The sequence below is a fragment of the Phyllostomus hastatus genome, unplaced genomic scaffold (genome assembly GCF_019186645.2).
Source record: "Phyllostomus hastatus isolate PE091 unplaced genomic scaffold, TTU_PhHast_1.1 phas_scaffold_317, whole genome shotgun sequence".
Taxonomy (NCBI): domain Eukaryota; kingdom Metazoa; phylum Chordata; class Mammalia; order Chiroptera; family Phyllostomidae; genus Phyllostomus; species Phyllostomus hastatus.
The window spans coordinates 20,495,944-20,568,032 of NW_025334023.1; the positions used below are offsets into that span (position 1 = coordinate 20,495,944).

The 72,089-nt window shown below is 38.7% G+C and overlaps 1 protein-coding gene across 1 annotated transcript; it reads left to right on the forward strand.

Moving 5' to 3' along the window:
* The first annotated feature begins 13,766 nt into the window (after positions 1 to 13,766).
* Positions 13,767 to 50,875, forward strand: MMP20 (matrix metallopeptidase 20). Its single transcript, XM_045818218.1, has 10 exons — positions 13,767 to 13,892; positions 19,979 to 20,226; positions 23,952 to 24,100; positions 25,909 to 26,034; positions 26,840 to 27,001; positions 28,730 to 28,871; positions 35,198 to 35,334; positions 36,031 to 36,187; positions 49,615 to 49,718; positions 50,775 to 50,875. The coding sequence occupies exons 1-10, from the start codon at positions 13,767 to 13,769 to the stop codon at positions 50,873 to 50,875; spliced, it is 1,452 nt and encodes a 483-aa protein (XP_045674174.1).
* Positions 50,876 to 72,089: the final 21,214 nt, after the last annotated feature.

Here is a 72,089-nt window from a genome sequence, read left to right on the forward strand (position 1 = left end):
TATAAAAAGGGAAAGTTAAAGTTGAAAGTGCAGGCAGCACTCAACTCTCGATTCCACAAGACAAAGCCCAGGCACTTCATGGGCTGCAGAAGACTCACCTGCCTTCTTCTGCCTCACGTCTTGCCACTCTGCTTGCCATTTAGGCTTTGGGAACACTGGGTTGTCATGTTGTTGCACAAACCAGGCCATCTTGAATGTATTGTCCCACTTCCTACAGCACTACCATTCTTTCCTTGCCCGCTTCACTGCTGCCTGTTCCATCAGGCTCAGGAAGCCACCCCTGACCTCTTCAACAACCCTGTAACAATGACATGCTGTACCTGCCCTTGACCCCTGTGTATAATTGTTCTTTTGTATGATTGCCTTACAGGACAGAGCTGAGTCATGTTTACTACGATATCACTGGTGCCAGGCATGTGGCCATTTGTTAAGTGAATGAGTAACTAGGATATTTGTAAACTTTAATCAGCTATTCTTTCAACTTTTACTGGAAAAACTTCCCAAGTAATGTTTAGAGACTGTGGGGTTAACCAAGGGGAGAAAAAAAAAACAAAACGGAAATCCACAGTGAGCCCTATGTTCTCAAAGAGAATGCTTTTTAATTGTGGAGTGGTTGTGTGGGGGCAGGGGAGATAAATTTAGGATATGTTTAAAAGATTGAGAAGGAGAAAACTATGAAAGAAGAAAAACAGAGTACTCTTATAACCACTCATTAAGCTGTACACGTTTACTTAGTAGTTCTAAGCATGTTTGAAGGGATTCGAGTCAAAAGAGGGTGATGTTGAGACACTTTGCAGATGAATTGTAGCTTATGATTATAAAATTACTATGTATGACATTAAATTATAGGTCCATGTTATATACATGCACGTAACATATAATGCTATGTAATAAATATAATATATAATTCTATATGATAATAATAAACATTATCCAGCAATATCTCCCTTCCAGGAAGATGGGCCTAGAAGTTTCACTCAAAGTACACATTTGGAAGGATATATTCCCAGGGGACCAGTATGGCTTTTCTAAGCACACAGTTCATTAGATGCCCACTACATAGAGCCTACGGGGACAGAGTCAGGTAAAGGTTCCAGGAGACCATTGGATATATCTTAAAAAAAAATCTTGGTTAAAAATAAAAATTTAGGTTTCATCAGCATATATGTGGATCTTGAGCAACAGTAACTGATGATGTTACCCAAAGAGAATATATAGAAGATGATAATACATAGAGGAGAACACTCAAATAGGATGATTAAAGGTGGACCCTGAAGAGAATCAACACTTAAAGGCCTGGATAAGATGAAAGAAGAAGGAGACTAAGGAGCTCAGGCACATGGGTAACGTAGTGTGATATGGCTAACATGCTAGGGTGAGGCTGAGCATGATAATGGAATATCTCTGTATAAAATGTAGTCATACTTTTCTTGTTTTTATTATCTAACTTAATACAATTTTTGAGATACTTTTAAACTCAGAGAACAAATAAATTCACTATTTAAATTCACCAATTTGAGAAGACTTATGGTCAAGCTGGTAGCGAGGGCAGATGTGGCTTACCTCTTCAGAGGCCATTGTCCTTATTCTGAACCCTCTCCCCACACAGCCACAAAGCTGGCAAGCTGGTGCCATATCTGAGATTCCATCTCCTGGCTAAAGCTGTTTGCCCTGCCTTGGAGATTCATGGAGACTCTGCCCCACCCAAGCTGCTTTTCTACATGGATCACTGGTCTTGGCTCATGCTTCACAGCTTCCTAAATCCTATCAAACAAGCAACAGCTGACATCAGTGAGCCCCAGGCCCAGCACTAGCAGCAGCCAGCCTAGACTCACAGCTTGGCTATACCTGGGAATCTCTAAGCCCAGCACAAGTAGCAGACATCTCAGATTGCTTTATACCCAAAGGCAGAATGGCCTCAGGCAAAACACAGGTAGGGGCTGACCTTGCCCTGCACCACCTGGGAAACCCCAAGGCCAGCACACCAAGTGGACAACTACAGATCATATTGGAGCACCACCACCCTGCCCCTGGACAGCTGATCCTCCACAGAGGTCAGAGGTTGGTGGTCAACCTCTGTAGCTGACTGGCCTGGGTAAATCCCTCCCATTGATCTGCCAACAGCAACAAAGGCTCAACTACAAAAGGAAGGAGCACTTAGCTCACATGAAGGGTGTACCTCAGGTACCCAGCTTGGGTGATAGGGGAGGCTGTGCCACTGGATCCTACAGGACACCTGCTACATTAGGCCACACTACCAAGACACAGGTCAAAGAAGCTCTACAAAATACATAGAAACAAACACAGGGCAGCTAACAAAACAAGGAGACAAAGAAACATGGCCCAAATGAAAAAATAGTTCAAAACTCCCAAAAAGGAGCTAAACAAAATGAAGATATGCAATCTATCAGATGCAGAGTTCAAAATACTGGTTATAAGAATACCCAAGGAACTTAGTGAAGACCACAACAGCATAAAAAATTCAGTCAGAAATGAAGGATACACTCACTGAAATAAAGAACAATTTATATGGAAACAACAGTAGAATGGATGAAGCCAAGAATCAAATCAATGATTTAGAACATAAGCAAAAAACAACCAAACAAAAAGAAAAAGAATTTTAAGAAATGAAGATAGTATAAGCAGGCTTTGGGACAACTATAAGCATTCCAACATTCACACCACAGGAGTGCCAAAAGGAGAAAAGAAGAACAAGAAATTGGAAATCTATTTGAAAAAATAATGAAAGAAAATTTCCCTAATTTGGTGAAGGAAATAGACATACAAGTCCAGCAAGCACAGAGAATTACAGACGAGATGGATGCAAAGAGACCCACTCTAAGATACATCATAATTAAAATGACAAAGGTTAAAAATAAAGAGAATTTTTAAAGCAGCAAGAGAAAAGCAGTTAGTTACCTAACCTGTTACCTTATGGGAACTACAGAGGAGTTCTCATAAGACTGTCTGCTGATTTCTCAAAAGAAATTTTGCAAGCTAGAAGGTATTGGCTAGAAATACAGGGTCCAGTAGAAGTAATGCCTGCCTGAGTGTGGTTGGTAAGGTCATAATATGGGTGTAATAATTTATAGTTTTAATTTGAACATTTCCCCTAAAATGTCATATGGTGTGCTTGAGTATGATATTGTTATATTACAGAATTGCATGCTTATGATTTTGTAATAAAATATTTTGTAATAAAAAGGGGGCATTATTTGTGCTGGACCCAGTATTCAAAGTCATGAAATACAGGGACCTACAGTCAAGATCGCTGTACCCAGCAAAGCTATCATTTAGAATCAAAGGGCAGACGAAGAGCTTCTCAGACAAGAAAAAACTAAAGGAGTTTATCATAACCTAACCATCATATTATGAAAGTTTAAAGGGACCTATTTAAGAAAGATGGTCAAAACTATGAACAATAAAATGGCAATAAACACATCTATCAACAGCTGAATCTAAAAAACAAACTAAGCAAACAAGAAGAACAGAGACAGAATCATGGATACGGAGAACATTTTGATGGTTGCCAGATAGGAGAGGGATGTGGGGGAAATGGGTGAAGAGGTGAGAGGGTTAAGAAGTACAAATAGGTAGCTACAGAATAGCCATGGGGTGAAGTACAGTGGGAAATGGAGTAGCCAAAGAACATATACGTACGATCCAGGGACGTGAACAATGGTGGGGGGAACTGACAGAAAGAGTGGGGGTGCTGGGTGGAGGGGGGCAAAGGGGGAAATATCAGGACATCTATAATAGCATAATCAATAAAAGGTAACTAAAAACCAAAACTTTGCCAATTTAAAATTACTTCTTCCAGTTTCATTTAAAATTAGATCACAGTTCTGACCACTGTCATTTTTATTGGGAATTTTAGAGGTTGTACATATAACTCTCCTTTCCCAATCCAAGCTAGACTAAGGCTAAACTAACATTTAGCCTGAAAATTTGGCACCCTTTTAAATCTATAATCTTCAGATAGTCCTTCAATACTCATTTAAAGGAGACCCCCCAAAAAATGTTTTCTATGAATAAAGATCGTATATTTTATGTGTAAAAGATGCATCATAGCACTTAATGAATCACAAAGTTTTAACTTATTTGGAACTCATCTTTTATTTCAGTTCTTTTCCTACATAAATGAAGCAAAGCTCAAGTTAATTTCCATGGATATGGTTTTACAGATTGTTTATTATATTTTTAAAATTTTTTTCTGGCTTCAGTGTTGTCAAAATAGTTCCTATTTTTCTACACTGTTTATTCTTGTCCTTAGTTGATATAACAATTTAATTTACAACCAACTTTCACGTTCTTTCACTAGCTCCTCAGAGCAACAACGAGAAGTAGGTCCTATTGTGTGAGTCTGAGTCCTATTTTCCAGCATAGTAAAGGGATCCTGGATTATTTAGGTGATCATTTTTAAATGCTTCTTTTTTAAAATATTTAATTTTGAAGCAGTTTTAAACTTATACAGAAGTTGTAAGAATACTAAAAAGAACTCTCACCCAGAGACCTCATTACATTTTTCCAACTGTGCCAGTAGGGTCCTTCAAGGACCCTGTGTGGCACTTGCTTGTCACATCCCTCTAGTTTCCTTCTACCTGGAACAGCTCCTCAGTCTTTGCTTTGGTTTCCTGACCTTAACATTTTTTTTCAGTTATGGGTGGTTATTTTATAGAATGTCTCTCAACTTGGGTTTGTGATGTTGTCCTGTAAATAGATTCAAGTTATGAATTTGGGGGTCAGAATATTACAGAAACTTTGTTCTTTTCTTTACAACCTCTTTGGGTGGCACATGATGCTTATTTATTCCATTATTTGTGGTGGTAACTTTTTTCCTTTGTAATAATAGGTATTTTGTGGGACAATACTTTGTAACTATGTAGAAATCCCTTTCTTCACCTCATTTTCACCCAGCAGACTTAGCACCCATTGTTGTTTCTTACCTGGATCAATTACCACAAAAATTGTTTCCAAATGGTTAGTTTCCAAAGCCATCATTCTTTTGGCACTTATTTATTAGCCGACTTTCTACTAGAAGGAAGAGCTTTCTCTTCTCTCTATTGTTTGTTTATTTGTTTGTTTATATCAGTATAGACTTGTGGGTCCCTGCTTTATTCAGTGGACTACAACCCAGTACTATCAGGATGTATTTTGAAGCTCAGAGTGTCCCAAATTAAGCCCAAGGAGGCTCCAACAGTGGGCTGTGTCCTTTGACATGCCTCTATCATTATTTGAGCAATTCTGTACTACTTGGCACCACAAGATATTCCAGGTATATCTTTTCATTTCAACTCCTCCAGCTCTACAAACTGCCATTTCCAAGGAGCCTGGTTCCTTTCAGTTGTGGGGGTCCTGGAAACCAAAATCAGGTGTAAGGTGAGCGTACCAGGTCCCTGTGGGCAGGCCCTTCCCCCATTTCAGCAGACTGGTAGGAAATATATACGTATACAAATACACACACATGCACTTTTGGCTCCATATTTATACTATTTCTGTGTGTATGGGATTATACCAGTATCCTCGTTCCTATTCTCTCAAGTTTCATTGCAGCTTTAGTCCTGTCCAAATCAGGACCTCTCCTCTCCAATGGTGAGAAACCTGGCTCCCATAAACTTGATCCTCCCTGTGGAGCCCATCTCTTGCTCCTGCCACGCTGCTGCCTCTCACCACCCCTCATACCTGTGAGCTGACCCCTGTTGGGGCTGCCTACCCCAAGTTACCATCCTCATTTGGCCCTTCTCAATGCCTTTTTGAGAAGAAAGAAAGGAGGGGAGGGAGAAAGAGAGGAGGGAGGAAAGAAAAAACTCTACAGGAGAAAATGGAGAATCAAAAGAAACTTCTGGGCAAACTATCAACTTCCAGAAATTGCTGATTCATACACTGAAATAAGTCTGTAATTTAGTGAATTGACTCACCAAGCCGATTAGGCAAGTGGAATGTGATCTAATGAGACTTTTGACATCCCACCCTTACACGGGCAGCTGTAAACACATTTACTGTCCAACCTCAAAAGCTCACATTGGTGATCATTGCATTACAGGCCTGAGATTTTACAAGAATAAACAAAATGCTAACTCTGTCAGCATTGTGCTTGTCTTTCACAGTTCGTCATCTAAGATAAACATAGCTGTTAGCCCTCTGGCCAGCACCTCCTACACCCCACCCCTACACCCCACCACCCCACCCCTCAGTGACCCTCTGGCCTCCATCCTCACTCTCCTCCAATGTATGCAGCACACCCCTTTTAGGCAGTCTTTGCATAAATGCAAACCCCATCATGTCGTTCCTGGGGAAGAAACCTTGCAGTGGTTTCCCATCTCAAACCGTTAATGTCTAGATGCCTTAGCCTGACACACAAGGCTCCCATGACGTTGCCTAGTCCACTCCTCTCTGGGCCCTTTAAATAAACCCAGCAAGCCCTCAATAGCCCTTCCTGCATCTGTGGCTGCTCCAGACTCGTCCCGTGCCATTCTGCTCACCTTCTATTCTGCCTTCTTTGTTTTGCCAAACGTATTCCAGCTCTGTACCCCAGAACCTCATTTCAGTCCTGCCCCTTGGATCTGCAACTTGGGTTAGAACTTTCTTGTCTCCTGACTTTCACCGTTGGCCATGGCTCACGCAGCGATGACTCCTGGCCTCTGCCTTCCTGTTCCAGTCATCAGAACTGTGGGTGAGCAGTGCCCTCCAACAGACAAGTCTATGTCCACCTTTTCTGTCCCATCTCCTAGAGCTGCCCCCAAGTCACCTAGTACCTAAAAATACTTTCAATTTCCTAGTATTAGATACTCTTTGACATTTTCCCACCCCATAATCTGCTCATCTTGGAATTCCTCCCTCCCCATTTCCTTTCACCATGCCCCCTTCTTGCCTCCCACATCTTGCTGGTGAACTTGAACTCTCCTTTAGCAACCAACACTCTGCTAAAGCCCCGCCCTCTGGAAAGCCCACCCTTCTTCTCACTGTCATTCTCAGCAGCCCAGGCAGAAACAGGCTCTCCCTCTTCTGCCCTCATTGGGACCTTTAAATACCTTTATTATCCACTCATTACACTGTAAGATATTTTTAGTTAATATTCAAGTGTCTCATTGGAGTCTCTAAGACCCTAGGAGGCAGAAACAGGTTTTTATTTACCTATCATCCTTAGAACATTAAGCCCAGGAGCAGCATGTAGAGTAAATGTAAATGATTTAGACTGAGTAAACAAGATGAAACAGGGGCCAGCAAATGAATTAGTAACATAGGCTGCTGAGTCCATCATGAAGATCTTCTGTTTTCTCAAACACAAGCTAAACCGAAAGGACACATTGATACAGTCTTTCAAAATTTCACTTACTGTTTTTAAAAATGTCTGTTAGCATTAAAGAAAAATTTACAAGAAGTTTAGGTATAACATCTTACCACCTTAACACTACTGTTTTCAGTTCTCTAAGTCTCCTTCCAAATTTTTTGCCTGTATGTACATACTTTACTTTTGCAGACATAAAACCTAATTTGTCTAATTTTATATTTTGATTTTTTATTAAAACTGTTCTCTTAATGTTTGATGCATTGCTATTTCATTTCTCATGACTAAATTATGTAACATGGAGTTGTCATAACTTATATAACCACTTCCTGATTTTTAGACAGTTAGGTTGTTTCCAAGTTTTTTGCTGTTTCAACTAAGCATAAAATAAACATTTTTGCTTTTATTCTTTTAAGTGATTTTTTAAATCATTCTTTAAAAAAATTTAGGAAGTGACTGTGGCTCAAAAAGTAAGAACCCTTTTATGTTTCTTGGGGTGTATTGCTTTTTAGAATGTTTCTACCAATTTGCAATGTAGAGGCACATTTTTTTGTCACAAAGAGTCAGTCCATTTTTATCAAAGATCTTACTCCAAGTTCTCAGTCTTATTTCAGTAGTAAGTTTTGAGCTCCTAGAGTATAAAAACAGTGTCTCATATCTTTGTATTTCCAGTGTCTTAAAAATAATTGATGCTCAATAGATATTTATTGAATGCATGAATGTTTATGAGTATATTCATACAGAAAGATATGCTATATAGAGATAGAGATAGACATGGATAAATTTGAGAGAATCATCTAATCTAACTTCTCCACACACACCCTGACCCCAGGCAGAAGGCAGAGCACCGCATAACTCAATCCCTTCTAAATGCATGGTTCTTTGTCCTATGACCGATTGATCAATCGGAGGCTTTCAGAGGCAGATTTACAAACTTTCTTTAGTAGTTCATTTTAATGCTAACAGTTGCTAAATCAAATACTTAGTTGTTTTCTTCTCTCTAACAAAATTCATCCAAGATACAGGGTAAGTCTGTACTCCTCTCCTCCCCTCTCTCCACCCTTCTCCTCTACTCTCCTCTTTTTCTTGCGCTTGGTGAAGATAACAGGGAAGTCAGCTTCTGAATAAGAGCTTGCCAGGCCCTCCCTGAGCTTCTGATTCTTGTTTTCTGCATGAGATTCTGAGGGTAGTCTTTGCATTCAAATATAGTATTTCTTTCTTCCATTTTTATCCCATCGGATTCTAGCATATGTTTACCTAGAAATTCAGAATATCAGTTACTGCTATTCTCTAATCTTAATAAAAATGTTTAAACTTTCAAAAATAATATCGTTACAGAATAGAGTATGGTATGATTTACAAGCTACATAAATGAACATTTTCTAAAGGTTGGGAATTCAAAGTGGGGTACATGTCCCAGAGGAGTGTGAAAGAGAGACTGCTGTGGGCCAGAAGGTCAGCTGCTGGCTGACTGCTAGCAGCCTGCCTCACTGGGAGGCATTCTTGCAGACTGTGAGTAAACTCCTTGTAAATCCAGAAATGTAATCATTTATGAAAGCTAAATTCACTGTAGATCGAAATATAGAAAGCAAAATAACAACTGGATCATCAGCGATAAGAAACGTCATCACCAGTCAGGGAGCTTGGGCAGCCTGGTTGGCTCCCCTTCACTGAAGACAAGACTCACAGGACTGCCTGAGAGCTGCTTGGCAGCTGAAGTCAGCTAAGTGGCCCGTCTGCCTGCCAGCCAACTAGAGCTCAGTGTCCCCGAGGACACTGCTTGGCATAGGCACCAATGTGTGTATGTTTCCTGTGACTGTCATATGTCAAGAACATAGACTTTAAACTCTAACAGATCTGTGCTAAAATCTTGGAGCAACCACTTAATATCTATGTGTATATCAACATGACTTTACCTCCCTAAGCCTAAGTTTCTTCACTTGAAAAATGAGATGTTTTAAAGTTGTGTGAAAAATGTACATGAGGTGCTTGGCTGAATGGCTGATATATAATAAGGGTGTAATAAAAGTTTGACACCTAAGCATAATGCTATACACCTTTGAATCATTTTATGAGTTGATTTAACACTTATCCCTCTCAGGACAATCTTGTGTCCCTTATTCCTAGGTTTAATCACTCACTCATTTATGCATTTACATAGTCAACAACACTTTATTGAATCCTTATTTTGTGCCAGACACTGTCCTATGTGCTAAGGATACTGCTGTGAAAACAGAATAGAGTCTTTATCCTTATGGAACTTAGTGGTAAAAGACAAACAACTAACACATAAATAATATATAGTATGTCAATGTGTACATTTAATGATGTAATGCTTTATTTTTCTCCATAACTATTATTTTAATTAATGGTCAATTAATAAGCAATGATACCTTAGAAGAAAATGCCATATATTCATTTTCATTATTCCATCACAATATTTCTGGGAATAAATCATGAAAAACAATTATGAAACCTCTTTCATTTGTTAACTGAACTGAGAATTAAGCAACCATTAGCCATTTTAATCCTCTCTATAGCCTTCTGAGATAGACTATCTCTTAAGATATCATGAGATCATACCCCTTGTTACAAAGCGGAAAATGGCTGAGGAGGTTTCACAGATTGTGGTGGATGTTTTCTGGGTTTGGTTTTAATTTGTTCACTGACTACCCTGCAGCCAACTGTCTCCCAGAGAGGAAACTGGGGGTCTCTATGGAATGTATCCTGCCTCCTAGAATGGAGGCCAGGTTTGGAGGCCCTTCTGCATTTTGCCTCTGGACATCCAGTGAGGGCACCTGACACAGACCCAACCAATAGACTTTTCCATTGAAGTCTGTGAAAGCTGAGGGAATGAAACAAAGGCAATTAGAAACAACAGCCTAGTCGCAATGGCCTGGACTGTCCAGCCGCAATACCACCCAGTGGTAATGTAACTGTGGGGAATTGTAGCCCACCCCGCCATTCTTTTGACTTTGTTTCTGTAAATCCTCATAGTCATTGACTTGCTTTGATATGATTTTTTTAGGTTGGAATGATTTGGATTTCAATTTCATACAAGAATAATAGAAAGAAAGCAGACTTAGCTCCCCTGTGAAGAGAAAAGTATTAGGAAAAGGAAACACTTAGTGAGAAATTACCAGCTTGAGTTAGTCATTGTTTTTGGAAAAGTTCCAGATATTGGCTAGCACTGACCTTGAGCTAAAATTTATTCATACTAATTTTTAAGTGATTTATGAACACAAATCACTATTACTCTTCAGTTTTTGCATTTCACCATTGCAGTGGCATACTTGGGAGTATGGAGGTTGATTATATAAATGCATTAGAAGAGCAGATACTGGAACCTGGTAGGAATCTCTATATCACACATTGTAGGCAGTTATTTACCTCAATCTGCTTCTAAAAGTGGGATTCAGCATACTCTTTAGAGTTCCAGAGGTGAGGGTATCTTCTCTCTATTGGTCCCAGTGTTTCTTACTGTCATTCCTTTCATTCAAACGCTGCTTTCCCTGTCTGCTTTGCACTGTGGTTATTACCATGAGTTGGAACAGTGGTTTGGGGAGAAAACAAAGGAACAAGTTGACCAAGTAGAGGAAAGTTTCAAGGATTCAGTCCTTCTTCAATTTTGGCAGCTGCTATAAAGGTATATTTAGCACTGCAGAGGACAGGAAGGCATATAAATGCAAACTTTGAAAGATCATTGTAACTTTCTTTCCTTACAACAAAAAGTGACCATGAGGATGTGTTTGTACATTTATTCAGTCACTTATAAAACAAACTTGATTGTGACTTTCCTATCAGCTTTCAAAGGAGCTTACAATTTAGTGAATAGAATGAGTCTACTAGATCCGTATTTTTCTTTCTTTATTTCTCCTGAGAATCATGTGTTGTGTGTCTCAGAGTACGTGACAGAGATGCTGTTCACATGTGCAACAAACTCTTGTTGAGTAACTGGGGTTATTCACTAGACCCTATACATCAGCTGTAACTCCACCATTTTCCCTTTCACATGGGAAAATATATCAGAATGCAACAATGAGAGCAAGAGAAAGAGACAGAGAGAATCACTATGGGAATAACCTTGAATTTAATCTAAATGTGAAGGTCATTCACATACTTTTGTTAGCAGCGAGAAACAGCAACAGGTATTGACCTTAGTTCAGCAACCTCAGTTCTTCAGTTCTGGCTAAGAAAGGGTTCAGAGACAAGACTCAAACTATAAGAGAAAGTTTATTTAGAAAGTCAGTGAGATAGAAGAAGTGAGTCATAGAAGAAATGGGCTAAGGAAACAAGTTACAGCAAAAGAAGGGCCCTGGAACTTAGGTGGGCAAGAGAGAGAGACTGACACACTGTAAGAGATGAAAGAGGGAAAAGAGGTTCAAGCCTGTTCCAGAGTAAGCCCTGGGTAAAGCAGGGGTTGGGGAAAGACACAGTTGTGCTCCATGGAGAGAGCTGCCCTGAGTCTTTCATTCTGAGGGCTTTTATCTGAAGCCTTCGGGGGGAATCCTCATAGAACATTCATAAGATTTCCAGGTATACCCCATCATGGTCTCCAATGATTGGTAGGAGCCAGGTCATTAGTCAATGCAGCTGATCCTGATGTCAGCCATGGCGTCATTCTGTCTGATTTTGCTTCTTCTCTGAGCCTAGACCTGAAACACAGCAGAAGCCTAGATGTCATCTTTCAGGGATTCATGCTGAAGGGAGTGGTCAAGCAAGGGCTTATCATTTTGCCCATTGCTAGTCACCTGGGGCTCTCAACCCTGTTAACCTTCTACACCTGGCCCACCATTCCTGCTCTGCTCATGCCTGTCTTACTGCCTACTATGCTTGCATGGCTTAACAAGTATTAGTAATAAATTATTTGCAACAGACTTCACAAATGACTTTTAAATACCAGGTATGTCATCACTAAAAAAAAAAATACTGCTCTGTATGGTAAGGGCATCTGTGACTGGAATGTTCTTGGCACTTTGAATATAATTTTTCATTTCATCCCAGACCTCACGATCTTACTTGGGCAACTAATCCAGTGGTTTTCCAACTTTAGCATGCACCAGAATTGCCTGCAGGGCTTGTTAACACATAGACTGCTGGGCCCGATTCCCAGAGTTTCTGATTCATTAAGTCTTCATGGGGACTGAGAATTTGCTTTTCCAACGAGTTCCCAGGAAACAGTGATGCTGCTGGACCAGGAGCCACACTCTAAGAACCATTGATGGAGTCATCCATTCATCTACTCGAAAAATATTTATTAAAAGCCTACCAGATGTCTGGCACCAAAGTAAAAAAATAAATTGAATATTATTTTACCAGAGCTAATGTCTAATGAGCACTCTGCTAAGGGCCTTCCTATGACCTGATTTACTACTTTATGACAATTCTACAAAGTAGGCATTTTTCCTCTTTTTTACAGAAGACAATACCACATCTGTAAGAGAATAAGTAACCAGTTCAAAGCCATCTGAACAGGGTTCCGAACTAGGATTTGAACACATGCCTATTCAATGCCAAGTCCTGCCGACTGACACCATGCTATACCTATGCTGCCCCTGTAACACTAAGAAGCTTTCACACAGTATGATCATCAGTGTTTTGCAGATTAAAACCAAAACAAAAAACAAAACAAAACAAAAAACTGATGTTCAGAGAGGTTTAATTACTTGCCGAAAGTTACACAGCCCAGAAGTATCTTAAACAAAATATACCATCAGTTTGTCTGATGCCAAAGTGCTTTCCCCACCATAACACTCCAGATCACGGTCAGTCTTAATCATAGCCAGGAAAAAGAACATGATCCCCAGTTAACCAGAGTGAGCAGAAAATGAGTAGTTCTGTCTAATGTCTTGATTAACTAAGATATATCTGTTGTGTTAACTTTCTTTCTAACAATTAATCAGTTTGCTTCCCATCCTAAGTCAACGCAGTACACAGTAACACTTCCCTGATGATTCAGGATCGTCACACCCCACAACCATCATTACGGACAGCATTCGTTACTCAGAAATACCCAAGTGGGTGCAGAAGACACAGACAATTGGACTGAGTGAGTAGGGAGCCCAGAATGACCGAGGACAAATTAAATTACATTCTTATCACTTACCTTTTTGATAATCAGAATGGGAAAAGGCCCTTAAATTGAGACTAATCAAATGATTCAGTTTAGATGGGTTTTACTCAAGTTTACCACAATTTGTGTAAGTAGCTGACAAAATTCATTAAAAGTGACTGCGTATCTCCTTTTATGACTTGGTAAAGTGCAAAGAATGAAGCTTTCCCTGACTCCTGTGTGCTGTTGTGTTACCCCATCATCAGGGAGAGAAATGAACTGTATAATTACCTTCTGAGACATGAATCATCCTTGCTCTGAGGGTCCAGACCTGTTTGACTCTATAAAAGCAGCTCGAGGTCGAAGTGCAAATGTGTACTGTCTGCCATCCCGAGGCTGATATAATTACCAAGCTACCTTGAGGAGATGAAGGTGCTCCCTGCATCTGGCCTTGCTCTCCTCCTCATCACGGCTTTGAACTTTTCCACTGCAGCCCCCTCCCTATTTGCAGCCACCCCCAGGACCTCGAAGAACAACTACCGCCTCGCACAGGTTTGTGAATCTTTGCAGAATCCCCTCTTCCTTCCCCTGCCCCAGAACACTAAAAGGGGGTAACGAGAAAATAAGGAAAAAAATCTGTTGTTGTGTTAAAATCATCTTATAAGTCCATTGAAGTCTAATAGATACTATCTCCTGTGCAACTAAGACTGCTGTCTGGTGCACATTAGGTGTCCAGGTTGCATGACTAAATAAATACATGAATAATGGGTTACCTAGGTACTTTGCTGGGTAGAACTTGAGGTGGCTTGCAAAAAATATATATGCAATACAAAAAGATCAAAGAAGTATTTGAGGAATAATGTAAGAGGAAAATAAAGACAGAAAAATTAAAATTGAGGTGGAAGATTCACACATAGTGCTAAGCTTCCTAGCAGCACACTTGTACTCTGCTCAAAAACTTGGTCAAAATCTAAAGTGAACCAAGTTTTTCCTGGGTGCCTATCTGCTTCTCATTTAAGAGTCTTTCCACTCTAAAGCATATACCTCAAGTAGCTTATTTACTTATACTTTTTGTATTTTTTTAAAGTCCTTCCCAACTGACTGTTAGAAGGGATCTAATACCAATAATTCATATTAGAATTTTTGCAAAGGCTACATGTGACTCAAAGTGATTCAGTGCACATATATTTGCTTCTAAGAGCTTTTTGAATTTAACAGGAAGATGGTGATCTTAAACCTAAAGAAACAAGTATCTAATGATGGTACCTCCAACAGTAGTGAAAGGTGTGTGGGTGAGATGTTTTTGCAGCAGGGCCTTCCTGTTCAGGAGTCTGTCAAAGGATAGCACATCTGTGATTGCCAGCCCTGCCTCCAGATGCTTCCCTACCTGCCAGGCTACCCCTGTGTACTGATTCTGTGGTTGTGCTGCAGAGCTGATTTTCAGAGCTGACCTATATAAAAGTCAGCTTGGGCCCGCTGACTGTTTACGCCACTCATCCATTCTAATTGGTCAGTCCCCCTGCCACACCAGTCATTAAACATTTTGAATATCAATCAGCCCTGCACATAAACAGTACAGTGAATGACAAGGTACTGGCCTGTTAAACTTCCTTCAACTTGAGCCCACTTTGAAATGAATTAAATTCAAAATAGCATATCTCAAATACCAGGGTCTGTTTCAAATTGTCTTGCACTGGTGCACCTAGCTTTGGGTCCCTTTTCCCCGACTGCAGTTTTCCTTCACCCAACCTTGTGCCTCTTTGATTCGGAAACTACAGAGACTTTGTGACCCAGAAGGAGGATAATGCTGTGGCCAGAATTGATCTGAGGTGGATGAAAAGTGTGATTCTGGTGCAGGTTCAGACAAACTGGTCATCAGCAATACCAGCCACACCTATCCACTTACATATCATCTATTACTACTTTTGTACCAAAATGCAGAACCAGAAATATTAACTTTCAGCCCTGTACAGAAAAAAATTGGCTAAACCCTGAGCCGTCTACACAGGAATAAGGCTAGAAAGTCTTGGGAAAAGTTATCCTTGCTAGGAGCATTTGGAAAGAATTAGGCAGCCTTGGAATGCTGGGGATCTTTAGTGATCCCTTACTTCCTTTCCTCCAAAATAAGTCAGCTCTTGTCAATTTTCCCTATGACATTCCCTCAGAAGGACCTTCGCCTGAGGACCTAGAAAACTTGTCAATACCTTGCCACCCAGCAAACAGCACCTGCTCCTGCCTTCAACAGCCCCAGTCATCAGCTCTGGATAAAAGCAGGTGCCACTCTTCAGGAGACTAGAATAATCTGGGCAAACCTCTAATATGGGTCCCAGTGACTAAAACAAAATTAATGTCCAACCTTAGAGTTTATTGAAGCTTATAACAACTTTGGCAGCCTTAAAACACAACAAATAAAACAACATGAAAACAGGCAGTGTAAGTTCATTCATTCAACAATTATTTATTGACTGCTTATTTTGTGCTATGCACCAGGGTTGGTTCTAAGTTTGTGATAAAAGTCAGTGAGCAAAACAAGTAATGCCCCTTTGCTTACGGTACTTACTTGGGGATGACAGAGTGGGTGGGGAGGTGCTGGAAGGAGATAAACAAGTGTCCAAGAATTGGTCAACAAATGTCCAAGATTATTTCAGAAAGTAATAGGAGATGCTGAAAAAAATTAGTCAGGTTGACAGAGAATGGCTATGACAGTGTGGCACATTTTCACTGGGAAGTTCAGGAAGGCTTCACTGAGGAAGTGATATCTGAGATGAACCTGAACTACATGAAACAACCAGTCATGTGAAGCTCTGGAGACAGAGCAGTCAAGGCAGAGGAAGCAGCAAATGAAGCCCTTGGAGGCGAGTCAGGGTGGGGGTGGGGGGTGGGAAGGAGTGAAGGAGCATTGGGCTAGTGTGGCAGGAGCTGAGAGACCACAGGAAGAGGAGGGTGCAGGATGAGTCCCAGAGACAGGCAAGGCCAGTGGGTCACCTGGGCCTGGGAGCTTGTGTCAGGATAAGCAGCATCCACACCATTCATTTCCTTCTAGATCACTCACTAAGAGAGAACAAACGGTTTCTTGTTCCTGGAAACATAAGACAGGCAACATTTCCAACCCCCATATACTTCTTCTCAAACCCACAAACACAATAATCTATACTTGAAAAGATGAACAGGTTTTTAGTTGATCTGCTTAATGTCCGCTTATACCCTTCAAATTCTGATTTGCTGATAAACACGAAGGCTTCAAAAATGATGGATGATAAGATGCTTATTTAGTCTTAACTCAGGGTTTTATTCTACTTTTTGTTTTGTTTTTTTAAAAATTAGCGATATCAATACATTTAAAGCAGGTTGTTAAATTGTACTTGAAAATAATATAAACTGCCCTGGCTAAGTGTCTCAGTTGGAACATCATCATGTGGACCAAAAGGCTGCGCGTTTTGGTCAGAGCACTTACCTAGGTTGCAGGTTCAATCTCCACTTAGTGCACATACAGGAAGCTACGGATAGGTGTCTCTCTCATGCTGATGTTTCTATTTCTCCCTCAATCCCTGACACCCCTGCCACCTGGCGCCACCCCTAGGCTTCCTCTCTCTCTCTAAAATCAATAAACAAATCCTTAGGTGAGGATTAAAAGTAATAATAATAGTAATAATAATAATAATAATTGTTTATTATTACATTATTATGAACTCATAATTAAAGAAAATAAAATAAAAATAAAAACCTTCCAAATGCAAATTGTTAAATTCAGGGTTTTCTTTTTAAGATTTCATCTATTTATAGAGAGAGGGAGGGAGGGAGAAAAAGAGGGAGAGAAACAGCAATCCATTGTGTCTTATATGCACCCTGACCAGGGACCAAACCTGCAACATAGGCATGTGCCCTGACTGGGAATGGAACCAGCGACCTTTCATTTTGCAGGATGACGCCCAACAACTGAGCCACACTGGTCAGGGCAAATTCAGTTGTCTTTACTACCATTTCAATTTCTGTGCATGAAGACATTTTTTAATTATTATTATATTTGGTTCCTACCTTTCTCAGTGATTATTATGCAACAAGAAAGTATTTTTGCAAATATACTAGAATATAGGTGAGTTTTAATTTAATGATTTATTTTGTTGGACACATAAGTTATTTCCACATGAATAATGTTTCTCTGAGCATTTTTATACATCAGCCTAATCGAAAGGATTATTTTTCAGAATAGATTTCCAGAAGTGGAATTCATGAATAAAAGAGTACGCACTTCAAAGCCTTTTGATACATTCGAAAGCATTTTCACAGTGAGGATCTCATTGGATCCTCACACTGCTGTGGTCAGCAGGACAAATAACAACCCTATTTTATAGATGAAAGAGCTGAAATCAAAAGAATTTAAAGGAATTTCCCAAAACTTCTTAGACCTAGGGATTTATCACACAGCACCAAAAGTTCTCACAACTCCCTTTCTATGACTTAGCCAAAGTAGAAAGTAATGTTGAAGAAACCATATCCTGAACTTGACCTTGTGTTGAAGCACTCTTAACTCTTGAGTTTTAAACACTTAATTCTCAGGAAGGACACTGGGAAAGTGCAGTGAAGGAGGAGATGGGGGAAATCTGGGCCACTCACTGGCTTGCTTGGACAGACCCTCTAGGACTCTATTATTTCTATCTATCAAATGTTGAAAGAGAAGTTGAGAGAGGATCACCTGTACCCTAAAACCCTGTGATTTTAACACTGGGGGAGTGAGAAGGGAGGGGGGCAAGAGGGACAACGCTGAGGAGTCCTGAAACCTTTCACCCAGCGTCACAATCAGGTGTTGAGCCAACAGCAGGCAAGTGTTAGAATTAACACAAACACAACTCTAAGCTCACATCTATTTGCCTAATTGAACGTTTGACCCTGAAAAGTATGCCAAAACCTTGTCAGTAGCTTTTGCGAGGAAGTTCCCAGAATGATTTAGGCTCTCAGAACATCTGATAATTCTTCAAAGGAAAACAGTACATCACCATACGGGCCTACCTCAAGACACAAGAAAAATTTCAAATAAGCAATCTAACTTTACATCTAAAGAAATTAGAAAAAGAAGAACAAACAAAACCCAATGTAAACAGAAGGAAGGAAACAATTAAGGTCAGAGCAGAAATAAAAATTTTTTAAAAATAGAAAAAATCAGTGAAACCAAGAGCTATGTCTTTGAAAATACAAAGTTAACAAACCCTTAGCCAAACTCATCAAGAAAAAAAGAAAAAAGTCCAAATAAATAAAATCCTAAATAAAAGATAAGTAAAAACTGACACCACAGAAATACAAGGAATCATTAAAGAATATTACAATTATATGTCAACAAATTTGACAATCTGAAAAAAAAAGATAAATTTCTAGAAGCATATAACCTTCCAACACTGAACCAGTAAGACATAGAATATCTAAACAGCCCAATTACTAGCAATGAAATCAAAGCAGTAATCACACTCCCAACAAATAAGGACCAGATGGCTTCAAAGGTGAATTCCACCAAACATTTAAAGATGAATTAATAACTATCCATCTTAAACTATTTCAAAACATCAAAGAGGAAAGAACACTTCCAAACTCATTCTACAAAAAAAAACAGAATTACCCTAGGGCTAGTATTACTTCATATGAATAGATTAAAATATATCTAACAAATTTCCTATTCTTAGACATTGAAATTGCTGCCAATGTTTCATTATTTACATATATAAATATATATAACATAAATTAAAATATACATGATTTATGTAGAATATAAATGCAAATGTGACATATAAATACTATTTATATATAATAAAAATATATATAATATATTGTCATATTATATATAATAAAAATGTATACATAAACCTTTATTTGCTCTTTATTTGTCTGAAATGAGTTGGGTGAGAGCATTTCCTGGGTCAACAGCAGGCTCCACACTCCACATTTCGTGACTCTGCTTCACTCCACCTAAACAGCCACGAAAAAGAGTGTCAAGCGATGTATGAAAGGTCTAAGCCTTCATGTGCAAATGAAAACTTTAGAAGGCACGTTTAATTTCAGTTGTCTCCAGGGCCAAAGAGCCTGTCCCAGGAAGCCTGCTCCCTGGAAACAAGGCCAACCCCAAGTACTGAACACACCTGAATTGATGAACTGCCTCAGCAGGGAAACAGATTGATTCTCTGTTTTTGTATGAGATAAGAAGCTGAATATAAAGCCTCTGAGAGTTAAAAACAATGATGCAGAAGGATAATGATAGTAATAACTGCTTATCAGAGAAATGAGATAGTCTGTTTTGCAAATTGGGCACAGATGTCAAAGACAAATAAATGATTCATGGGGAAAAATTTTTCATTTCCCTTCCACTATCTTTCTCCCTTACAATCCTACTCATTGTAGGAAAATTATAAAATGCAGGTGAGCAAAAAGTAAATAAGCAAACTAAATTTGTCACTGCCAAAAGACAACCATCGTTAATCATTTGGCAGACTGTATATCTTTCTAAGCTTTATCTATGCAAATACAGCTAAATTTTCTCAAAAATGGAAATATACTCCACACAGTATTTTTCGAACACCCGGAAGACACTGCCGGAGCGTTAGTGCTTCCCAGGGACTGTGCTGTAGGTGTGTCAGCCTGCCTCTCCCTTTCAGGCGTATCTCGACAAGTATTACACAAGGAAAGGAGGGCACCAGGTTGGTGAGATGGTTGCACGAGGAAGCAACTCCCTAGTGAAGAAGATTAAGGAGCTGCAAGCATTCTTTGGCCTCCAAGTCACGGGGAAGTTGGACCGTTCCACGATGGATGTGATCAAGAGGCCTCGCTGTGGAGTTCCTGATATGGCGAACTACCGCCTCTTCCCAGGCGAACCCAAGTGGAAAAAAAATACCTTGACATACAGGTAATGAGATCTAAGTCTTTCCAAATTCATAGAGAAACACTCCTTCTCTCTCTTTCCTAAAAAAAGAAAAAAAAAACAAAAAAAACTTTTGATCTTTATAAATATCATGACTCATCATAACTACAAGAAAGAAGAAGAACTTTTAGGTCCGATTTTTACACAATGACAATGGAGATTCACCAGCAAATGTGATCTCAGGATTATTGGAACGGCTGGCCATCTCAGGTATTACAATTTTACCAGTTAGAGACAACACATTTATCTTTAAAGAAAAAAATCTAGTCTAGGGTTAATAACCTGGCAATATCAGCCAGCATTCTTAAAACAACCTGTTCTCTCAGAAGGGTATGATAAAACTCACTTATCAATAAATTGTTTCCGTGGATTTAAAAAGTCATTTATTGATGGTTTATTAAGTATCCGCTGTAGGCATTCGATTTTGGAGATAATTCGTCCTTTATCTGTCGGTGCTTAGCCCCAGGCTCCTCCTGGTTGCTCCACTTAATGCTCCCCTCCCCCTCCACCTCCACACTCCCGGGTCACCTGGCCTCCTGCCCGGAGCAAGGATTCTGTGTAGTCCGAGGGGACATGCGTAGTCATAACCTCATAACCTCATCCTCTCTGTGCTCTAGGTCATCACACAGGAATTCTTTCCCAGCAACACTGTCCCCTTTCTGGGGCCGGCACAAGCCTCCTCGAAGGTCCGCAGGTCCGGCTGAGTTAGACCATTCATGATGCCTAGCCCTCCGCCTGAGGGCGGGGTTGGAAGTAGGCGGAGACTGCTTGGACCTGTGGGCCTCTAGCATGCTAGACAGAAGTGGCTTTGGAGAAAGGAGAGCAGCCCCCATTTCTGTTTGCCCCAAGTGTCACAAACAGGGATTTTCTTTCCAGGTAGAAAAACAGACCAAGCACAGCTGCAGGGAGTGGAACGCGCAGGCAGTGCTGGTGGTGGAGAGCAGCCCGGAAGGCATCTTGAACTTGAGGCAAAGCAGTTTGGAATTTAATCCCAGGGCAAGGAGAACAGTCCACCAGGGTCAGGATCAGATTTCGCTGTCTGGATGAACACATCCAGTAGAGATCTGGACATGGAGAAAGAATGGGCTGTTAAATAGTCCCAGCAAGTGGTATGCTGGAGCTGGCTACTGACAGCTCACAAGAGCCAATCCTTAAATTTTCTGCAATTTTGCAGCCAGTTAGTTCATAAATTTCCAAGAATTTTGTGAGCTGGTTAGTAAACAAAGCCATTATTAAAAATGAAAGGACATAAGCTTACAATTAAACAAATTATATGAAAAACAAAGGTAAGAAAAACATTGCTTTTTAATTATTCTACTACATGTATCTGTGTTCCCCAAGTCATTTACATATATTTTATTTGTTATCATGAAAATGATGTGCCCTTGCTCAATTCTTCCCAACTTGGTGTTCTACGTGGCACGTTGGAAGCTTGAAATTAGCTATAATGAGAGTGTTTACAGTATGAAAATCTGCAAATCCTACAAATCAACAATTTTCGTCATAGATCCAGTTGTTAAACTGTACCAGTACAACCCTTAGTCCTTGGGATCAAATTAAGGCCCAAACTAGGCCACTTGTTAGCTGCTATGAGCTTGTGAGTCCTGGAGGTGGAGCTCTGAACACGACTATATGTCGGCTTCAGCTTAAGAAACACAAAAAGTATTTGTTCCACTCGTGGAAAAACAATGTATAAGGAGTTGAACACACAGTGATTATGAGATGATTAAGGGTAAGACATAAAAAAATTATATAAACCCATGGAATCTTTTTCATCACTTTATTAAAATAAGCTGTCATAGAATTTTAGTCTGTGAATATGTGCAGCAAAAGCAGAAGGCATAGATCAGGATAATCTGGGACTTGGAGAAGTGTAATACATTCTTGTGATAATTGGCAGCCCTCAAACCCCCTCTGTACCCTCCCACTGCCCATCCACTCTTGCTCTGCCCGGTCACGAGAGGCTTAATATTCTGTCTATATAGCTACTGGATTCCAGAATAACTTCTTATAACAGAGGGTTTGAAAAGACAAAACATATCATAGTGCTTATGTGCATAGCCTTTGGAATCAGATAGAACTGGGCTCAAATACTGACAAATCATAAAATGTAGATTATTATTATTATTAACTCTTAAATTGTGCGAATTAGATGGGCTATCACATTAAAAAGTGCTTAAAACAGTGTCTAGCCCTTAGTCTGTGTTTAAAGATTATTAGCCATTATCACCATTGCTTTACTGATCTCTTGACCTTGGGTTGTGACTCCTCTGTATCCTCTTCTGGGGCCCTTTCTGTCTCTGTCCCTGCCTCTCCAGCCCAACACACAGTCAGCTCAAAGATGTGGCTGCCTTGTCAATAAAGTGGGGGAAATTCAAGGTACTAACTGCACAGAATTGTGATAAATCACAGATTCTTGTTATGCACTGGGCTTGGTACATTTTGAAAGCATTAAATGGTCCCTGTAGGGGTCCTTCTGGTTTCCCCTCTTCAACTTGCAGTGTTTGGCCCCAACCCCTGGAGTTAAAAGATCTAGTTTCTTCTCTACCTGATGCTGAGTTGTTGAGTTGAGCTATTTACCATCCTCTCTGTGAGACACGGTCCCTTTTGGGGAGGGGGGTGTGGGATTACCTCTGTTGGTTTCTGGTTGCAGTTGTATCATCTGCATTAGAATAACCTAGAACACTTGGAAAAATGCAGATTTCTGGATCACACCAGTACATTAAAAATCTCTCTACATAGTTATCATGGGTCCTAAAATTTGAAAACCACTGAGGAGGCTCCAGAAACTACTAGTTTTTATCCATGAACTCATCCATTCATCAAGTATATTTGCTAAATACCCACTATGTGCAAGGTACTGGACTAGGAGCTGGAGAAAGAGAAAGAAAGTAGGCTCAGTCCTGCTCTCCAGGCTGGCTCTCGCAGACCTGGCTTCTCATTCTTTACCCACTATTCTGTCCCCGCCCAGGTCCCAGGGAGAAGTGCCTGCCTCCCGACCCTCTTGGCATGCTGCCAGAACCCATCCCCACCACACCCCACCCCGGCACCAGAGCAGCAGGTGTTAGGGCACCACCAACTGTCTCTCTCTATAACCCTTTGTCCCCGCCCCCCCCCAAAAAAAAACCTCTTTAGTTTTCTGCCTGCAGATGTCATTGTCACACCAGGGTTTGATGAAAGACTCAAGCCTTTTTCAGTTCAAGTGAACACTTCCTCTTCTAAAATGCATTATTTTAAGGTAACAAATATTCCTCCATGACCCTGGGGAGATCCTGATGGCCTTTGAATAAGAGTTTGCAAAACCTCCAAACTCCACATTTTTATTTTTTAAAATTGAAAAATCTCAGTCCCTTATGGGGAAAAAGAAATCTCTTCTCAATTAAAACCACATTAGGAAAAATGGACTTCTTGGTACTTGTACAGTTCTACAGGTATTATTCTTCAAAATTAGTTACAATACAGTAACAATGAAAGACAAACGGTTTCAGCACCAGATTATCTTAACTCTTTCTTCACTTTACTTTTCTTATTGTTTACCATGGTTCAGTAATTTAGCTAATATGAAAGCAAAATAAGAATTAATGTTTTGAAGGAAAAAATCTAAATTGTAGATTTGTGTTTAATATTTAAAATTTTAATGCAAACTATAATTCTTGGCTTCTTCACTTACTGTTTACTAAAAGAAAAACATGTTCCTTCTGTTTTCACAGAATAGCCAAATACACATCTTCCATGACTTCTGCGGACGTGGACAAGGCAGTGGAGATGGCCTTACAGGCCTGGAGTAGTGCTGTTCCTCTGAACTTTGTGAGAATAAATTCAGGAGAAGCAGATATTATGATATCTTTTGAAACAGGAGGTACTGTGGTGCTTCTTGGATTTTGTCTACTAATCCAGAGGAGAATGTTCTAATACTATTCCTTCTACAATATTTAATCCAAGTGATCAGCACAATCCTTCTGCACGGAGTAATGTGATGAGCAGAGGTCAAGATCATGGCAACGCCATGATCTTCACCAGGACAGAAAATAGAACCAGAGGGATTCTCAGCATTTCTTGTCATCATTAGGCTGAGCTGTAGAATGGACACAGTATCACCAGTTTTCACTGTGGTTTTGTCCCATCAGCAATAGATTCTGTCCGATTTAGCTTTCCCATTGGTTGGGGGGCCACATGACCTCACGCTATTCCCATAATGATGTTCGTTGCTTCATATTCCCTTCCATGTTAGCCAAGAATCTCCCATCTTAAATCCTCACTGGAGGAAACAAATTTTACTGCGGCCCTGACAGCTTTGCCCCTGCAGCAGTGGGTAGGAGAGTGGTGTTGCTGCCTTTCCCCCACTTGCAGACTACTTTGAGAATCACTGGGTCTGCCTCCAACTGGCCCCCTTTTTCATCCCCTACTCACCCTGGTAGGGAGTAGGGGCATAATTTTGCATGGAGATTGGTAGAGCTCTCCTCAGAGAAATCTTGTCTAGTTAGTAAACAAAGGAAAGGCCATGAAATTACCTTCTCTTCTTAGCTTCTAATAGACCAACTAAGCAAGTGCCACTGCCTCTTACCCTCCATGGATAGCATTTCTAAGTGTCCTTCTGATTTCAAGTCTTGATCTTAATTTTAGTCCAATGTCACTAGGGAAAACCATGCTTAGAAGCTAGGAGAGAGAAGATCAAGCAAATCCTGAGTATAAACCCTGCAGAGATAGCCCATGGTGGGGCCGGTTCCTCCCAGAAGACAAAGGCGGCCCCCAGTAAAGTGGCAGGACCATGTGGCCCAGGGCAGCTTTGGGGGCCATGGAGTGAACATATTTCATGCTTGTGCCTTGTCCCCTAAATTGAAATACAAGCTGACTAGAGACTGTGCTGCATTTCACTAGGTGCCTCAGCACAGGCAACCTGATTAAACTGTACCGCTTCCCAACCTGGGAAATGACACGCCAGAACTTTGTTCTGTTGGTTTTTAACAAAACAGTGTAATGTCACAAAAATCCTGAAAAACTATGAAATGTAGCTTCAACACCATCCCTTAATGTATTCTTCCTCTTTTTCAATTAGCTTTGTAATAAACTGTTAATTATATAGACAATAAAACAAAAATATACGAAGCTTTAAAAGTTAGGAAGTTTTGAACACCTTTATTACTTTCATGAGTTTTACACACACAAGTATATGGAAATGACAGAGAAATTTTTGACACTTCGTTAAATTGTATTGAATTACATTGTGCTGTACAAACAGAAAGCGCGCACGTGTTCAGTTTGTGGGTACCGTCTTAGCTCAATCTCACGTTGAAAGCTGCTCTCCACCAATGCACTTGCAGCCCTGTCAGTGAAGGAGGTGGCTATCGGATGACCGGCTGTGCTGCCTCCTTTTGCAATCTATGGCACGGCAGGATTCACAGTGTGCCACACGCTAAGTAACATATACCATAGTAAAACAATAACAGAACATTTTTTATTGTTATGCTTACTATCTTTGAAATATAAAATAGCCTTTTAATTTCTCAGTTGACATTGAACTTCTTATTCTCAAAAACAAATACTGAAAATGTATCTGTATGAGAAGTATCAGTGCTATTCAGAAAGTTGTCCATTCCCTGTAACATTGTATACCTGTCAAACTGCTAGAAGGACTAAGTGCTGTTGGCATTTCTCCCACTTGTTTAGATCATGGGGATTCCTACCCATTCGATGGGCCTCGAGGGACTCTAGCCCATGCATTTGCACCTGGAGAAGGCCTGGGAGGAGATACACATTTCGACAATGCTGAGAAGTGGACTATGGGAACGAATGGTATATATGCACAATTCACCATAACCTGGAAAATAGTGTACCTTCTTCTGGGCCTCCATCATGAAACCTTGAGGTTCAACGTCCCAAGCCACCCTTTAACTAGGGGGGCTGGCTAGGAAAAACAAGTAAGCCAAAAATCCAAAAGGGAACACTCTAAGGGAAAGACCCTGCCCCCATTGTGTTCTAGACTTGTCTGATCTCTGGTTCATAGCGTATAATCTGAGGAAGCAGCAATCCCCTCCTCAACACACAGCTCTATTGCTTCACCTCCATAGTATTTACTGTTTCTTACTTGTACTTGGAAATGGATTACATCGGAAATGACTTGAGGGAATCAGTGCTCTCCTGAGAAGCGTGGTGGGATGGGTATAAAAGTTCCAGAACATCTTGCATGTCCTCTGGAAATCTTCAGTGTGAAACCCGTGTGGATAAAGAGGAGTAGGCTGTAACAGCAGGGAACTAGTAAAGCGTTTGTGACCTAAATCTACATATGATTGCCACTATTATCATTTTGCCACTATTAGCTCTAATTAGACCCTTTTTATCAACCTAATGAGCATAACTGACAATGAACAAAATTAATTGATTTACATTTCCCACTTCCTACACCCCCAAGCCTCTCCTAGCCAACGGGGAAAGAAGTAAGCAAAACTAAGTGCCAGAATAAGCTACCAACCTTTGAATAATCCAGTTATGAAAAAAAATAAGTGAACTGTGTTTTGGGTGTAAAGTCTCCTGTAAGACAGAAGATATGGAAAATACAATGCTGTGCTGATGCTGTCTTCTCTTCTCTCATATTGTCTAGGTTTCAATTTGTTCACGGTTGCTGCGCACGAATTTGGCCACGCACTGGGCCTGGCCCACTCCACAGACCCCTCGGCACTGATGTACCCAACTTATAAGTACCAGCATCCCTATGGATTTCACCTCCCCAAGGATGACGTGAGGGGGATCCAGGCATTGTACGGTACAATCTCTACACTTCTTTGACAACTAACCCTGAAAGTAACCAGCGTGTAGTCTCCAACTTAGAGAAAGTGTACTTTGCCAGGAGTTAGTTACCTGCAGAGGTAAAGATTAAGTTAGACAACACAGCCCCAACTGTGCCCTCCTGTGAATGAATAGCTTCTTTGCCAGATATGAATATTGCTTTATTCAAAGATGTGTAATTACATTTTATATTTTTTCTCCAGAGCATATTGCTCCAACAGTGACTATAGAAAAAACAATCATATGTAGGTGTTCATGTTTGTTTGTTTTTTTGGTTTTGAGTGTAGATTAGGATTTAGACTTTGGGAAGAGATAGATATAGTTTAGCATTCACAAATATGGTGCCCACCCATTTTCAGATAAGTGGCCTTATCTTTCTAAAAACAGCAATTATGACAATAATAAGTATATCACTCAATTGCACAGACAATCTGCAGTTTACAAAAAAAAAATGTCCTGAGTTATCTTGTACCATCCTCACAACCAGCCTGCGGGGTGTGAAGTGTTTTCCCCATTTTATAGCTGAGAAAGCTGAGGCTCAGTGACAGTAAGTATCCAAGACACTCAAAATTATCTCAAGTGTTAAATTCTTTCAACCGTAATAAAGGATTACTAGACACTCTATATCCACTTCCTTAGCAAAAAGACAAACCATTAATCCATAAGAAGAAATCTTGATACACTGTTAGGACTTAACCCTTTTTCTTTCATGGATAAAAGGCAGAAAAATCTAGAATCTGGTTTTCCTTTAAGCCTTGGAGTCCTTTGCTTTATAAGAGGATTCACCAGAAGATGTCTCTCCCCCCACACTCAATCCCCCACTCCATTTATTCTCTTATGTATAAGCTGGGGGATGCAGGGAAAGTGAAGTAATAAGAATAATACACCTTGGCTGCTGAAATAAACATCTCCAGGGTCTCAGTGGCTTAGCATAATGCACAGTAAGATCTATCTCCTGCTCATGCAAAGACCGATTCAGATAACATGCCTGTCGGACAGCCCTGCTCCCCACAGTGACACAAAGGCACTGGCCCCTTCCAGTCTCTGCATCCTTCACTTCGTAGTGCTCCGCTTCTATCCATGGCAGTTCAAAAGCTGGGGGAAGTCATCTTCGTTAAAACAGTTTCTTGGACTGCGAGTTACTCATATCACAGACAATGCCTTTAAATGCCAAACACCTTCAGTGCACTTCAGTGCCACAGAATTCTCAGTCTGCCCTGCGTGCCTAATGAAACACTGTGCACAGTGCAGGGCACCCAGAAGTGGATGAAAACACACAAGGAAGTTATCATCTTATTGAGAACAAAGTATTTAATTACAAAGAAACGATCAGTGGCAACCTTTAAAATCCATCTCTAACTTGGAACACCTGTAGCAATCAAAGAAGTCATTGTCTACTAATAAAATAATAGCTACCATTCTTTCAACATTTACTATGTGCCAAGCATTCTACCAGGTGCTTTCAGGCACCATTGAATTCTCACAAAAACCTGAGGTTGGTACTGCTATTGCCCCCTCCCATTTTACAAATGAGAGGAATGAGGCTTTGAGAGATTAAATTATTTGCCCATTTATCACACAACTCAGCACCTAGCGAAGCTGGATCCATCACCTTGTCAAACACAGTGAAAGTGGGTCTCTGGGGTGGAAGTGTCCAGACCCCAGACTCCTGGTGCCATTTGACCAAGTCACTTTGATTTCCTAGGACCTCGGAAAACATTCCCAGGAAAGCCCACTGTGCCAAATGTCCCCCCTCATAATCCGTCGATCCCTGACGTCTGTGACACCACCTCATCCTTTGACGCAGTGACAATGCTGGGCAAGGAGCTCCTACTCTTCAAGGACCGGTAAGCCTAAAACCTGCTTAAGACTATGAGGTGGTCCTAGAAGTGTGAAGGAAAGTAATGTATAAGCTTTTCTACACAACAGCATCTCATTCTTCCATGTCAGTGGATTTTGATTTTCATCTTTATTTTGTGTATGTTTACAGGGTGGGGCAAAAGTAGCTCTACAGTTATGAGCATGTGAAACAGTTTATTCTTGTGTTATTATTTATTCATTATGAATTTTTTTCCATATGAACAACTGGAAACCTACTTTTGCCCCACACTGTATATTATTCTAATGAATATAACATTACTTATTTAACCAATCCATACTTATGAACATCTAGATTATTCCCAATTTTTAAAAATTATAAACAGCTTAAACTAGATCTTTAAAAATGGATGGGCATCCAGTTTTCAAAGGCAAATTAGAGCAAGAGCTCAGGAATCCAGGCTTTGGCATCAGGCTAAGTTGGTTTAAATTCTGACCCTGCTTCTTACTGATCAGGTGACCCTGAGGAAGTAATGAGCCACATACTGTGATTACTCAATAAATATCGAGAAGTGAGAATCAAAAATTATGTACAATGGATTGAGGCTTGGAAACTTGAGGTATTTTTATTACTATTAGTTTTATTGATTTTTTATTAAGGCATTGATTATTGACTTTTTTGTTGACTATTAATGAAAGTAAACTTAAACGGAATTAATAGGCATTGATTCAGGAGTGATTGGCACGAGACCCAGCAGAAGGAGCCTGAACACCCTGCTAAGTGACGTTGGCTCTGTCTAAGGGATAACATTGTCAAATTTGCATCCTATTGCCCACACCGGTGCATGTAGCACTTTTCAGTGATAAAGAAATGAGATGCTAGCCATGGTGTAGCACGTAGCTTATTCTTTTGACAAATATCAGTGGCTGAGGTAGAGACAAAGGCAACCATGAAGTTAAAGATATTACGCCTTTCCATGCAATTAGAATTGTTTTCTTAAAAAGCAAAAAAAAAAAAAAATTAAACAATCTATCAAAGTATGAGCATTTAGCGATTACTAATGACTATTTGAAGTATATACATCTTTTGACAGTCTTGCCTATACATACCGAGAGTGGTGACAGAATAGAAAGAGACTCATGGATGAGAGACACTTAGAAATGAGTGGTCAGGGAGAGATTATGAGTGATCCCCCTTATAGCACTGGATCTGCCACTAACTCTCCATGGGACCTTGAAAGATTCGTCATTTCCATTTTAAAATGAGGTGCTGTCAGATAGTAATAGTGACTTGAGTGTGTTCAGTACTTACTTTCTAAACACTTGTCATCAAATCCTTACTACGGCCCTGTGAGGTATGAATCATTATTCTTTTCTTATAAGACACAGAAAGGATAAGCAACTTTCTCAAGAACACATTGCTAGTGAGGGGTAGAACAGGGACCCACATCTCCATTGCCCTATGGCAGGGCTGTGCTCCTAACCACCCTGCTCTACTGCCTCCTACTATGTCATCCAGAGAAAGAATCCCATGATTATAGCTCTGACCCTCTATCGGCTGTCACCAAAAGTCCAAAAGTGCACACTAAGCCTGGACAAAGAACAAAAAATTCATTCAAGTCACAGCTACATTGGCAACCTGGGGCCATTATGAAAGAGCTCCCAGTCTGTTCTCTCCCACCCACAAGCCTGGAATTCCCCACCACCAACACTAATCTGTTGATGAGACATTTCAAACTGTGGATGTAATAACCACATTGTTTGTTTCCAAAGCAAGATGGAATGCAGCACCTTTTGAAGTCCCTGTGAGACTGTTACATACTGCCCGTAGTGTATAAAGGTACATGGGTACATTCCAATGTTCTGTCTGAAGAGAAATAAACTTCAGGTATAATAAGCTGAAAGCCATACATATTTAATTTACATATGTTTATTCTTTATAATAGATGACAAAAATACTGAGACTTCCCAGTTTTCCTAAGGCACTTTGGGAAGAGTAGAGGTAAATGACCAAATTGCAGCCATACCAAAGTTATATTTGTATCTCTCAGGTTATTCTGAGTTTTATACAATATCATTTTAAGAATAAAATCAAGCATATCACAATCAGCTATAGACCTTAGAAGAATAATAGCATTTTACAGATGGAATAAATATAAAGGTCATTCATGTCCAAATTCTTTGTTTTAGAGATAAGAAAGCTAGGCCAGGCATCCCAGCTGAGCAGACCCTCCATGGCTACCCTGGTCTTCTGACTCCCAGTCTTGAGTCAATCCTATCACTTGCATAGAAAACCTTCTGATTACGCAGTGGAGCCACCAATAGAAGCACCAAGTGACTTGGATGCACTTTTGCCCCTTGATTGGGTCTATGTGAGTTAGTAGGAAAGCACTTGGGGCTGCTCCTGGTCTCCTGGGCTCTGGCCTGCCAGTCAGCCAAACAGCCACAGGAAGAAGATGCTCTTCCACCACCTGAGTTTCCCAAACGTGAGTGATAGGCTTCTCCTCATCCCATTTTATTCTCAGAGTGAGATTTATTTAAAATAAATTTATTCTTTATTTAAAAACATCTGTACCTTACATTAGAATGCAAAGAAAGACATTTCTAAGGGTATGCAAATCCCCAGGGGAATCAACAAGAAGGATCAATGACAAAGGCAGGCGGAGGGAGGCACCAGCAGGACTCGGACAGTCCTTTGCTGAGGAGAGTGATGGGGCAAATCATTAAAAGCAGCAGCATAATTCCCATGAATAGAAAAATCAAGATTTCTGGGGCACCTGAAGAAAAGCCCGATGTTAGATGTGTTGAATTTCAGGTTTTGTGATTCTAGTGGGATTTTATAGGACTTAGCTGGTGCTCAGAGGAGAGGGGAAGACTTCGCAGGTTATGGAATCTCCCACACAGAAGAGATGGTTAAAGGTGTGAAAATAAACTCCAATAATAATAACAACAATAATGGACATTTTATGATCATTTATAGTGCACTGATCATTTTACAAACATTTACTTGTTTAGTCCACACTGTTATCATCTCCAGCAGGAATTTTAACCTACATCTACTTGACATCAGAGACAGAATTCCTGTAGTAGTACCCCAAATAAATCAGAAAAAAAGAGACTTTTTTAAGTGAATAACAGTGGAAATGCTTCCCAAGGTCACCAGATTGAGAACTGAAGACAAGGGAGGGCTGGCCTATATAATGAAGGAGTGTCATTTCAGTGGAGCAGTGAGGGAGGAAACCAGATGATGTGCAGTGAGAGAACAGTGGTGGGGCGCTAAGGGAGGCCATTCATTTGAGAATCGATAACAAGGGAAGGTAAATCCAGAGCTGGAAGAGGTAGCAGGGTCAAATGAGGATTTTTCAAGATAGGAAATACCTGGATGCATTTGAAGATGTGAAAAGGAACCAGTAGAAAAAAGAAATGCACAGCACTGTGCAAAAGAAGGGCAATAAACTCAGTAACCACTGCTATTTAGATAGTACATTGGGAATCTAGCATTTCTCAGGGTTCCATGGGCTTGAGGAAAGTCAGCGTGACTGAAGAGGAAGTGTTCCTTCCTCGCAGTCTCCCTGGAGGAGTGTCTTTTCTGTAAGGTTGCATCCCTGAAAGTCAATGAACAGTATTGTATTGACTTAGACGGATCCTCTGTTGTGTATTAAAAATTCAAAGAGGCAGAAGGTATACTAAGATTCCAGGTTCATCATTTCTTCTGACCTCCCTCCTTCTGGCTAAGAAAAGGATCCTTCACGTCTTCACAGGTTATGGTTGATAAATATGGTCCCCCATCATCTTCTCAGATGGTTATAAACAGGTAATTTAAGGGGACTAAGCATGGCTTTAACCCACACCACTCTCTCAGCATGGAGTTTGACTCATAAGCTGTATTTTGCTTGGGCTCAGAGAGATGGATGGTGCATGGTTGATTTCTCATCCTCTAAAATACTCTGATAAAGCAAACCTGGTTAGTGAACCCCTCAAAATGAATGGTTCTCAGCTAGCAGTGTGAGAGTTTGTACTTCAAAGTTTCCAGTGACAGAAATATTTCATAGCAGGGAGATAAATTGAGAAAGAAACTTGGCTCTATTGATAAACTCTAAGTTTAAATTTTATATATCACCAGATAATAAATTTGTAGAGTGAAAACATGCCTTTTTAAAGTATCAACAAATAATTGTAAGTATAATCCAGAGTTTATAAAATGCCTTCATATGCATTATCTCAATTGGTCCTTTAGAGTACTAGTACACATATTAGTATTATTTTCACTCTTATTTGACAGAACATACTTGAGTCTCAGAAAATTAAGTGACTCACATGAGGTCACATATCTGATGATAAAACAAAGCTTCAAGCACCCCTTGCTTCTATTGCTGCAGCACCGTCTCAGGGCAGAGGAGCAGCAGTTCAGAAAGATAGAAAGAAGAAAGACACCTCTTCCCCTGAAACTAAGGAATAGGATGACAGAGAAAAACAGAGTCAGGGAGAATAGAGTTGAAGAGGATGGAAAATCAAGGTGCCCATTCAGCTCATGCTGGATTACCTCAACGGTCCAGCAAACAGGAGAGGAAGGTGTCTCCTGAAAATGAAAGACGGATGAGATCAGCTTAGAAAGGTAGGAGTGAAGGTGGTTGGTAGAACAAAAAAAGAACAGAGGTTTGACAAACATGGGCCAAGTCCCTAGCTGTGCCAGGCACTCTGCTAAACCGAAGCTTAAAGGATGACTAGTACATGACCCTGCCCCCCAGGAGCTCCCAGGGCTGGCTGAGAGCTGTGAAGGGCCAGGGGAAGTTCCCCAGTGACCTAATCTCAAACTTGATGAACTAGTTGCTATTCTTTAGTAAAAGGGAGTGACAATTGCAGACAGTATGAAAATCGAAGATCAAATAAATTCTGTTCAACCCTCTGGCACCCATTTATTTTACCAACAAATATTTATTGAGCCCTGACTATGTGCCAGGCACAGTGCTGGCTCCCAGGCAGAGAAAAATAAACAGTGAAGCTAAATATCTCATCTGCAGGTCCATTCCATCAATAAGTTCCATTGTTTTGGCTTCTTTATCAAAAATCAGATTATAGATTATTGATATGATCTCTTTATCTGTTTTCCTTACCAGTTTTAATGGATCCTGCAGCTGTTCTTATCCAACAAGTTTGTAGTTTGGGGGCAGAGGCATAGTTTATATTTTAAATCCATTTACAGGTGTATTAGGAGATTACTATACTCTCTTTTGTCAATTTTAATTTATTTATCATTGTAATCTATAGCTCTAAGATTGTGAATCCTCTGAATGTGTGGGATACCTGAATATCTAAGGGACACCTAAATGTCACTAGGTGTCCTTTCTGCGCATTCCCAGAGCATCCAGGACTTACCTCTTAATTCTGATTCCCCTGAATTAGAATGTCCCAATTACTTACTTGTCTCTACTACTAGTCTGACTGCAAGCTGCTTGGGGGCAGGGCCTAGGTCTTGTTCAATGTTCCATCCTTGATGTGCCATAAATATTTGTTCAATTAATTGAATAGGAAACACAACATGAGATTTGAGGAGTTCCTTAAGTCACTACACGGAAAGTTAAATGTCAAAACTTTATTACAGTTTCTTCATCCACAAATAGTTTTCCATATTGACTCTAGCTTCTGTGGAGTCAACTAAGTATTTGTAATTTACAAAAATAATTTTTGTCTGGAAAACCAAAATGGACCACATTTACATTGCAAGTTTCAACCAACAACATTCATGTGTACTGCCATAGTTTTATGGAAATAATATTAGGTAAGTGGATGCTGCTAAACCTAAACTTAACCTGTGTGCTACCATATTTTCTGTTAATTAGCAGTCAGGTTCAAAGTTGCAAACACTTTCAATAGATAAGTGCAGAAGCAACACAATAATCTATAATTAACATGTTTGCTGTTTTTACTAGGAATAATTGGCACCTTCCAACCACACAATTTGGGTTCATTTATGTAATGTTTATAATGCTCACCTAGATAATATTTATCATTGTGAGATTTTAATTTTTAAAAGATCAGGATAGGAAAAGAAAACATATCAAATGATACTTTCAATAGGAAGGTGCATGGCTTACATGTATAAACCATTGATGTCGTTTCTTCACTATATCTTTCAGTATTTTGACCATCCTTGAAGGAAGGGGGATTGTAGAGATGCTAAGAGAATGAAAGCAGAGAAGAAACTGTTTACTAAGGTCAAAAATGTATGTTCTCCTTAAAAACAAGACAAGGGCAAGAGGCATTTATCATTTCATTTGTGGTGTGCAGTACATTTCAGTTCAATTTAAGATCTAAATTAACCCTTGATCTGGATTTCTTCTGGGTCACCCAATAGGATTTTCTGGCGTCGGCAGGTTCACCTGATGGCAGGGATCCGGCCCAGCACCATCACCAGCTCCTTTCCCCAGCTTATGTCCAATGTGGATGCAGCTTACGAAGTGGCTGAGAGGGGCACTGCTTACTTCTTTAAAGGTACCCTACCGCAGAGGTCTCTAACCTTTTGGGCACCAGGGACCAGTTTCCTGGAAGACAATTTTTCCACAGACAGGGGTGTGGAATGGTTTCAGGATGATTCAAGCACACTGCATTCGAGCTCACCTCCTGCTGTGCTACCTGGTTCCTAACAGACCCAGACCTGTACCAGTCTGCAGCCCTGAGGTTGAAGGCCCCTGCCCTACATGGCAGGGTCCAATATGTTTGGAATACCTAGCACTGTCTGCATTTGGTCAGGGGTCATGAAACATTTTTTGGTCACTCCTTCTCCTCAGGTGGAGTATGAAATGCCACCTCCTTGTACTGTGACAATGACAGAATTGACGGTGACTATCAAACTATTCTTAGAGCAAAGCCTTTACCCTAATGAGGCTTTATGCTAAGGGACCATGATCAAGGAGCTAGAAACTTGATTCCTGTCCCCATGGTCACTGCTCAGAGTGGCATAGCATACCCTCCTGAGAGCCTCTACTTAACAGAAGCCAACATAGATCCCAATGTAAGAACAATACCAATGCCAAGGTATTATATTTTACCTTTGTTTAGCTGTGGTTGGAAGATGCCTCCAGGGCAAATTTTAACTAGCCCCATTTATGATCCTGCATGGAAGTCCTCATGAGTGAAGTATATCACTAAGTGGTGCAGGGTTTTGTAAACTTTAATTTCTGTTTTCAGGCCCTCACTACTGGATAACAAGAGGATTCCAAATGCAGGGTCCTCCTCGGACTATTTATGACTTTGGGTTTCCAAGGTATGTGCAGCGAATAGATGCTGCCGTCTATCTCAAGGATGCACAGAAGACCCTTTTTTTTGTGGGAGATGAATACTACAGGTATGACTTTTCTCCTTTTGATTGTCCAGCTGTATTTAATGGGAAGGAAGAAAAACCTGGAGCAGAAATGAATGTGGGGCAAGTTTGCAATGGGCCCATTGACTCTTCTTGGCCACTGGGGTGCCATTTATTGATGATTGACACTGTCTTCGAGATATGGAGCCATCCAAATGATAAATGAAACATTAATTCAATAATACTATTCTTTGGTCTCTAGGACACCAAACACCCTGATCGTTCAGTGCACTCATTAACTGGACCCCCAGTGACCTAAAAGTGTGGATGCAGCATCCCCAAATACATAACCACCCACTGGGCATGGCTGAGGGGAGAACTGGTTCCCTGTTGTGTGAGTACCAATGCATTTCAGAATGCCCCGTGATTTTGTGCAAAATGGGCATGACCCTGACTGTGGGGCTCTTTGAAGAAAAGTTCTGTTAAAAGGAAAAGACCTTCTTCCTAATTCCTTTTATTTAACCTAGAACAGGAAGATTCTTTTTATCCAAAATAAATTATTAGCCATTTCCACGTTGGTCCCTGAGGAGGTTTTCATAAGCAGACCTGAATATGTCATTCAATCACAGCACACAGGGTCATACCTCATTTCTCCTGCTGGGTTTCTCTCCCTCACTGATTCATGTTAAAGGATGGGAACACCTCTTTGCCAAGCACTGCCTCTGCACACCACCCCTCTATTCCCAGTTCAGTTCTCACTTGGGCATTGCTTTTTCTCTCAACTTCAAAAGAGAAAAGCAAAAATATATTTTAAGTGGGTGACTATGCTCAACATTTTTAGAGTTTGGTTGGAAGTAGGAGGGCACACTTTGATCCAATCATTTTATTTTATATCACCTTCTTTTTTATTATTATTGTTATTCTACTACAGTTGTCCCAATTTCCCCCCCTTTGCTCTCCTCTGACCAGGCCATATCCCACTCCCACAGTCAATCCCCACACTACTACCCACGTCCATAGTCATTCATACATGTTTTTGACTAATCCTTTCCCCTTCTTTCTACCATTATCCCCCTCCCCCCATCCTCTGGCAGCTGTCAGTCTATTCCACATTTCCATGTCTCTGGTTCTATTTTGTGTGATAATTTATTCTGTTCATTAGATTCCTTTTACAAGTGAGATCATATGGCATTTGTATTTCACCAACTGGCTTATTTCACTTAGCATAATACTCTCCAGTTCCAACTACGATATCACAAAAGGTAGAAATTCCTTCTATTTTCTGCTGCATAGTATTCCATTGTGTAAATGTACCACAGTCTTTTGATCCACTCATCTACAGATGGGCACTTAGGCTGTTTCCAGCACTTGGCTATTATAAATTGTGCTGGTATGAACATAGGGCCGCATAACTTCTTTTGAATTGGTGTTATCAGGATTTTCAGGGTATATTCCCAGCAGTGGAGTCACTGGGTCAAAAAGCAGTTCCATTTTTAATTTTTTGAAGAACATCTATACAGTTTTCTGCAGTGGCTGCAACAGTCTGCATTCCCACCAACAATGTACAAGGGTTTCCTTTTCTCCACATCCTCTCCAACACTTGTTGTTTGTTGACTTATTAATAATGGCCATCCTGACTGAAGTGAGGTGATAGCTCACTGTGGTTTTAATTTACATCTCTCTGATGGCTAGTTATGTTGAGCATTTTTTCATATGCTTATGGGCTATCTGTATGTCCTCCTTGGGGAAGTGTCTATTCAGGTCCCTTGCCCTTTTTTTTAATTGTATTGTTTGTCTTCTTGGTGTTGAGTTTTATGAGTTCTTTGTATATTTTGGAGATTAAACCCTTGTTTGATGTATCATTGGCAAAATATGTTCTCCCATATAGTCAGTTCCCTTTCATTTTCATGATGGTTTCCTTAGCCATGCACAAGCTTTTTAATTTGATATAGCCCTATTTTTTTTATTTTTTCCTTTATTTCCCTTGACTTAGGAGATGTATCAGCAAAAATATTGCTATGTAGGATATCTGAAATTTTACTGCCCATGTTTTTCTTTAGGACTTTTATGGTATTACAACTTACATTTAAGTCGTTTATCCATTTTTAGTTTATTCTGGTACATGGTGTAAGTTGGTGGTCTAGTTTCATGTTTTTGCAGATACCAGTCCAATTCTCCCAACACCATTTATTGAAGAGACTATTTTTACTCCATTGTATGTTTGTGTCTCCTTTGTCAAATATTAATTTACCATAGAAACATAGGTTTATTTCTGGGCTCTCTATTCTGTTCCATTGATGTATGTGTCTGCTCTTATGCTGGTATCAGACTATTTTGATTACAGTGGCCTTGTAATATAGTTTTATGTCAGGTATTGTGATCCCTCCTACTTTGTTTTTTTTTCTTAAGATTGCCAAGGTTATTCAGAGCCATTTTTGTTTCCATATAAATTTTTGGAATATTTGTTCTAGATCTGTAAAATATGCCATTGGTATTTTAATAGGAATTGCATTGAATTTATAGGTTGTTTTGGGTAGTAAGGACATTTGATAAAACCTAGCACCTAATTATGATAAAAACACTCAGCAAAGTGGGAATAGAGGGGAACATACCTTAATACAGTAAAGACCACATATGAGAAACCTACTGCCAACATCATATTCAATGGGCAAAACCAAAAAGCTTTCCCCTTGAGATTAGGAACAAGACAAGGATGTCCACTTTCACCACTTTTATTCAAAGTCATACTAGAAGTCCTAGCCACAGTGATCAAACAAGAAAAGAAATTGAAAGCATTCAAATTGGAAAGGAGGAAGTAAAACTGTCATTATTTGTAGATGACATGATAGCGTACGTAGAAAACCCTATAAGTCTCCACCAAAAAACTATTCGACCTAATAAGTGAATTGGCAAAATAGTGGGTAACAAAGTCAATATTCAGACATTGATGGCATTTCTGTACACCAGCAATGAACTATCAGAAAGAGAAACTAGGAAAAAAATCCCATTTACCATAGCAACAAGAAAAATAAAGTACCTAGGAATAAATTTAACCAAGGAGGTAAAAAACCTATACTCAGGAAATTATAGAACACTGAAGAAAGAAATGAGGAAGATACAAATAAATGGGAACATATACCATGTTCATAGATTGGAAGAATTAACATCATTAAAACATATCACCTACTTTTATTAACCATTTCAGCATAAAAGAAATTTATAAATAAATATTTCTATGTGACTGATATTATCTTCCCCAATTTTAAGCTGAGTAAATACTATAACTGTAACACAGATATATTCAAGGAAAAGGAAAATTTATTTTATAAAAATGAATTCCAAACAAATGTGGACCCTGCTGACTCTTCTGGGTCCCTGAGAGCACCTGTAGCACTGCTCAAAGTATCATGTGGTCTCAGGAGTTGCCACTTTCAGTCCAATGTTTAAACCCTAAGCCAGCTACTTTTATTTCACACTTTCCTTTCTGGAAGTGATAGTAATTTATTTATTAAGCCCCTAATATCTGCTGGGCAGATTCTCCAAAGTCTTTCTTTAAAATAAGGTATCTGTAATCACAGTGCTAGCATACAAGAAAAATAGGTGTTAAGAAAACTCAATTCCCATTGTGGATTTTAAGAGAACGAGATTGGGAGATACATGGATGAGCATGGGTGTGGGAATGTGAGAGCATTTATGTTATGATTATTCAGTTAATTTGTCAAAGCTTGTTCATAGCCTGGTATTCATTAGGGGAGATTATCCATTCTCCCATTATATCTCTTCTCCATTAACCACCTAGTCTTTGGAGTGATCCCCCACCCACCAGTACCCACAGTAAAGCATGCACCTACAGCCAGGCAGGACTGAGGCTTACCAGCCAACACAATGATGAAAGAGCTTGATGAAAGATTTAAAATTCCTGTAAATGTAAGGCTGTGGAGGGAGGGAGTCTCTGAGTTTAATGATGCCTGATGCCCCCCTGATGAAACAATACTGAACCTTTCCAACTGGACTTCTGCAAGTGTCTATTAAGGAAAAATTTTTAGTAATAGAGGTAGAACAAATTCATTAAAAAGTCAGTTTATAAAATTAACTCAAATGTTAAAGAGCACGTTTTGCTGTAAGGGAAGGAAATAACAGTAGCACTTCAACATCAACCTTCCTAGATTATTGAGAATATGAAGTGATATAATGCATACAGATATTAAGCACAGTGCCTGGCATATAGTAGGTGCCCAAACTGTTCAGTAATAGTAGGAATTTATATGGTAATTACAAATAATTGTTTTAAAAGTTGTGATAGTTAACCAATGATTGTTTAAACCTAAGTATTTCTCTGAGGGGCAATGCAGTCAAAGGGGTTATCAAAGGGAGTTTTCTTTTTAAAGGGTGAAGAGCCCTGACATTGCACCAAAATAACTGCTTTCAGCAAAGCATAGGCAACCCTTTCAACAAGGAGAGTCTTCTACTTAACACACTCCAACACACACTGGTTTATGCGCTAAGAAATAAGACAAACACAGCTCAAAAGTTCAGAAAAAGCTGTTGTATCAGCTCTGTTCATACCCCACTGCCTGAATTCCACACATTGTGTTTAGTAGGGCCTCACATGTATGACTTCATATTGTTATGGGAAGTCCTGTATCACTTAGAAACTTCATTCAGCTGCTATAACAGAGAACCTAAATATTGTGGCTTAAACATAAAGGGTTTTGTTTTTCTCATATATGTAACATGTCTGAAGTTTTAGGGCTGGTAAGGTATACCCATGGTCATTAGGAGCCCAAGTCTTTTCTAACATTTTATTCTGCACTTCTTAACACAAGGCTTGCACTCTCACGGTTGCCATGAGATTCGAGGTGGCCAGTGGAGCTTCAGTCATTACACTTCTGCTCTAAGCAGGAAGAAGGAGGGGGAGGGGAGGCAAAGGAGATAAATGAGACAATAGGTAAAGAAAGCACATTGCCACACTCAAAAATACAGAAGGCCACAGCCTCAAGTTATAGACCAAGAATCTACTGTATTGACATCCACTGACAGTGAGTTAGGACTTATCTCCCTTAGTCATTCCTTAGGTTTTTCTTTGGTCCTCATGCTAGTTCAATCTGTGGCACAGACAATGTGCCAAGGAAAAAAAAGTCTCTGGATATGCTTGTTGTCAGGGAAATTCTCCATGGACTTCCAGAGCTTGGGGCCGTTTTAGTGAATGAAGTGCCATGAGAAAGCTATTGAGGAACTTCCTTCACTGAGGACTGAGGGTTGGCTTGGGGCCAGGTTGGTTTAAACTCTAAGAGTGAGAACCCACATATCAGTACACTAGTAACTTACAAGGATGCAGCCTCCAGAAAATTACAAAGTGAAATCCAAAAGGGGCTTCCACCATGCTGATGCCATTACATGCTACATCATGCAATGATATACTGGTTCAACTTTACCAACTAGGGCTACTTCCCCACAAGTTCATTTACTTTTATTCCTTCCTTTCCTCTTTCTAATAGGCCTCAATGATCCAGCCAATTTTTGTCTTTACATTACTTCCACCACCTATGGCTAATTTTTCCTGTAGATGTTTCCCTTGCCTGCCAATAGCAGAGCAGAGGCCACACCAAGGAGTTTCTGGGGGTGTATCCACTCCATCCTTCTTTGAGATGGTTCCTGTAAAGTATAATCGATTCAATGTAAGACACAGTCTTCCACATTCTCTCCTCCTGAATGCCCCTAGAATACTGGAAATGGATCTGTTTCCTTATGGATTTATTGTTAGTCACTATGGAGAAATAAATAGCAAAATAAGAAAATGGGTAGTGGTCAAAATTTTGTCTTTCAATCGTAAATTTTAAAAAATGCATTACTAAATGACCACATTCAACCTACATATATTGGGCATAATTACATGTCAAGCTTTGTACCAGGAACTGACACCAGGAAAGGCACAGAGTTTGTTGTTTAAGAGTGTGGGAGGGAGTAAGAGAGTCTTAATCTCAGTGCTAACAGCAATCATCTGACAACCTGGGTCCCATGTGTCTCTGCTTCATCATCTTCAAAATGGAGACAGAAACAGTATCTACTTCATAGAATTGTGGGAATGAATTTTAAAAATATGAAATGTCTGTCATATAATAAGTTCTGAATTCATGTTGGCTGCTATTAATGCCCTCATCAAGTCTTACAGTTGAGAGTAAACATATGGATAAATAATTAACTGCAATTCATAGAAGCCCTGGTAGAAGACTGCACAAGGATCAGTGGGGCAAAACAAAGAGGAAATAGCCACGAAAGAATTCTTAGAGGAAGCAATGATTGAGTTTCATCTTGAGAGTTGAGTAGGAGTTTCCCAGTCAGGATGAGGGAGGGGTGGGGTGGCTTCCAGGCAGAGAGAGCAGTTAGAGCAAAGGCACCGATGCATGAAATAGTCTGTGTATATGGGAAAGACCTGAAGAAGTTCACTATGACTAAAACGTGGGCTAGAATGAGAGATGTGGCCTGAGGATAAGCCAGGTGTAGATCATGGAGGACCTGTGCTTTTACAGGAAGATCATAGGTATTATGCTCTAAAGATGAGGGATATCCTTAAATGTTTTAAGTAAAGGAAAGAGCCAATAAGATTTGTTATAAAAATATTGTTCAGGCAGCAGTGTGACTATATTTGAGGGGACAAGATTAAAAGTCAGCTAAACCAGTTAGGCCAGAAGGTAGTGGCAAACAAATTCGAAGTGTTCAAAGAGAAACTGTTTTTCAAAAGTGAGGGCAAAATAAAGACATTCTCACATAAACAAAACTGAAAGAATTTATTGCTAGTGCACGTGTCTTACAAGAAATAGTACAGGAAGTTCTTCAGGCTGGACATAAATGTCACCAGGCAGTAACTTAAATTCACATTTAAAAAAAATGACCAGTAAATGTAATTATGTAATTATAGAAAGACAGTATAAATGTATGTGTCTTCTCCTTTCTTCTCTTAACTGATATAAGATTAACTGTATAAAATGATATGTATATAATTATATTGTTAGGCCTATCAGATACAAACATACATTTGTCAATAACAGCACAAGAAGTTCGGTGGGAGAAAAACGGTACTAGGGCTAAGGAAATGGCACCAGATAGTAACTCATATTCACGCAAACAAAAGAGGAGAACCATAAATGGTAAGTAAGAGGTTAATATAACAAATGCTATAAGTATATATTTGCTCTTTTTTCTTCTCTCAGCTTATTTAGAAGACATTAAAGTATGTAAGATAGTAATTATAACAATATATTTTGAGGTTTGTAACACATGTAGATATAATATGTATAACAATAATACTACAAAGAAAGGGGTAGAAAATAGAATTATATAGGAGTTATGTTTCCATATCTCACTGGAATTAAGTTAGTAGAAGTAGATTATAGTAAATTTGGGGTAGTATGGAAATATGGTATACGGTTTTCCCAATATTAACCACTGAGGAAATAACTTTTTTAAATGTAGTAGAAAATTATTTTAAAAATGTAAATGGTACATTAAAGTTTTTTTCACTAATGCAAAATAAGCACTAAGGAGCAATAGAGGAACCAAGAAGATATGAGACATGTAGAAAACAAAAAGTAAAATGGCAAATATAAGTCCAATTATATTAATGATATTAAATGTGAATGGATCAAACAATCTAATCAAATGGCAGAGATTATCACACTAGATAAAAGAAAATATCCAACTATAGGCTATCTACAAGAGACACACTTTAGATTTAAAGATAAAATAGATTGAAAACAAAAGAATGGAATTACCTTATTCCATTGATTTCAAAAATCAATATCAGAAAAAAAAACTGGAAATTTTACAAATATGTGGAAATTAAATAACATACTCTTAAACAACCAATAGGTCAAAGAAGAAATCACAAGGGAAATTAGAAAACACACATGAATGAAAATAGAAACACAACATATAAGAATTTATAGATGCAGTGAAGGCAGTGCTCAAAGAGAAATTCATAGCTATAAAAATACCTATATTAAAAAAGAAAAAAGATCCCAAATTAAAAACTTAAACTTCCACCTTCAGACCAAAAGAAAAAAGAACAAATTAAACCTAAAGCAAGCAGAAAAATGGAAACAATAAAAATTGCAGTGACAGTAAATGAAATAGGTAATATATACGCAATTTTAAAAAATTAACAAAACAAAAAAGTTGGTTCTTTGAAATCAGCAAAATTAACAAACTTCTCAGTAAATTAACCTTTTGAAACAGAGAAAACTCAAATTATTAGAATCAGAAATGAAAAAGGGGACAATAGTACCAATCTTATAATGGAATACTATAAACAATTATATGCCAATAAATTAGATAACATGAAATGGACACATTTTTAGAAAGATACAAAATGATGAAACTTAGTCCAGAAGAAATAGTCTGAATAGACCTATAACATGTGAGGACATTGAATTCATAATAAAAAATGTACCCACAAAGAAAGGTCCAGGCCTAGAGGGCTTCACTGGTAAATTCTACCAAAACATTTAAAGGACAAGTAATACCAATTTTTTGCAAAAGCCTCAAAAATAGAAGAGGATGAAACACTTCCCAACTCATTGTGTAAGGCCAGCATTACCCTGATACCAAAGCCAGACTAAGGCATCACAAGAAAATAAAACTTCAGACCAAAATCTGTTATGAATATGGGTACAAAAATCCTCCAAAAATACTATCAAACCAAATCTAGCAACATATCTAGAGAATTACAAGACACGTGCAAGTGGGATTTTCCCTAGGAATGCAAGGTGGGTTTAACATCTGAAAATAATATAATATGCCATATCAATAGATTTAAAAAATAATTCTCTCAATAGATGCAGAAAAACATTTTAAGAGATCTAATGCTGTTATGTGATAAAAACAGCAAACTAGGAATAGAAGAAAACTTTATCAACCTGATAAAATACATTAATGAAAAGCCCACATCTGATACCATACTCAGTGGTGAATACTGTATGCTTTCCCCAAAAAAAATCCCAAATCCCTGTGTTACAAAGATTGGGAGCAGGATAATATATCTCAAAAAACCCCATCATATACATATAGCACCATGACATTGCTAGTGAAGTTTAGCTGACAGTAATGATTGATTTAATATCAATACCCATTAATCAGTATTAAATGATGAAACAAATGCCCATGAAGGAAATAAACTTCACTATAGGTCAATTAATTCTAGTGAGTATTTAGGTATTTCAGTTGATATTTCTCGACATAAGACCTCAGTGATAAGAAAATATATACAATTGATTTCAGCAGGTAGCTAGTAGATAGTAAATTCACAATAAAAAATTCATTTATTTTTTAATGAATTTAAAATTAAAATTAAGCTAATATTTATTTATCTTTTTTATTATGTTAGGAATCTTTTTTTTAGATTTTATTTCTTTATTTATTTTTAGAGAGGGAAGGGAGGGAGATAGAGAGAGAGAGAGAAACATCAATGTACGGTTGCTGGGGGTCATGGCCTGCAACCCAGGCATGTACCCTGACTGGGAATCGAACCTGCGACACTTTGGTTCGCAGCCTGAGCTCAAACCACTGAGCTACGCCAGCCAGGGCTTTATGTTAGGAATCTATCACAGCTTCAATGCTGAGATTCAATGCTAACACATAAACAATGCTGAATATTCTCTCCATTATCTCATTTGCCCATCTGCTTCCTAAACAATCTTGAGAAATAAGTACTGTGATCTCCATTTAACAGTTAAATCATCACATCAGAGAGACTAAGTGATTAGATCAAGGTCACACAGCTAAATATGGTCCACCTAAGGCTCTATTTCATGTCCTCAATCCAAATTCAGAGGTCCTTCCCACTCACCACATGTAGTCATTCTTCATTCACTTCACCATTTATTTATTTACTGTCAATTAAAATACTCACACCCATGATTCTTACTCCATTATATAATTTCCTTTTTTTAACCCTCAAGAAAATCCTCAACATACCAGTAGACCTTCTCAATCTTAGTCCCTTCTGTGCTAAATGTTCTGGACTACCTCCAACATTCTCCAGCCCTTCTTTCTCCACCTCTTTGCAACCTTGCCTACCACTGCAATATGTTATCCTGATGAAGTGTGTTTAAAGATTAGGTCAAGATTAAACTCACCGATGACTTAAAATCCCAGATTGAATCACAAAGTTCACTTAACCTCATACTAGCCAGCCAGAGTGAATGGCTCTTAGTGACAAAATAAACTACAAAGCCTTATGGTTTGAACCTGCTCTGCGTGCTTCCGTGTGTGTGTGTGTGTGTGTGTGTGTGTGTGTGTGCAAATTGTCTCTCCTCCTCGTGACTACTGTTACCCAGTGGAGGAAGGCAGGGTTCACAGCCCTGAGCACTCTCCCCCGATTAGAGAGCCAGCAAATAACAGAGTTGGAGTTCAAACACAGAGCCATCTGACTGTACATGTTGTGCTCTTTGCTCTGTAACAGAAATCCTCAAATATTTGTCCACAAACCAAGAGCTAGCTCATCACAAAGTTTTTATAAGTCCACAGCACAACAAGAACAGCATGATGTTATACTCATCTGGGATCTGCGTCAGTATAAAGACGCATTATTGCCAAGAACCATCTTTTATTTTGTGATTATGTTTTTTCTGCCTTTTTGGTGCTAACATTTCTTTCCTTTGTGAAATTGTAAAGAAAATAGGTGGTAATTTTTTTTTGATGAAGTGATGATAATGTTCTTACTTGGTAAAACAAAAAGTAGGTAACATTATGTTAGTTATGTAGGCCCTGTCTACATAATATCTACATAAAAGGTTCAAATGAATTATTAATATGTTACTATTTAATCTCAAAGTGGTGGTTTTTGTGTCAGGCTGGTAGTTTTAAATAGAGTTTGTTGAGAATAATACTCTTTGGAAAGCAGTTATAGGCCAGGAGGCAAGAGGACAGAAAGGAAGAGAGATTGTTAAGTACATAGGTGGAAGAGGACATGGAGGAAAGAAATAGTAATTTCACAGTTTTGCCAAGGACTTTGCCTAGGTTTTTATAAATATGACTAACAATTAAAATTTGCAATTGGACATTGCTTCTCTAAAATTTCTTCTGAATTTTATCTACATATTTATTTATTTATTACCTCTGTTAACCTCTGATTAGACATACAGAAGATTCTAGTTGTTAGCGCAACTCATTACAGGGCACTAAGCAGACAGATAAAAAGAAAATTCTCTTTTTCAGATATATCTATTGAATTAATAGTCATTATATTCTCTTTAAAATGTGTTTCCATATTATTTAAACTATGTCTCTATTCTCGAGAGAGGTTTTTGCTCTGTCCTTTCCTACTTTCCAGACTTCTCCATCCAATTTAAATATTATACACACAGACCCCAATTTGTAATATTCTCTAGTCAGTCACTTGTTTGGAACTCAGAATACATTTTGCGATAAAACAATAGAAGTGGTAATTAAGTTCTCAAAATCACTCACAAGTGGCTGTTAATAATATACACAAAGGTAAGGGGCTGTAATTATAATAGTTCAGTTTTGAATCATCTATTCAGAGCAGACAAAAGAGGATACAGAAATGAAGGGCATTCCCCCATTTTTCCTGAGCATAGGTCAATAATAGGCAAAGAACTCAAAATAAGGTATGTTCTCTGTTATCCTCCCATTGTAATTATCCCTCTGTATATACAGACCCACTAAATGCATCTCAGTAGCTTTGTTTTCTTTTGCATCCCACGAGCCAAATATATTAAGCTTAACAATTATCTTCCTCACTCCCCCCAATCAACACTTCCATTGCCTCAATACAACTGTCTCAGGGAAGCAAGACAAGAAAAACAACCTAGTGAACAAAGATTAACATGTGAACAATCTGACTTCTATTTTTAGTAAAGAACTCAATTTCAGATTCTAGAACAAAGTGAACATGGGCTGTTCCTTTTTAGTTTTTTTTCTCTCCATTTTTCTCTGACTCCACTTTCTACCTTGCAATCATTTCTTCTAATAGTGCACAGGTGCCCTGTCCCCACACAGTGTTTTGGCACATCTAAAGATGATGAAATACAGTAAATGGTTTCCATTTTTATTTGTGCTACAGTAAAAGTCCTAATGGCTCTCCTGGAAAGGGAGTTTGGGAAGGTTAGCTTCAACTCCTATCCTCAAAACACCATGGAGCAGCTCAATCCTCAAATCAGTTTCAGTCTGGCTAGTTTCAGCTTGACTACTTTCAGGTAGTTTAACTTCTTCTCAGTATCCTAAGAGATCTGGCCCCTGGCTGGTATTCATAGACATATGACAAGTATATTTCAGGAGAAGGCGGGTATAATTTGTTGCCACAGGAAACTGCTCAGTGGCTCAGACACCAGAAGAAATTGTCTAACCTTTTGGTGGGAAAAAAGCTGGGTGTCCACCCTGGGAATGTCATCACTGGGAGCTCTGTGCTGAAAAAGAAGCGACTTTCTTTTACTTTCAATGGAGTCTTTTTAAAGAGGTGAGAGACTCTGCCTACGTGGTGAACTCCTATGAGTCATGATGATTCATGCAAATCAGCCTGTTTTACAAGGCGGGTAATTTTTATCACAAAGAGATGTATTAACCAATCTTCAGAGTTATTGCTGAATGGTGGTTGCTGATCCGGAAAAAGATACTAATCTATTCGGTCAGTCATTTAATCTTTCCAGCCAAAATCAATTTAGTTAAATTAAACTGATTGAAAAAGCAAAAGCTCAGAAATTCCAGGTTTTCTTTCTTATCTTTGCCTGTTGATCTTTCAAACATTTGATCATTCATTGTACATTATTTATTCAATGTCACCTCTATAGTTGCATAACAAGAAGCCCATGAATAAAAGCCCCTATGAAGGACTCTCACCTGTTTAGTGAGCCAAGAAATTCATACATGGGGGGGAGAAAAAGAGAGAGAATAATTAAAATAGTAAATAAAGTGTGAAAAATATACAGAGTTTTTGAAAGGCAATATTTTTTAAATTAGGGGAACATGTTGCTATAATATATAGAATAACTAATTCTAAGTACTGTATCTGACAATTATTTAAAGAGACTCCTTTTTTAAAGATTTTATTTATTTATTTTTAGAGAGGGAAGTGAGGGGGATAGAGAAAGAGAGAGAGAGAGAAACATCAATGTGCGGTTGCTGGGGGTCATGGCCTGCAACCCAGGCATGTACCCTGACTGGGAATCGAACCTGCGACACTTTGGTTCGCAGCCCGCGCTCAATCCACTGAGCTACACCAGCCAGGGCTTAAAGAGACTCTTTAGAGAAACTAGTTGCCCCAGAATCTCAGGAACCTGGGAAAATAGTGATAGAATGTGTGTGTGTGTGTGTGTGTGTGTGTGAGAGAGAGAGAGAGAGAGAGAGAGAGAGAGATTTAAAGTAAGTTGTAAGAAGTCCAGGCTAAATATGCTGGGCCAGCACAATGTCATCTACAATCAATAAAAACCTCTTTTATGAAATAATACTTCTTCCAGCTATGATGAACGAAAAATGAAAATGGAAAAAGACTATCCAAAAAATACAGAAGAGGAATTTTCAGGAGTAAATGGACAAATAGATGCTGCTGTGGAATTAAATGGTGAGTGTTTACACCAAAAACTTTCTTTGTGGAAATTGTAACAAGAAGCCTGGGCTCTTCTTTAACATAACAGAAAATGGGTTTCCAAATGGGAGTGCTTTGTTCTTACCTTGGGCCCTGAGTCCCTTATAAATCTAGCTAAACAGATTAACCACTAGACAAAATAACTACAGAGGTCTGCCATCATGCTTCTCCCTTGAGAAATAAAAGTTTTAAAAGCATAACTTCGATCCAGTAGTCAGCTACATTATAAAGTTTACCTGATCAAAATTACCATTTTTATCTTTAAAATGCACATACTCTCAACTTTCCCAGTGCCCTTCCCCACTCCAACCCTCAGCTCTTGAAATTTAACACATAATTGGGAAAGATGAATTGAATTGAACCAAGTTGAAGGAATTTAACTGAATCTTCTTAACCAGCCAATCAACGTTTTTTTGTGTGGTTTTTTCTTTTTTGAGAATCCAGCACTGACTGAACACTTCAGAAATGTAAAGGCAGTTCCAGATATGGTCTCTGCCCTTGCAGAATGGTTAATGTCTTTGGGAAATGTCCCTTCATTGATCGCAGATGAAATTACTAAAAAACCATATGATCTTTAATTTGGTATTGAATTGTGCTGTGCCCTTCATAGTAATGATCAAAGAAAGAAAAGATCAGGACCAGCACTTGTATTGAAGGTTTCATGGTAGAACTTCAGCTGGGTTTTAAAGAATGGCTAGGGGTTTGACTAGGGAAAGGAAAGGGCAGGGGACTTCCTGGAGGAGGACAGCCAGAGCAGAAGCACCAAGCACAACTGAGCTTGACCCATTGGACAACCCCAAGGAGAAGGCTGCACCCTGGCTAAAAGAGAGGCAAAGATGAGAGGTGGCTGAGAAGTTAGAGATGTCAGGTTCTAGGCTCAGTGACAACTGTGCAGAGGATTTACTAACTGCCACCTGACACATTCCCGATTCCCTTTGGTACCACCTCAAGAAAATTACAGTTATAAATCCTCCCATTTAGAAATTTGCCAGTCATTTTCAGTAACCACAATTTCAACTTTGTCTCTTTTAGGCTACATTTACTTCTTTTCAGGACCAAAAACATACAAGTATGATATAGAGAAGGAAGATGTGGTTAGTGTGCTGAAATCTGGTTCCTGGATTGGTTGCTAAATAATATAGAAAGGTCTAGCCTTTCCTAAGGAATGAAGATGACTGCAAGCGGCTGGTACCTGGATCTAAGGACTGAAGCAGAAATTAGGGTAGGGATTCTTCCTATGGCCTTCAATTCCAAGGGCAATTTAGAGTTCACTGAAAATAATTATGCTTCTAAATTTTTCCATAGTTGTGAATTCATCATTTTAATCCAAATGAGAAATTCCTCCTATGTGGTCAACTTCACACAAAATCAGAATCAACAAAGTGTACTCCTCAGTTAGACACCCATTATTTTTTTCTTACCTAATATCCTGAAGCAAATTGATAACTTTGGATTTTTTTCCAAGAAGGACCTACTTGTGGATTCCCTAACATGTACTATAATTTTTAATAGGACATGTAATTACCATACAATTATAATTATTCTTCACAAGTAGTGGCTTTTGTGACCTTAACAATTATTATGATGAATATAAATTTATCTGTCTGTACTTTAAACATATCACAAACAAAATACTGTATAAGTTTTGTTTCTCATTGTTTGTTTATTTGTTTGTTTAACTATGTATACTCACTGGTCTTTGAAGTAGGTTGTGGCAGGAAAACCTGTTCAAGTGAATTTCCATACTAGGCAAGAGGCACTATGCAAGGAAAACTTTTCACAAAAGCCAATTAAAATGTTGTATAAGAACATTTGTCATTTCTCTTTTCAGTTAATATTTACTAGCTTCTATCACATTTTCTTTGGCAACAAATTCTGTATCCCTATAAAAAATTCAAACCTTGAGATAGTATTTCAGCATGCAGACCCAGAATAAATAATAGTAATTCACTCTGTTTCCTGCTTCCTGACAATAAAATACCCTCAGTGAAACCCATTAAATGAAGTTCTGATGAAAACTTTTTTATTTAAGGGAGTTCATCTTTTGTTTCAGTTTTTCTCACTTCAGACTAAACCTTCTTTTTCCCCTACATACTCATTGATACAGATAAAATACAGCTGTCTGTCATTCGTATGATATTTTTAAAATCTTACCCTCTAGAATGTAAGGCTTCTAAGACATGGTAGTAGTTCTAAAATTAGATGATAAAATATATTTAATGTATTTCATAGACTCTCTGGAACATCTGCAGTGTTCAACAGATGTCAGCCATTATCGTTATCATTATTTATTAAATTTGTTTCAAATACTCACTAAATCACTTAGTATTTTTAGTATTAAGAAAGTATGGAGCAGTTACTCAAGGTTACTCTAAGCTTTCCATTTATTTTCCATTATTGAAATTGGCTATTTACAATCCACATATTGAACTGCTGAAGAAAAGTCCAGTATGCTTGTTTTCCAGTGTCAACTACTATATATGGAGTTAGAAAAGTCACTTTTGCAAAAACAGTCAGCTGAGGAGAACTCCCTAATACCAATAAACAAGGAGAGAAAATTGTCTGGCAACTCCTCAAAAGGCTAAACCTAGAGTTACCACATCTATAACCCAGCAATTTGACTCCTAAGTGTAAATACCTGTGAGCAACGAAAACCTACATCCACACAAAAATGTGTCCACAAATATTCATAGAACCATTACTCAAAATAGCCAAACAGGGGAAACATGTCCATCAAATGATGAACAGACTTTTTAATGTAGCAACTTCATACAATGGAACATTATTCAGCAATAAAAAAGGATTAATACGGACTATGATATGGATGAATCCTGAGAACATTACACTAAATGAAAGAAGCCAGACACAAAGCTCCCATCTTGTATGATTCTATTTATATGAAATGTTTAGGACAGAAAAGTCCATAGAGACAGAAAGCTGACTAGAGCTTGTTAGGAGCTGGGGGAGAGGGAATGGGAAGTGACCACCAATGGGTAGGGGATTTCTTTGTGGAATGGTGAAATTGGTCTAGAAGTAATGGTGATGGTTACATAACTATGAGTACACTAAAAGCCATTAAATTGTGCACTTTAAATGGATGAATTGTATGGCATATGAATTATATCTCAATAAACCTGTTATATTAAAAAAATAAAAATAAGCAAGGGGACCAAGGTGCTGTGATGGTCCGTGCAGGCCGAGCAGCCGGCCTGCTGTGATGGGGCCATGAAGCAAGGGGCCGGCCCGAAGGCCTCTGCTGCCGGCACCGCCCGCCAGATGTCTTCCTTGTATCCAGTGCTGGCCCAAGAACATGCACATTTTAGACACTTCACAAAACAAATTAATGTTACTTAGAACAAAAAAAGCATGTTCTCTGAGGTCTGACTCACTGGAGTCAAACCCCAGATCTGCAATTTTTAGCTGTGTGATGTTGGTCATGTTCCCTAATCTTTGTCTCAATTTCCCTTTTCTGACACTAGAATATGAATAGCCCTTACCTCCTATGGAGGCTTAAGTACAGGGATGGGCAAAAGCAGGTTTATAGTTGTTCACGTGGGAAATAATACAATAAATAATAAGCAGTGAAAGAGTAAACTCTGTGCTCCAGGCACTCACCACTGGAAACCTGCTTTTGCCCCACCATGTATATGAGTCAAAACATGCAGAACTCTCAGATAGCTCCTGGTGCCCTGTCAGGGGCTTTGGAATTGTAGTTTTTGAAGCAGTAACAATTAATTTTGTTTTGAGATAATTTGGAGGATTTGTATATAGTCCTTGAGATAGCTGAAGATGTGATGAGCTGTAGCAACACAAGGATTGAAAACCAGTGACCTGAATTATACTTCAAATTTCAAATTAAGTCAATAATCAAATAATATACTGACTATGGTTAGCCCCCATTCCCCAAAAGTAATTCTTACAGAACACTATTTCTTTGTTGAGTAAGAGAACTGGCTCCCAGGTATAGTTGTAATAGTCTTTCTAATACATAGGAAATAATAACTGTGTTTGCATCAAAACTCAATCTGCACACTGATCTGAAGCAAGAATTTTGTGCAGAAATAATTTACTACATAGACTACTCATTTGGTTTCCATGTAATATAGTCCAAAAATGTTTGTTGAGTAACAGTTTTGAACAAAACATGGTTCAGCTGCTCCTCTGGGGATCAGGATTTGTAGTGTGATGACCTCTAAAATAGTGTCCTATTAACCTCAGTTGTAACTATTTATGGGTGGCCCAGAAGCCCCTGGAAAGCACCAGGAAGTTTACTAAAGGATGAAGGAGTTCACCTGGGTGGAGAGCTTCTGGGAAAGCTCCACATTTAATTTTCTGTGGCTGGAAACGAGCTCACCTCCATTTCGCCTGGTGTGAATGGCAGAGTGAACTGTGTCTGTTGGGTCCTCTGTTGTGTCCTTAGATGTTTACTCTGAAACACCTTAGATGTGTGTTTCACACGGCAGATGGCAACAAACTATGCAGGTGTTTGTTTGGAATTCTGTGCGATATATTTTTAAATTATCACACAATCTTCAAGCACTTTCATTTATATATTATCCAGGTGTTTTCTCTTTATTTCTGTTTTTAGTCATTTCCTTCTACAGGCAATGGTACTGAAGGTTCTTTGTGAATATCACAGCTAAACTTACACAGCGAAGTGCCAGTTGAGAAGAAATAGGTAATGCTGGTCAACAGGTTGTAGTTTTAGACTCCCATAAGGAAGCATAAGAAAGTTGAAGCCAAAAATGTTCTGCTTTTCTTCCATATGGGCCTGAGTAAAAGGAAGAAATGGCATCTTCTGATAATCTTTCATCTCCTGAGACTGTCTTTGGTCCCATTACCATCCCCAGCATGGCCAGACTAAAGTGTGTCCCATTATACTCAAACCTCTGGTCCCTGCTTTCCTCCCACCACCTAGACTCAGAACTTAAATAAAAGCAGAATTGGAAAACTTGTTGGTAAATAAATTATAGTAGGAATTTAGTGAATGACTTTGAGGTCCAAAAGAAGACTCTTTTTTAATGCATATACACTCATTTACTCTCTTCTCCACTCATCTTAATCCAACATCCTTTCCTTTAATTCAGTGTATACTTTTAAATGGTTGGAGATGGAATTAAACTTTTATTGCACAATGCAGCATGTTCTTCTGAGAAAAGCAGGAATGATCAGAAAAGGACTGGAGGAAGTCAATGAAGAAACAATTGCAAAAGACTAGTTGAGAAATGTAACATTTAGACCCATTTTAGATGATCTGCAGTGGGGAAAAAAAACATGTCTGTATAAACAGTCAGCGATTTGTTTATTCTTGGAAAATCCCAGGCCTTTAATGCAATGATAAATAACGTGAGCTTTTGAGGTTGGGTAGTAAATGTGTTTACAGCTGCCTCTGCAAAGGCAGGAATATCAAAAGTCCTATTAGAGCACATTTTGCATGAGTTGCAGACTGCCCAGTGATTGTAGTGTGTCACTACTAAATTTTAGAAGTATATCCATAAAAGAGTTGGCAATTTCTGGAAGCTGATATATTGGAAAACTTCATTTCTTCCCTAAAATAGTTTTATCTTCACAAATAATTAATTTAATCTTTCTGAATGATCTAGGTACCCCAACATATTCACCCTCAGTATTCATGTTTAATTCATTAAAAGTACTTATTAAGCATTTACTTTATGATGGCACCAACCTAGGCTAAGCTACTCTCGAGTGTGAACTCCTGCCCTCAAGGAGCTTACAGTCTAATGAAAGACATACCATGCGAATAAATAGATCTAGATACACTTAAAGGCACTAAAAATACTTTGAAAAAATAAAGCAGGGAAAAGGATAAAGGGTGTTAGAGTATCATTATATAAAAGCACATTTGGAGAAAAACATACTGAGTTGCAGAAAATTATACAGAGATGTGGCTAAAGGGAAGGAAGGTGTCCCTGGGTTTCAGGTAGAGGAAGCAGTAAGTGTGAGAACTTAAGGTAGGAAGGGGTTGGGCATATTTTAGATACAGGAGGAGGGCCAGGGTGGCTGGAGGCAGTGAGGGAAAAGTGGGAAGAGGTGCCATGAGGGAAGAAGCCAGCCAAACTGTAAAGAATCTTGTGGGCCCCCTAAGAGATCAGATTTCATGCTAATGAGTTAAGTTTTGAGCAGGTGGATAGCATGATCTCCATTATGTTTCAAGGGGTCACTGTGGCCACTGGGTGGCATGCAGCTTGTAAAACTGTCGTGAGTGAATGCAGAGACACCAGGCATGGCATTTTCTAAGGTAGAGATGATGACGGCACTGACCAAGAAAGTATCAAGGAAGATGCTAAAAGTCGGATTAAGGAAAATTCTGCAGGTGAAGCCAACAGCATTTGCTTCTAAAGTGCAGGTGGAATTTAAGAAAAACAAGGGAGTCAAGAATGACTCCAAGGCTTTGGGCCTAAACAAGCGAAAGAATGGTGGGGAAACAAGGAGGGCTAGAAGAAGAGCAACTTTATGAGAGCTGGAAATCAAGAGTACAGTTCTGAACTTGCTGGGTTTGAGTTGCCTATTAGACATCCAGGGGAGATGTCCAATTAGGTGGATAAATATAGACACTGGAGTTTAAGGAAGGATTGAAGCTGCAGATAGAAATTCTGGGGTCATATTCCTTATGATATTATTTGCAACCCTTTGAATTCTCCCTGCCCCCACAGACTACTATGGAAATTGGGGTAAAATGGATTATAAAAGAATAAGAAAGCAGGTAGAAATGAAATCAAGTTTTTAAGTCACTATTCAGCATTCAGTCTACTAACCGACTCTTCTTTTCCTCAGTAAGAATATGGTTTAATTTTCAACAAGAGCTTTTGAGGTTTTGAGGGATTCTTTATCTTGGCTTTTCATTTACTCTTGGTACAAAAATCAAAAAGCAAATCACAAAGGAAAATACAAAATCATAAGGATTACTCTTCTACAAGAAAGTTTTTGATAGCCTTAGAACTTATTAAGGTAAAAGAACATTCAAGATTTTTTTTTCAATCCATTTTGTTCTTACAGTGAAAACACCTGCATAGTCTTACCATGCCTTACAGAGAAAGTGACTAGTAAGATCTCTACCACGTTCTTCCATGTTTGCCTGAAAACCAGAGTCTTTGTGCCTTTATCTGAAGGTAAAGTCCTTTCCCGATACCCAAATCAATCTTCAGGACACAGTTATCCCTGGAATCTCAGTCCAACCATTCAGTGGAGCTTGTTTATCAAAAGAGCCAGTCTTGCTTGCCAGTGGGCCAGCATACAAAGGGCAAAGATGAATTCCAGATATGTACACCCTTTCCTGCCTGACCCATTGTGGGCAACCAGGCTTCTGCCTCAGATTCCTTTCCCAGTAGACAGATTTCTAACCCTGCTATGAACCCTAGATCACTTGTCTGGTGTCCCAGAATTAAATATAGCACCATAATGATATTTCAATCATCATTGCATACCTAATTTGCTTTGTGACTCACAATAACCCCTAGAAGTATTATTATTGTTTCCACAGTTACACAGATAAGACTAGAAATTTACATGAACATGTACAGAGAAGAAAATCAATGCAAATTAATTGTCAAGTGAGTGGCATGGACCACACACACTATAGGAACACAAAATAAGGAAAAATGTGGCAAGAGAGAGGGAAAGAGTAAAGGAATCTTGTATTCTCCTTCCTGCAAATGAACTTGAAGTTGAATTCTGTTCAACTTTATAACATTTTCATAACATTAATACTCTAAGTGGTTAGGTTGAACTTCCTGCTTTTCCATAAACACAACCAGATAATCTCTCTCCTCCTCCCACTTTTTCTTTTTGTTAATTACAAGTTAGTCACAAAAATATTTCCCTATGGTTCAGCCAACTCAAATTTAGTTTGAAAGCCTGGAACCTAAATAGATCACATGCATATGAATGGACATTTTACTAAATTGGAAGCAGGCTTCGAACTATTACACAAAGTAAAGGCTGCTCTGAAAAATATATCACATGAAAAACTCCAACAATCTCTTTCCAGGTTTTCCAGTATTTCTGTATGTCTCAACACATCAGCCCAGGGCTCTGTCTTTATCAATATAGGAAGAAGGCTGGGGAATGATTTATTAATTTGTTTCTTCATTCATTCAGGATATCTATTTATTTACAAGGAAAAAAAAAACCACCCATAATTAAAGCCTTTCCAGAAACCAAGGACATTGGCTTCAGAGTCTTTTACAATCTAGGAAAGTTGATCTAGATTTATGGCCTTTGTTTATATAAACTGTGTTTCCAAGGTCCCACTACGATGGGGATGAGCTACATACCCTCTTAGCTCAGGGAAATCTAGCCTAACTCAAATGTCTCCTAATTAGTTCTGGGAGTTCTTAGAGGGTCTCCCATGTATGATCAAAATTTATTGCTCTGCTATTTTTTCATCAGATAATTTCTGGAGATATCCCCTATTGCTGAAAACACTGATGGCAAAGCCACCACAGTGCACCTGCCCCCATTCCAGATCCCATAGCCTGCTCAGGCCCTAATTCCATCCCATGCTACCTGAGGTCTCTTGAGGGACAAAGCTGCCTCCAGCTACCTGGATTTCTCCCAACAGTGTTTGTAGTTGTCAGTGTCCAGGTCTTGAACATATTCTAGGAAATTTTTCACTACTTCTTATATATGATCCTGCAGCAAATTGTATTCTATTTTCAAGTATTTATTGTTAGTATATAGAAATGCAACTAATTTTTATATATTGGATTTGGATTCCATGACATTGCAAAATTTACTTATTACTAATGGTAGCATTTTTATAAATTTCTTAAGATTTTCTACATAATAGAAAATTATGTCCATGTAGAGATAATTTCACTTTTTTCTTTCTCATCTTGATGCCTTGGACCAACACTACAATGCTCATTAAAAGTGAGGAGAGCAAACTCCTTTGCCTTGTTCCCATTCTTAGGGGCAGGCATTTAGTCTTTACCATGAAGTGTGATGTTAACTGTACATTAATTATAAAGGCTCTTTGTCAAACTGAGGAATTCGTCTTCTACTATCATGAATGGGTATTGAATTCTGTCAAATGATTGTCTACATATTTAAATGGTGAGTTTTTAAATTATTTTATTTGTTCTTTTACTTATTTTTATCATAAATTAAATAAAACAACTTTCAAATCTTAAACTGACCATGCACTAATTCCTGGAATAAGCCCCACTAAGTCATGACGCATTAATTTCTTTATATGTCATAGGGTTAATTTTGCTATTTTTGCTTCAAATACTTGCAGCTGTGTACATAAGGGATCTTAGCCTGAGATTTTCTTTTCTTGTGTTTGTCTGGTTTTGATATCAGGTTAATGCTGATCTCCTAAAATGAGTTGGGAAGTATATCCTTCTCCTTTGTTACCTGAAAGAGTTTGTCTATGGTCAGGATTGTTTTTCTTCAAATGTTTAATGGAATTTACCAGTGAAGCAACCTGGGCCTAGACTTTTCTTTGTGGAAAAGTTTTGTTTTGTTTTTTAATTATTATTATTTTTTAATCATTGTTCATATACAGTTTTCTCCTTTTTACTCCCAATCCAGTCCCCCCTCCCACCCTCCCCACTTCCCTCCCATTACACCCTCCCCTTAGTCTATGACCATGTGTCCTTTAAGTTTGTTTCTGTGAACCCTTCCCACTGTCCCCTTAAATTGCCTCTTCTCTCCCCTCCAGTCACCATCAGCCTGTCCTCTATTTCAGTGTCTTTGGTTACATTTTGCTTGTTTCTTTGTTTTGTTATTTAGGTTCCTGTTAAAGGTGAGATCATATGGTATTTGTCTTTCACTGCCTGGCTTGTTTCACTTAGCATAATGTTTTCCAGCTCCATCCATGCTGTTGCAAAGGGTAGGAGCTCCTTCCTTCTTTCTGCTACATAGAATTCCATTGTGTAAATGTACCACAGTTTTTTGATCCATTCATTTACTGATGGACATCTTGGTTGCTTCCAGCATCTAGCTATTGTAAATTGTGCCGCTATGAACATTGGGATACATAGGTTCTTTTGAATTGGTGTTTTAGTATTCTTAGGATAGAGTCCCAGCAGTGGAATTGCAGGGTCAAAAGGCAGATCCATTTTTAGTTTTCTGAGGAAGTTCCATACTGCTTTCCATAGTGGTTGTACCAGTCTGCAGTCCCACCAACAGTGCACTAAGGTCCCCTTTTCTCCACAACCTCTCCAACACTTGTTTGTTGCTTTGTTTATGATGGCCATTCTGTCTGGTGTGAAGTGGTATCTCATTGTAGTTTTAATTTGCATCTCTCTGATAGCTAGCGATATTGAACATCGTTTCATGTGTCTTTGGATTTTCTGTATGTCCTCCTTGGAGAAGTGTCTGTTCAAGTCCTTTGCCCACTTTTTAATTGGATTCCTTGTCTTCTTAGAGTGCAGTCATGTAAGTTCTCTATATATTTTGGAGATTAGACCCTTGTCTGAGGTGTCATTGGCAAATATGTTTTCCCATACAGTTGGTTCTCTTTTAATTTTGATACTGTTTTCTTTAGCTGTGCAGAAGCTTTTAATTTTGATGAGGTCCCATTTGTTTATTCTTTCCTTTATGTCCCTTGCTCTAGGGGACACGTCAGTAAAAAAGTCTCTTCGTGAAATATCTGACATTTTCCTACCTACGTTCTCCTCTAGGACTTTAATGGTGTCATGTTTTATATTTAAGTCTTTTATCCACCTTGAATTTATTTTTGTATATGGTGTAAGTTGGTGCTCAAGTTTCATTTTTTTTGCACGTGGCTGTCCAGTTCTCCCAACACCATTTGTTGAAGAGGCTATTTTTATTCCATTTTATGTTGCTGCCTCCTTTGTCAAATATTAATTGACCATAGAGACTTGGGCTTATTTCTGGGCTCTCTGTTCTGTTCCATTGGTCTATGTGCCTGTTTTTATGCCAGTACCACGCTGTTTTGATTACAGTAGCCTTGTAATATAGTTTAGTGTCAGGTATTGTGATCCCTCCTACTTTACTCTTCTTTCTCAATATTGCAGCAGCTATTCAGGGTCGTTTATAATTCCATATAAATTTTTGAAGTGTTTGTTCTATGTCTGTGAAATATGCCATTGGTACTTTAATAGGAATTGCATGTGTAATTGAATGTGTAAATTGCTTTGGGTAGTATGGACATTTTGACGATATTAATTCTTCCAATCCATGAACACAGTATATGTTTCCATTTGTTTGTGTCTTCCTTGATTTCTTTCTTCAGTGTTGTGTAGTTTTTCTGAATACAGGTCTTTTACCTCTTTGGTTAGGTTTATTCCTAGATATTTTATTTTTTCTTTTTGCTATTTCAAATGGGATTTTTTTCCTTGATCTCTGCTTCTGCTCTTTCATTTTTGGTGTACAGAAATGCCTTTGATTTCTGGATATTGACTTTGTATCCCGCTGTTTTGCCAAATTCATTTATTAGGTCAAGCAGTTTTTTGGTAGAGTCAATAGGATTTTCTGTGTATACTATCATGTCATCTGCAAACAGTGATAGTTTTGTTTCCTCCTTTCTGATTTGGATGCCTTTTATTTCTTTTTCTTGTCTGATTGCTGTGGCTAAAACTTCCAGTACTATATTGAATAGAAGTGGTGAAAGTGGACAGCCTTGTCTTGTTCCTGATCTTAATGGAAAAGGTTTTAATTTTTGCCCATTGAGAATGATGTTGGCTGAAGGTCTCTCATATATGGCCTTTATTATGTTGAGGAATGCTCCCTCTATTCCCACTTTGCCGAGTGTTTTTATCATGAATGGGTGCTGTACCTTATCAAATGCTTTTTTCTGCATCAATTGATATGATCATGTGGTTTTTGTGTTTGCTTTTGTTTATGTGATGTATTACATTTACTGACTTGCGAATATTGAACCATCCTTGCATCCCTGGAATGAATCCCATTTGGTCATGGTGTATAATCTTTTTAATGTATTGTTGGATGCGGTTTGCCAGTATTTTGTTGAGGATTTTAGCGTCAATGTTCATCAGTGATATTGGCCTGAAGTTTTCTTTCTTTGTTGTGTCTTTATTTGGTTTTGGAATTAGGATGATGTTGGCCTCATAAAAAGAGTTTGGGAGATTCCCATCTTTTTGGATTTTTTGGAATAGTCTGTGAAGGATAGGGGTTAGCTCTTCCTTAAATGCTTTGTAGAATTCTCCTGTGAAACCATCTGGTCCCGGGCTTTTGTGTGTTGGGAGTTTTTTTGATTAGTGCTTCAATTTCTTTTGTTGTTATTGGTCTGTTCAGACTTTCTGCTTCTTTTTCATTGAGTTTTGGAAGATTATATTTTTTCTAGAAAGTTGTCCATTTCATCTAGGTTTTCAAAATTTTTTGGCATACAGTTCTTCATAGTAATTTCTTACAATCCTTTGTATTTCTGTGGTATCTGTTGTAATCTCTCCTCTTTCATTTCTGATTGTGTTTATTTGGGTCTTCTCTCTTTTTTTCTTGATGAGTCTGCTTAAAGGCTTGTCTATTTTGTTTATCTTTTCAAAGAACCAGCTCTTGGATTCATTCATCCTTAGAATTGTGCTTTTAGTCTCTATGTCATTTAATTCTGCTCTGATCTTGGTTATTTCCTTCCTTCTGCTTGCTCTGGGCTGCCTTTGTTGTTGTTCCTTGAGTTCTTATAGATGTAGGGTTAGGTTGTTTGTTTGGGATGTTTCTAATTTTTTTAGGTGGGCCTGTATCGCTATGAACTTCCCTCTCAGGACTGCCTTGGCTGTGTCCCATAAGTTTTGGGTTGTTGTGAGTTCATTTTCATTTGTTTCCAGACACCTTTTGATTTCTTCCCTAATATCATTCTTGACCCATTCATTGTTTAATAGCATGCTATTTAATCTCCATGATTTTGAGTGTTTTGGGTTTTTTTCCTTGGGGTTGGTTTCTAGCTTCAGTCCCTTGTGGTCTGAGAAAATGCTTAGTATGATTTCAATTTTCTTGAAATTCTTGAGGCTTGTTTTGTGTCCTATCATGTGGTCTATCTTTGAGAATGTTCCGTGTACATTTGAAAAGAATGTATATTTAGCTTCTTTTGGATGGAGGGCTCGGTATATATCAGTAAAGTCCATTTCATCAAGGGTATTGTTCAATGCCACAATATCTTTGTTGATATTTTTGTTTAGAAGATCTGTCCATTTTTGATAGTGGGGTGTTAAAATCTCCCACTATAATTGTGTTGCTGTCCATATCTTTCTTGAAGTCCTCTAAGATTTTCTTTATGTATTTGGGTGCTCCTATGTTGGGTGCATATATATTTACAATATTTATGTCTTCTTGATGGATTCTTCCCTTGAGTATTATGAAGTGACCTTCTGGGTCTCTCTTTATGGATCTTTTTTTGGAAGTCTATTTTGTCTGATATGAGTATTGCTACCCCAGCTTTTTTTTTCCTGTCCATTTGCTTGGAAGATTTGTTTCCAGCCCTTCACTTTCAGCCTGTGTAGGTCTTTTTATCCTGAGGTGGGTCTCTTGTAGACAGCAGATATGTGGGTCATTTTTTCTTATCCAATCAGCTATTCTATGTCTTTTGATTGGAGCATTTAATCCATTCACGTTTAAGGCTATTATTGATAGGTACTTATTCATTGTCTTTTATGTATATGTGTTCCTCTCTCTCTCTCTCTCTCTCTCTCTCTCTTTCTTCTCTCCTCCTTAAAGCAGTCCTTTTAGAATCTCTTGCAGAGCTGGTTTGGTCGAGGTGTATTCTTTTAAACTTCTTTTGTCTGGGAAGCTTCTTATTTGGCCTTCTATCTTGATCGAGAGCCTTGCTGGATATAGTAGCCTTGGTTGCAGACCTCTGGTTCTCATTACCTGGAGTATTTCTTGCCATTTTCTTCTGGCTTGAAGTGTTTCCATTGAGAAGTCAGCTGTTAGCCTTATTGGGTCTCCCTTGTATGTTACTTCCTTTTTTCTCCCTTGCTGCCTTTAAGATTCTCTCTTTGTCTTGAAATTTTGTCATTTTAATTATGATGTGCCTTGGGGTGGGTCTCTTTGGGTTCCTCTTGATTGGGACTCTCTGTGTTTCCTGGATTTGTGTGACTGTTTCTCTCGTCAAATTAGGGAAGTTCTCCTTCATACTTGTTCAACTAGGTTTTCGATCCCTTGCTCTTCTTCTTCACCTTCTGGTATCCCTATTATACGGATATTATTACGTTTCATATTGTCTTGCATTTCTCTTAATCCCTCCTCATTCTTTCTGAGCCTCTTTTCCTTTTCTTGCTCTTTCTGGATGCTGTTTTCTACTTTGTCCTCCAGCTCGCTAATCCGATCTTCTGCTTCATCAATCCTGCTTTTCATTCCTTCTACTGTGTTCTTCAGTTCAGAAATTGTATTCTTCATTTCCTATTGACCTTTGTTGAGAGTTTCTATTTCCTTTTTCATGTTTATATAGTTTGCAGTGAGATTGATGTAGTTTCCCTCTAATTTCTGAAAGCTCATTGTGAGTTCATTGAACTTCCTGGTAATCATTGTTTTGAACTCACTATCTGATAGTTGAGTTGCCTCTATTTCATTTAGCATTTTTCCTGAGGCTTCCTCGTTTCCCTTCAGTTGGGGGGTTGTTTCTTTGTTTTCTCATTGTTCGTGGGTTTCTTCTTTGTTCTTCTTGTTTGTTAATTTGAACTGTTCTGATTCCCTGTAATTATAGTGTGAACTTCTGTGGTAGAATTTTTGTGTGTTTCAGTGGTGCAATCTCCTTCGTGTATCCTGGTGTTCACAGCTTCCCCCCACTCTTTTTTGGGATCAGTTGGAGGAGTAAGGCAAAATGGTTTAAAACAGCAAGACAGTATACTATGATATTTCCTTTAGCAGCCAGTAGAGAAGAGATGGGTTATCCTTTGGCTCCTTATAGTGTAGCCGTGATCCTCCACCCCACTATCCACATTTTAGAAAGGATGGAAAGAAGGTAAGACTCTTATTGGGGCCGAGAGGATTGTTAGTTGGATCTAGAAAGCTGTGAGGCTTTGGGAGGTCAGCTTCTAAGGTAGGGTTGGACTAAAGATTAGTATATAGGAGTAGTGAGTAAAAGAATAGAGACAACCCCCACAATAGTATAGTTCAGAAAATTGCAAAGTGGGCTGAGATCAGGTAGGGGTATTGAGAACCATTTACAATTGTATAGACTAGGTCTTACTAGCAGTAATAGTAAAGTGACAGTCTTGTGGCAGAATCGATGAGGTCTAGATAACAAGAATAAAGAGTATAGAACCTTGAGAAGTGTGTTAATGGAACGCAGATAAAGGATAGTAACTTATCAACACCTTGTGACTGAGATACCAGGGGGAACCTATCAAATGACAGTATAACCAGCCAAGCAAAGAAGATTATACAGAAAGAAAAAGAATACCAAAATATTATTAAAATAAAAAATGTCAGAAAAGTGAGAAAAAGATAATACAAATTTACAGTAACTTGCAAGATTAAAACAAAAGGAAAGAAAAGCAGAAGATGTGGTGCAGGAGAGATAAATTTGGAGTGGAAAGAATAATATTAGGTTGAATGGAAGAGAAACATAAGGGATTGCGAGATAAAAATAATGAGAATTGTAAAAAAAAGTCACATAAAACACAAGATAAAATCAGTCAACCAACAACAGCCAGAGAAAACAATCAAAACCAAACAAAACCAAAAAACAAACAAACAAACAAACAAACAAAAAACCTCTTGTTGGTTTCTAACTGGCCAGACCAGTTTTTCTGATCTTGCTAGCTTCAGCTGGCTGAGGGGCCTTTGAAATGCTTCTCTCTCTCACAACCAGATCTCAGCAAGTCTGTCAGGTACCCTGGGCACTCCCGAAAACACTGGCGCACGAAAGTCAGCCTTCCCGACAAAGGTGCGGGAGCCCAGCCATTTCCAGCTCCGTGTTCCCCGCCGAACGGCTGTCCGACGGAATGTCGGCGCCTTTCCTGGCTCTCCCGGTCGGGCTGGCTGGAAATCTCTGAGCCACCACTGAAGGAACGCACCCAGCCCCTCGTCCCTCCTGGGATTGCAGCGCGAGATTCTGGCCTCCCTATGGGGCGCGAGCCTAGGGCGGCCGGCTTGTGCTCTCTACTGATCTGCACTTCCACCGGGCTAGAGATGCCCCTGGTCCTGTCGGGCTAGAGGCTCTCACTTCTCCTCGGTCTCTGGGCGGATTTTCATATTCCCTGGGCGATTTTTTCTCAGTCCAACTGGCCAATCTGTTCCTTCTAGCAACCCATTCTCCCCTGGAGTTGCTCACTCCCGTATTCGAGGGAGGGAGGGAGCAGCGACTTCCCTCTCCCGGGAGCCCTGGGGCAGAGCCCGGAGCACCGGGCGGGCCTGGGGTCTGCGCACCCCCAGGCCCGCGCTGATCCCTGGGCCCCTTTTGTCCTATAGCCGTCTCCTTACCGTCTGGTTTTCCAGTGAGTGCAATAATTTCTGATGTCCTGTTTCAAAAGTGATTCGGCAACCCAGCCCACTTGCTCTGCCTCTCCACCGATCCGCGAGTTTCCCCCCTCTTCACAGAAGCCAAGAAAAACGCTGCCTAGAGTAAAGCCGCCATCTTCCTCTCTCTTGTGGAAAGGTTTTAATGACAAATTCAAATAATTCACATAAGGCTATTCAGATTTTTTATTTTCCCTGTGTCTGTTTTAGAAAGTATACCTTTCAAAAAAACTGTCCATTTCTAAAAAGGTGTTGAATCCATTGGTATAAAGATTTTAAATAATATTCATTATGATCCACTTAATGTATATAATAAATATATAAGATCTTCTTTCATTCCAGAAATTGCTGAGTTGTATTTTCACTTTTTTTTCTTAATCAGTTGCTAATTATTTGGTTTTTTATTTATAGTTCAAAGAACTTATTTTTATTGATTTTCTCAACTCTATGTCCATTTCCTATATTATTGATTTGTCACTCTTACCTTGATTATTTTCATACTCCTACTTACTTTGGATTTAATTTACTTTTCTATTTCAAGCTTATATCTTAATCATGCCCCTTTTCACACCTTCACATTCTTATCTGATCCCTTCTCTTTGTTTCTCTTTTGTTTTTATCCTCACCCAAGGACATTTTTTTTCCATTGCTTTTTAGAGAGGGTGGGGGGAGAGAGAGAGAAAGAGAGGATAGAGACAAAGAGAGAGAGAAAAAAAGAAAGAAACATCGATAGGTTGCTTTCTCATACGTGCCCCAACCAGGAATCGAACACGCAACCTGAGTATGTGCCCCAACCAGGAAGTGAATCTGCAACCTTTCCATCTACAGAACATTGTTCCAACCAACTGAGACCCAGAAGAGGGATTACTGGATCATATGGTAACTCTATTCTTAATTTTATGAAAAACCACCATACTGTTTTCCACAGTAACTGCACCAGTTTACATTCCCACCAGCAGTGAATGAAAGTTCCTTTTTCTCCACAACCTCTCCAACGCTTGTTATTACCTGTCTTGTTGGTAATAGCCATTCTAAGAGGTGTGAGGTGGTATTTCATTATAGTTTTGATTTGCTTTTCCCTAATAGATAATGAAGTGGAGTATCTTTTCAGTTGTATGTCTTCTTGGGAAAGGTGTCTGTTCAGGTCCTCTGCTCATATTTTAATTGGGTTGTTTGTTTTGGTGTTCAGTTGTATGAGTGATTTATGTATTTTGGATATTAACCCCTTGTTGGAGTTATTGTTTGTAAATATTATCCCCTATTTGGTTGGTTGCTTTTTTGTAGGGTTTTTTTTTTTTAGTTTCTTTTGCTGTGCAGAAGCTTTTTAGTTTGATATAGCCCCATTAATTTATGTTTGTCTTTACTTCCTTTGCTTTTATAGTCAAACTTATAAAATGTTCTCTATAGCCAAGTTCCATAAGTTTAGTATCTGTGTTTTCTTCTGTGTAATTTATCGTTTCAGGCTTTATATTTAGGTCTTTGATCCATTATGAATTAATTTTTGTACATGGGGACAAACTGTAATCTAGTTTCATTCTTTTGCACATGACTTTGCAATTTTCCCAGCACCATTTATTCAAGAGGTTTTCTTTTCTCCATTGTGTGTTTTTGGGTCCTTCATCAAAAAGTATTTGTCCATATACATGTGGTTTTATTTCTGGGCTCTCAGTTCTGTTCCATTGGTCTGTGTGTCTGTTTTCATACAAATACCATGCTATTTTAATTAATCTAGCTCTATAGTTTAATCTGAAGTCGGCTAGTGTGATACCTCCAACTTCGTACTTTTTTCTCAGGATTGCTTTAGCTATTTGCAGTCTTTCATGAGTCCATATAAATCTGATAATTTTTTGTTCTATTTCTTTAAAAAGTGATATTGGGAATTTGATGAGGATTGTGTTGTCTGTATATTGCTTTGGGTAATAGGGCCATTTTAACTATGTCAATTCTTCCAATCCATGAACATGCAATATCTTTCCATTTCATTGTATCTTTTTCAATCTCTTGTAATAATGCTTTGTAGTTTTCAGTATATAGGTCTTTTACATCCTTTATTAATTTTATTCCTAGGTATTTTATTCTTTTGATTGCATTTGCAAAAGGAGTTTTTTTTAAATTTCTTGTTCTGAGGTTTCATTTTTAGTATATAGGAAAGCAATATTTTCAATAAAATGTTTTGTTATTGACTTCTAACTTAATTGCATGTAGTCTGAGAATGCAGTCTTAATTATATATATTTTTTAAAATTTGCTGAGACTTACCTTTTAACTTGTCTTTTGACTTATTACATGATCAAATTTTGGTAAATGCTCTCTGTGCATTCAGATTTGGTTTTTAGTATGTGAACTTTCTTTTGAACACCTTGCTCTCCCCCAGATGTCTGTCTTACTAATTTTCTCTGAGTTCTTCACATTATCAGTTTCCCCAGCTAGGGGAAGGATGAAGGCCCACATCTTCACACCGTCTTGCTGAGTTTAGGGACTGGGAAGGAATTGAAGCACCTCAGGGCAGGGTGCTTGCTGATGAAGTCTGGACTCAACCACTATCATTTCTCATCCTCACCAGTGGTTTGTCCTCTCAGGGATGCCTCAGAAACTCAGCATCAGGCTCTGAACATCCATGGGGGCTGCTGCTAGTCTGTCATTGTCTAGTGTCTAGTCTGGGGAGGAGTGAGAGAAAGGATCTTTCAGGAGCTGGCCAAGCTGACTGCTTATCTTCTTATTGACTGCCCATCTTTGCTGGCATCCAGCATCAATTCCATACTAATTTAGTCAAAAATATTATTGAGCAACTACTTGATCCTTGAATTATATCAGCAAACAAAAGAAAAGCCCTTGCCTTCGTGGGGTTTCCAATGCACCCAAGGAAGACATACAATAAGCAGTAGACATAAAAAGTGATTAAGCTGTATAGTGTGTTAGAAGATAAGTTCTATAGGGAAAAAACTGTTGAGCAGTGGAGAGCATTGGGAATTAAGGGTTGGGGTATAGTTTGTAGTTTTAAGTATGGTAAGTCAGGGAAGGCCTTACTGAGAAAGTGACAAATTATTATCTTCATTAGAAAACAAACCCATTTCTTATTTTAAAGTGAAACATGCCCTTGTATTATACTTAACACTGATAAATTAGAGAAAAGACTTAGCTTTTTTCCTAAAACCAATATTATCAAAGCATTCTGATTTGCCAAAGATTTACTGATTATTATGTGAACTTAAATTCTTAAGATGTTTCTGAGTTAAGTCACTGTAAAAAATAATTTGAGGAACATTATATATTTACCATGTTAAAACTTCACTTTTCTTGTTTTCTGTGAATTTGGGGAATATTAGAATTACATAAGTGCTAATTTACCTCTATAAAAAATCAGAACAGGCTTCTTTAATTTGAGACTATGATCTAATTTATTAATACTCTCCAGTATGAATACTTTCTGGAAGTTGGAGAGCATTTCTCACTCTCACAAGTAAAGGATGAGGCCTTTTTCAGTTACAGTCACTAACACACACAGACACATAGACACAGAGAGAGCTTACGGCTTTAGGCTCACACTTCAGCCATATGTGAGGAATAATGATAGAAATACAAAAACTAACTGCTCTACATCTCCAAGAGCTGTTTTTCTTCTGACTGGGCACAAAACCCTGCATTGATTTGAGCCACAAATAGATGAAATAGATTAAGACTAACAGACTAATGAAAAAGACTAATCAACTAGATTCTCTTGTTTTTTTTTCCTCACCCATTAGAGAATTCATCTCCATCATCTAGAGAGATCACAAAATAATTACTCCATAAAACCAATTTCCCAATCATTGATGCAACCAATTTGGGAATAAATATTGACTATGGGCAAACCAGAATAAAAAACTAAACCCAAAAGTAGTAGAAAGACAGATAGAGGGGAAACTGGACAGGAGCAGAGAATGGGCAAAACTAAACTTTTATTGTTACTTGGAACTTACTCTGAAAGCCAAGAAAGGACATGGCCAGTTTGAGCAACCATTCGTGATCTTCCCCTCAGACACCATTTACTTGAGAGTTGGTCAGGTGAGCCCATTCCCAGCCTCTCACGGAACCTCCAAAACTACTAAACTATAATTTTCTAAAAGGCAAAAATTGTCACTCTCAAACAAACAAAATAAACATGTGTCAACAAATTTGTGTATTCAGTTAATTAATGGGGTACTAGGAAGAGATTTTGGACAATGTATATATGCAATTAGGAATGCTGAAATGATTTTTCTAGTAAATGCAAAACTCATTAATATCATATAGGTCCATGAAATATAAATTTTACATTTAAAAAATGTATCTTTATGGGGCAATGTGTCTCTGCATTTCTATGAAGAAGATTGTTTGTATTACTATGGACAGGAAAATAAGTATACTGTTATCAGTTTTGTACAACTTACCTTCTATCCTTACAGAGCTATAAAATAGCTCAGTCAGTTAGAGACAGTCAAATAATAGAATCAAATAATCTTTGAGGATCAGCTAGACACCACTCAGGACCACATCACTGAAAGAACACTCTATGCTCTCTTTTTCACCCTTTTCAAGTCTGATCATTTTTCCAGAAATTTAAAATAAATTTAAACAATAAAATTTCCCACATCCATTTACTCAGTCCTATATAATTAACTGATTGTTGAGCTGGATCATGGGCCAGCAGTCTGCCTACATATACCCATGCTCGTGCGGCCTAAGAAAAACCAGCACTGGGTACCAGTAATCATAGGCGTCCAATTAGACTTAGCCATTATTTGAAGACTTATTGTAATATTAGTTTCTAATATTCTGGTGGGACTTGGGGTTTAATTTTTATTTCCTTTTGAAGTAATTTCAAAATAAAATAATTTCAACATATTTAAAATTAAAATTAAAGACAGACCTCTAAGTCAAAACACTGTTTTATCCTCGCATTTTGCCAGACACTCTTCTTCAGAAAGTTTATTATTAGGTGGAACATCTACTGAGAAATGGGACATTTGAGAGAAAGGACACTTCTTGGACAGAGACAGCTGACATGGCTCCTGAAAGTTCAGTGGAGCACCGAACATAGTACCTAGCATGTGGCAACTTCGCTCCTTCCTGTCTAGGAAAATGCAGGCAGGCCCAGAGCCTCCACACAAGGACTAGCAGTGTTCCCATGTCTGCATTCACCCAGAAACCATCCTTCAAACCCACACCTAACAAGTGATCAGATATGTCTATTACTGAGGCATTGCAATGCCAGAATAACTGACTAAATAAAAATTTTTCATCAAACATTTTTGGGTACAACCAAAGTTTTATCAAAAACATAAGAAATCCTTAAAATTTGACATTTTTACCCTTAATGGGTAAATAAATTAATGAACAAATAAGAACAGAAAACATTCTGGGAAGAGAAATGGTTTACAGAGACAATAAGGAGAAAATAAAAAATGATACAACTTTTTAAGAGAACTATAAGGAGTTTGGACTGTTATATTGGACTTATATTGTAAAAGATCCTAAAAGATCAAACTGAAGAACTGTACTTTGTTTAAAAAAAAATGCAGGTTATAAAATGAATTTTTTAAAGGGCCTAACAAAATAAAAGAGGTATTTTAAATAATGTTTGGTGGTCCAAAAGGGAACTCACTCAGGAGTTCCCCGGGTGAAATTTGCAATGGGCTCCCACACGCAGAGGGCAAGGAGAGGCTGAAGAGAGAGGCAGGCCACTCCAGAGAGGCAGGTGGCAGATGTAATAAGCAAGAGAACTTAGGCTTGTCCTGGCCAGCAATAAGATGAGTAGATCTCCACACGTGCCCTCCAGCATCTTACAATTTATACACAGACCTTAACTAACTTCAGTTACATACTAAGTCCAGAAGGCCTCAAAAACATCTTACTTTCTCAATGCTGCATCCTTGAAATGGCTTCTAGCGCAGGAAGGGTAGGCAGAAAGTACATTCCAAGGACT

What these genes read in the sequence shown, in the direction of transcription:
- MMP20 (XM_045818218.1), top strand. Translation starts at nt 13,767, where the DNA reads ATGAAGGTGCTCCCTGCATCTGGCCTTGCTCTCCTCCTCATCACGGCT. An exon ending in AAAAATACCTTGACATACAG is followed by an intron (nt 20,227 to 23,951) that starts GTAATGAGATCT and finishes CTGTTTTCACAG; the next exon opens with AATAGCCAAATACACATCTT. An exon ending in GGGGATCCAGGCATTGTACG is followed by an intron (nt 27,002 to 28,729) that starts GTACAATCTCTA and finishes TTGATTTCCTAG; the next exon opens with GACCTCGGAAAACATTCCCA.